Raw genomic sequence first — 72,089 nt, forward strand, 5'->3', positions numbered from 1 at the left:
AATCAAAATTAAAATAAAAACACCATTTACAATAAAATCAAAATACAAAATATTTTGGGATAAATACGGCAAATGATGTGCAAGGCACATATTCTGAAAACACAAGCCAATGCTGAGAGAAAATTAAAGAATACTCAAATGTGCCATGTATCTTGTTTATAGGTCGGGAGAGTCAGCATTGTTAAGATGTTAATTCTCCCCATATTGGTCTATAAATTCAATGCAACCCAATCAAAATTCCAGCAGGCTTTTGTATAGAAAATTTCAAGCTGATTTAAAAGGACCTAGAATAGTCAAAACAACTTTGATGAAGAACAAATTTGAAATAAGCCTTGAAGACACATTAAAGATTATTATAAAGTTAAAATGTAGCATTGAACTCAAGGGGGACAAATAGGCTAAAGGAATGTAATAGAGTCTAGAAATAGATCCAGACATACATAGCATATGCAGTCAGTTGATTTCTAAATTTTATTTTATGATTATTATTTTTTGAGATTGAGTCTCACTCTGTCACCCAGGCTGGAGTGCAATGGCGTGACCTTGGCTCACTGCAAATTTCGCCTCTCAGGTTCAAGAGATTCTCCTGCCTCAGCCTCCCTAGTAGCTGAGATTACAGGTGTGTACCACCACGCCCATCTAATTTTCGTATTTTTAGTAGAGAAAGGGTTTCACCATGTTGGCCAGGCTGGTCTCAAATTGCTGACCGCAGGTGATCTGCCGGCTTTGGCCTCTCAAAGTGCTGGAATTACAGGCATGAGCCCCCGCACCCGGCCTAGATTTTATTCATTAATATATCTTTTTTAAAGAGAATTTTTAGGCTTACAGAAACATTGAGCAGATAGTGCAGAGTTCCCATAAACCTCTGCACTACTTTCCGCTCACCGCCCTACCAGTTTCCCCTGTTATTAACATCTTGCATCAGTGTGGTTCATTTGCTACCTTTGGTGAACCTACATTGATACATTATTATTTACTGAAGCCCATAGTTTATACTAGGTTTCACTCTTAGTGTTGTATGTTCTATGGGTTTTGATGAATATATAATATTATGTATCCACAATTACAATATCATACAGAATACTTACACTACCCTAAACATCTCTTGTGTCCCACCTACTCATCTCATTCTCCCTCCCCCTGAAAACCTCCCCTCCCCTGGCAATTACTTACTTATTTTTTTTTTTTTTACCGCCTTTACAGTTTTGCTTTTCCCAGAATGTTATATAATTGGTGTCATACAACAGATAGCTCTCTCAGAATGGATGTTTTCCCTTAGAAATATACATTTAAGGTTTCGTCCATGTCTTTTCCTAGCTTGACAGCTCATTTGCTTTTAGTGTGAATAGATGTGCCATGGTTTGTTTATCCGTCCACCTACTGAAGGGCATCTTCCGTTTTTGGCAATTAGCAGTGAAGCTGTGATAAACATTGGTGTGCAGGAGCCCTGTTGATATGGTGGTAATATGTTGGGGTGAAGGGGAACTTTCTATTATCCTATGACTAGATGTCAGTCATTTAGAGTCTATGCTGCTGGGGTGTGACATTCACAGGTGCTTCTCAACTTTCCCTTTCCCGTTTGGAGAAACAAGAAGGCTAGAGGAAGCTGTTTCCCTTACCCTACATGGACAGCCACAGGGAGCTGGTGTTGGGGATATCCCTTCCCACAGGCCCGTCAGGATCTGATAAAACCCCCAGTTATGCCCCAGTAGAACAGGTTCCTTTGGGGGCAGGCCTTTGTTAAGGGGAAGAGATCGCCCTGGACATATATCAAAATGATTGCTCCTCTCCCCCTGCTGCAAAGAAGAGGAGATTTTCTCTAATTTTCACTCTGAGATCTGGGTGGGGCTCCTGGAGGTAAAACTTAGGAAAGTGTGGGGGCGCCCCTAAGAATGGGCTGCCAGGACTTTTTAGTCCATGGCTTGGTCTCCAGCAATGAGTCAAGTCAATTATTGTTTAGGTGCGCCTACCACAGCTGGGGCTTCTGCTCCTGTAAGCTCTGATTCTCTGCATCTACCTTTCTCTCAGTTTTTGGGGTAGTGGCATGGCCTGTGACCTTTCTCTGATTGATCAAAGAAGAGTTGTTGATTTTCAGTTTGTTCAGTATTTTCCTTGTTGTGAGGCTGGAAGTGATGGCAAGCTCTTTACAAGTGGAAGTTGGAAGTTGTCAATTGCTTTTGAACAATGATGCAAAGCCAGTCCATCCAGTGAAGAATGGATGGTCTTTAAACAAATGGTGCTGGAACAATGGGGCATACGTATTAAAAAAAAATAAAGAAAGAACTTTGATCTGTACCTTGTACCACCTGCAAAATTAACTCAAAATGGATCAGATGGATCCTAGAACCAAGCATAAAGCCCAACACCATAAAACATCTAGGAAAAAAGTTAGGAGACAGATCTTTACAAACTTGGTTAGGCACAGATGTTTTAGATGCAGCATCAAAAGCATGATCCAGGAAATAAAATTCATTAAGTTGGACTTCATCAAAATTAAGAACACCACCATCAGGGAAAAAATACTTGCAAATCACACAAAAGATTTGTATCCTAAATATAAAATCTCTATAATAAGGAAACAGACAACCCAATTGAAAAATGGACAAAAGATGTGAACAGATGTTTCACCAAAGAGATACACAGATGGCAAATAAACATATGAAAAGATGTTTGACATCATTTTTATTAGAGAAATGAAATTACAAATTAAAACCATAACGAGATACAACTATACCCCTATTAGAATGTTGACATTAAAATCTCTGACCCCTACCCAGTGTATATAAGGATGTGGAGGAACTATCTCCCACACAGTATTGGTGAAAATGTAAAATATGCAGCCCCTTTGGAAACAGTTTGGCAGTTTCCTAAAAAGTGAAACATGGCCGGGCGCGGTAGCTCATGCCTGTAATCCCAGCACTTTGGGTGGCCGAGGCGGTTGGATCACCTGAGATCAGCAGTTTGAGAGCAGCCTGGCCAACATGGTGAGACCCCATCTCTACTAAAAATACAAAAATTAGCCGGGCGTGGTGGCATGTGCCTGTAATCTCAGCTACTCGGGAGGCTGAGGTAGGAGAATCGCTTGAACCCAGGAGGCGGAGGTTGCAGTGAGCCAAGATCTCGCCATTGCACTCCAGCCTAGGCAACAAGCGAAATTCCGTCTCAAGGACAAAAAACTAAACACCGCATGTTCTCACTCATAGGTGGGAATTGAACAATGAGATCACATGGACACAAGAAGGGGAACATCACACTCTGGGGACTGTTGTGTGGTGGGGGGAGGGGGGAGGGATAGCATTAGGAGATATACCTAATATTAAATGACGAGTTAATGGGTGCAGCACACCAACATGGCACATGTATACATATGTAACAAACCTGCACGTTGTGCACATGTACCCTAAAACTTAAAGTATAATAATAAAAAAAAGTAAAAAGTGAAACATACGGGTATCATATGACACAGTCATAGCTATCTAATGATATCTCATTATAGCTTAAATTTATAGTCGTTTGTGAAGTGAAAAAAAAAATTCAACTACTGGAGGAAAAAATAAAAGAAAGGAATGACAGATATTCATTCACACATCGGGGCCGGTCGGGGGCTGCAGGGCAGGGGGAGGGATAGCATTAGGAGAAATACCTAATGTAAATGACTAGATGATGAGTGCAGCAAACCAATATGGCACATGTATACCTATGCAACAAACCTGCACATTGTGCCCATGTACCCTAGAACTTAAAGTATAATAAAAATAAATTAAAAAAAAATCATTTGGCCATCCTCTTTCCCTAAGTTGAAGAAGGATCTTGTAAAAGTCCTCCAAGGATAAGTTGAAAGGATGTTCTATGGGATGGAACCTAAAGAATATTTGCCTGCTAGGTTGTGTTGTAACAACGCAATTGCAATATATACAGAACTCTAAAAAGCAAACCCTGCTTTTAAAGATCACTGATATGTATATAAATTAGAAATTTTATGCCTCATAATCATTTTCTAAAATAAATAGGGACTTGGATTTTCCTACTTTGCAATCTCAGTTCCAAGGTATGGTTAGGACAGCATTGTCCAAAGTGTATTCTCCACAATTCTTCTGCTCATAGGTGTTAGTAAAAAAAGGTGAAATCTAGTAAAACTGGCTTGATGAGAAGTTTGAATATAAATAATCATGAGAAAACCTAGGGGAAGCATGTATTATGCAAGAAAATATACATATTCTAACCATGGGCTCTCTCTGTTTTTAGAGGCATTTTCTCAGACTAGTGTTCCATGAAATAATCTTTTGTGATGCCAACCTCAATGCAATTTGTATTCTGCAAATGCAATTTAAAACTGAGACCAGAAGTCAATCAGACATCAGGGAATGGTTAAGCAGGGTTCTCTACTCGGGATAATAATGATAAAAATGCTTACCTTTTCATGTTATTTCTTAACTTTATTAATCAGCTAGAAGCACAGGGGTCTTGGCTGTTTTGTCAGCAGTCAGGGTCAGGCATGGAAACCTCTCTATGTGATCTGAGAGGGGGTGTCTTGGAGACAAGCCAAGTGAGAAAGCCAGGCAGGCTGCCCATGAGAAAGCCTCAGGCAGAGAGGAAGGAGCTGAATGTGTGTGCCTGTGGGAGGAAACTGCATTTCTCAACAACATTTTTCAAAGATGCTATTGCCTTTCTACTATTGGACTTAGAATTGCAATTGTTCTACATCAGTAGGAGCAAAGGTGAGAGGAAAAACTTAGAGGAGCTCCCTTAGTCAACGAGGGCAGAGGTTTGCAGCTCTTTACGGAGATGAGAGCAGGGGCAACTATGAAAGGTGGCCCTATATGAACGTGCCCTTTCCTTCACTTTGTACCCCTTTTCCTGAGTGGAGGAGGCTGTGCTCTCCCCTGGACTTACCCAAAAGAAGGCCTTGCTTGGCTCTGAGTTTCTGCTTCTCAAGTAGAAAGCAGAGTCTGTTCTGTTTCTGGCCACTGTTCTCTCAATAAACCATATGCTATGGTTTGATGGGATTTTGTAGGGGTCCAGCATTTCTTTCCCTGTAGGTTTTTTTTTTTTTTTTGGGGGGGACGGAGTCTCACTCTGTCACCCAGGCTGGAGTGCAGTGGCATGATCTCAGCTCACTGCAGCCTCTGTCTCCCGGGTTCAACCCATTCTTCTGCGTCAGCCTCCCTAGTGGCTGGGATTATAGGCGCGTGCCAACATGCCCAGCTAATTTTTGTATTTTGAGTAGAGATGGGGTTTTGCCATGTTGGCCAGGCTGGTCTCTAACTCCTGACCTCAAGTGATCCCCTGTCTGGGCCACCCAAAGTGCTGGGATTATAGGCGTGAGCCACCTCACCCAGCCCTTTGCCTGTAGATTCTAATAACCCATCCTCTAATGCTTAGGCTATCAAATTGATAAGACAAGATGCAGGGACTCTACCTCATTGCTTACATAGGAAGATTTTTGATTTGGTCCACAGCACATGCTGTGTTTGCTGGTTAAGTCCTTCTCAAAACAGGTTTTTTCCCACCTGTGGCATCAGGTAGGGATATCATCCAATTAGATCCCAAGCCCTCAGAACAGGGGCTCTTCAAAGCTGCCATTCAGTAAGTTCTGGAAGATAGCTGAGATGTCACACAGGCCAAATGGCTTTCTTGTGCTTTCAAAATGAGTTGAGCACATTTAGAAGCCCATCCTCCACTCATCATTTTTCTAGAGACAAAGTTGTAGGTGCCTCTGAGCACGAATTTTGTAAAGCCTCATCCTACACAGAGCTGGTTCAAGAGATTGTAGGAAGAGGTGGTGGTAAAGAATGATGACTATCTTGAGATCTGAATATGCCTGGAAGAGGCAACTTCTTCTGTCCCTCCAACTTAAAAAAAATTACGAAGTTCACTGGGGCTTATACAGGGAGGAGGAGGGTCTGTAGAGGCTCCGCTCCAGTGTGATGGTAATATATTGGTGTAGGTGCAGAGCCTGTGGAATGCATCGATCTCACAGCCACACCCCTCACGTGAGGATATGTAGTTCCTCCTCCTCTTCCTCTCCTTCCTCATCTTCCTTTTCCTCCCCCTCCTCCTCCTCTTCCTTTTCCTCTTCCTCTTTCTCTTTCTCCTCTTCCTCCTCCTTCTTCATCTGAAACTATTTTTATAGGCAATCTGATGGTAGACATCTCATGGAAACAGTGGACAGAGTTATTAAGGAGATGTATGGGTCGTAGACATCTGTGTGATTAGGGATACCCTGGCTGGTGAATAATGGCTAATGGAAGCTTCTCCAGCCCTCACCTTGTGGCTTGAAGCAGATTCTTCCTCAACAGTGGATATAAATGCCTAGTTTATTTTCTGGAGCCCCCTTGGACTGGGTGGGTGGGGATCCAGGACTGGATCTATGACTTCTTTAAGTTTTCCTACACTGATATAGAGTCAGAAACCAATGATCCTGACCCTCTCTGGAATGCAGAAAACCCTTCCTGTGGCCAACAAATTGGGTACAATGCAGGCAGGAGCAGCTTCCCTGGCAACTGGATTGTATCTCATTGGATATGGCATGTTTGGATAGAGTGGCCTGTTACTCTGTGGGACAGGCACAACTGGGCATCCGTGGGTAATGAAGGAGGGTGCCAGCCATAGGAGATCCCTGGTCTCCCTGGTCTGGAGGGCTGCGGGACTGTAGAAAGCATGAGCTCAGGAGCTCAGGCCAGCTCATGGTGCAAGGCCTCTGGAAGCCTTCTCAAAATGGTATCTGATTTTATTCAAGACTCTGGCTGAGAATCCAGAGCCCCAGGGCTTGGTGGGCCACACATCCTCTCTCGCAGCTTGTGTTGTGTGTGGCTTTTCTGGCCACCTCCAGGCTGTCAGGGAGTGCTGGTCGACTTTTAGCCGCAGCCTGCCGTCTGGAGGAAAGGAATTGCCCACTTTTCTGCATTTCCTGCCATAAATGGGAAAACGTATGACAGAATTTTGAGGTTCTTTTTCTACCCTCATGGGGTAGAATATTTTAATTTTGAATATTTGCACCCTGCCTCATTCCACAAAGAATCTGAGGTGGCTTATACAAATGCACACAATACAAATAAGTGGAAATAAATAATTGAATGGGTCAGAGTGATGGGAAAATGCAGTGCGTAAAAGGAAGCCATGGGTAATTTTATTACCCCAAAATGCATACTCCATGGTCCTCAATGTGTCCTGTGATTGGGCCATATATTTGCACCTATGGGGGAGGAAGTTTAAGTCCTAAAACACATTTTGGTAAAAGCAATTTTAACAAGAGAGTAAACCCATGTAGTCCTTAAATCCAGACGTCTGTCTTAATTAGGATGAAAAAAATTGTAACTCTAAGTGTGATTTTTTTCATTTTTTGTATTAATTTTAGTATGCTATTTGATTCATACAAAAGAATATTTATGATATGTATAAGTTATAAAATATAGTAGTATGATGAACATTTCTGCACCCAGCAGTCAAGCAAAGGACAAGTCCATTCCCAGTAACTCGTATCCACCCTCACTTCTGCTCCTAACCTCCTTCTGTGTCCTGCTTTTCTTTTCCCCACAGAGAGAACCACTATCCTGAATTTTAAAATTATTCTTTTTATTTTTTGTTTTGTTTTATCCCAAATGCATGCATATGTAAATAATATTTTGCCCAGTTTTGCTTATTTTTAGGTTTATTAAAATAATATCTACTAGGTTGATGCAAACGTAGTGAGGTTTTTGCAATTACGTTTGCACCAGCTGAATAAATCAGTCTTCTGGGTTCTTTCCTTTTCCATTCAACATCATGTTTCTAAGATTCCTTAATGTTGTCGCACATGTGTGCAATTCATTTTTTTCTAGTGCTTTATTATGATACTTTTCATGGATACACTGCCCCTTATCCTTTCTCTGCTGTTGACTGTGCAGGTTGCTTTTAGTATTGTACTATTATGGACAAAGTTCCTGAAGTCACTTTTGAATATGTCTCCCAGTGCACATATTCAAGAGTTTCTCTAGGGTGGATACCTAGGAATAGAATTATGTGGTATGCTTCACGAGATAATGCTGAAATGTTTTCCAAAGCAATTATACAACCTCACCAGTAAAGTATAAACCTTTTCAAATCCTTATTTGACATTGTCAGATGTTAATTTTTGTCAATCTAGTGGCATAAAAACCATCTCATTGTGGAAATGCAATTGCATATCCTTGACTAGTAGGACAGTGAAGAATCTTTTCATGTTTTTTTTATGGTTTTCTTCTCCTGTGAAGTATTTTAAAAATGTATTTTGCACATTTTATTGGGTTTATTGTCATTTTCTTATTGATTCATGACAATCTTTTATGTGTCTTCTCTTAGGCCAACGTTTCATTCCGTATCCCAGGCAGGCCATTTTATTTATTCTTATGGCTTGAATTTCTTTCTGTGTATTGATTACTCACAAATCTAAGTATTCAGCCCAAGATGTTCTGAGCATCACACCCATGAATCCAACCAGATGCTTACTCAACACCTTTAGGTGATGTCTCACAAGATTATGAGGCTCAGTATGTCCAAAATTGAGTTCAGCATCTTTCCACCCGGGCTGAATTCCTCTATTTTGTCTTCTATCTTAGAGGTATCACCACCAAAAACTCAGGTATCCAAGCTACAAACTTAAGTGTGGTTTTTGACTCTAGCTTCTCCTTTATATGTGCTGTCCAATCAATAACCAGGTTCTATGGATGCTAATTTCTAAATGTCCCTTGAGTCTATTCTTGTCTCTGAATCCCTAATGCTATTCCTTTATTCAATAATCACAGGCACACCAAATTGCTTCAGGGCCCTCCTAGTTGGACTTCTGGTCTGCAGTCAGCATACTGGAGCCATGGGGATGGCTTTTTAAAACATGCTACGTGGTCAAGTCACTCCCTTGTTTAAAACGTTTTAATGGTTCCCCAGGAGGCGGAGGTTGCAGTGAGTTGAGATCACGCCACTGCATTCTAGCTTGGGTGACAGAGCAAGACTCTGTCTCAAAAAAAAAAAAAAAGTTTTTGTGGTTCCCATTACTTACCAAGGTCCAAACACATCATGGCTTAAAAGACCCTTCATAGTCGACCCCAGGTCATCTCTCATTCCTCATCCACTGTCATGTCCTCTGCATGCTTTGTGCACCAGTCAGACCCAGATATGGCAGAAGCTGCAGATATGGCAGAAGCTGTTCTACCTGAAAAGATTAATAAAGAAATGTCGAGTAAAAAAACCACATACCACCTGTTCTCACTTTTAAGGGATCGCTAAACATTAGGTGAAGTGGAAATCAAGATGGGAACAATAGACACCGGGGAGTCCAAAAGAAGGGAGGGAGAGGGGCAGGGGTTGAAAAACTACCTGCCGTGCACTGTGCTCCCAAACCTCAGCCTCACACAATCTATCCACATAACATACCTGAATCTAAAACTAAAAAAATAAAATTTGGTTGGGTGCAGTGGCTCACACTTATAATCTCAGCACTTTCGGAGGCCAAGGTGGGTGGATCACCTGAGGTCAGGAGCTCGAGATCAGCCTGATCAACATGGGGAAACCCTGTCTCTACTAAAAATACAAAAGTTAGCCAGGCGTGGTGGTGCATATCTGTAATCCCAGCTACTCAGGAGGCTGAGGCAGGAGAATCACTGGAGCCCGGGAGGCTGAGGTTGCAGCGAGCCAAGATCGCACCACTGCACTCCAGCCTGGGTGACAGAGCCAGACTCCGTCTCAAAAAATAAAATACAATAAAATAAAGATTGTTAACATGGTAAAAGCCATGTTATGTATATTTTGCTACAATAAAATAAAAATGGATCAAAAAAACGGGTAAAACAGGGAATCATACAAAAATGACATATACATGTGATATGTATTTTATTTCAACTGAAAACACAGAAATGTATATTTATTCAGCAATGTCTTGAAGTAGGGCCAAGACTTTTTCTTAGAATGTAACTTGATTGGTGTTTGGAATCATCCTTTTTGCATAAACCACACCAATAATTGATTATTTATGATTTCTAATTACAAATGAATCAAGACTTAAGAACACTTATGAACCAATGTTAGTATATAATTCTTCTACATTTTAAAAACTTTTCCCTCCAAAACTATTAGAGTTGTTTTATCCAGATCTAGTTTGATAGCATTTTCTTTTTAGGACTTAGACTCATGAAGTCTCTTCAAAGCATTCTACCTAGGATAAAAATAGCAACTTTCTTTTGTAATCATGTTTCATGAGTTTATATAATACCTATTTAAGTCCTATAATTAAAATAACATTAAGTCTGACATAAACAGTTTTGGGAACAAATACAGCTGACCCTTGCTAAGCACATAACTCATCCGGTGGAGTGGAAGTACACAGGCTTACCGGCCTCGCACGCTCCTGTGCTGTGTGTGTGCGTTCCTCAGTATTTGTTTTTTTTTTTTTTTTTTTTTTTTTTAAGACAGAGTCTTGCTCTGTTGCCCAGGCTGGAGTGCAATGGAGCGATCTCGGCTCACTGCAACCTCCGCCTCTCAGGTACAAGCGGTTCTCCTGCCTCAGCCTCTGGAGTAGCTGGGATTACAGGCGCCCACCACCACGCCCAGCTAAGTTTTTGTATTTTTAGTAGAGATGGGGTTTCACCATGTTGACCAGGCTGGTCTCAAACTGCTGACCTCAAGTGATCCACCTGCCTTGGCCTCCCAGGTGCTGGGATTACATGTGTGAGCCACTGCACCCAGCCTTTTTTGAAAATGAGTTAATAAAAGGGAAGGGTAGTTGAGAGAATGTCTACTCTATTTGCAGTTCTTTAAATGTTCATCTCCATGTTTGGCTTATGTAGGTCCTTCTGCTTGAGAACCTCTTTCCTAATTATGTTTCCTGCTCATTCTTCTTCATGTCTCAGTGCACTCATCACTCCATCTGATAAGCCTTCTCTGAGGCTCCGGGACTTCGATGCCTCACTTTGTGCTACTGTGTGTTTCTGTCACTCTCTAGGTTTTCCCAACGTTTTGGGGCAGATGATGCTTTTTGCTTGGGTCTGTTCTGCGCCTTATAAGTTGTTTAGCAGCTGGTCTCCCCAAGATGCCACAGCACCCTTCCCCCAGTTGCAACACTCAAAAATGTCTTCAGATATTATCAATGTCCCCTTAAGGAACAAGATAGGCCTGGTTGAGAATGACTGCTATAGATTACAGATGTTCATTGAATGACTGAATGACCTTAGTTCTTGGATTGCTGCAGAACTGATCAGCAACAAAGCAGCATATAAATTCAGGAAAGTGCTCACGTCCTTTTTAAAACAGTATCTCCATCCTGTAAAATACATTTCAGTGCATTTTTAATTTGGCTCAGTGCTAATAATCTAGGAAGCTGTTTTTACTGCCTACAGGAGAAGAGAGTTAGTGGTGTTTTATATAACTTACTCTGTCTCCCCTTCACCCCAATTTGCCATCTGCCAAAATCTTTGGCCCTCAGAGTGGGAAAAATACACTCTACCAGCCAACTGAGATCTACCAAGTGGATCATGGCCAAGTAAATGTTGAACTCCCTGCTCCTGAAGTTTTTGTGAGAATCAGTTTATATAAGGGGGCGGGGCTGTGGAGTGAGGAGGGATGGGTTTGAAGTATAATTAGACTAGCATCCCATCCTATTTAACAGTCTTTCTGTACCCCATGAAAGTAAACTCACCAAACTTCTAGGTGGGAACCACTTTCCATGTCTCTGCTATCTATGGGAACTTTACTTATTTGTTTAATAAATATTTTTGGGCACCTAATATGTGTCAGACACTGGCTTAAATACTGGTCAATATGCATATGTTCACGTGATTTGCCAAAAAGTCAGTTTCATTTATAGGGTTCTTGGCCCCACCTTGAGCTCCATGCTGGGCTGAATCCTCCCTGTCATCCAGTTTATGGCTCCCACAATTTGAGAAAAGGTTGGGAGGTGATTCAGAGACAAAGAAGTGGTTAAAAGGCTGGCTGTGTCTGTTGAGGAATTACAAAGAACACCCACTGGGGCTGTCTTCTCAGGGAGAATCAGCATGAGGTGCAGGTCTCATCTAGAAAAAGGGGTCTCATACAGATTTTCAGAGCTTTGTTCTCCAAGTCCACGTGGCATAGAGAAGAAGTGTCAGGCATGAGGGAAACAGGTGAGACGTGGCAGAGCACCTCCTGAAATACCTGCTGTCTCCCACCAAGTGACGGGTGGTTCTCGGACCCACCCTGCGACTGGGCACTGGCTGCCTTGCCATGCCTGTGTGCTGGCACCTTGGACTTCAGGGCCTGGGGAATTCTCATGGCAAATCCCTACCTGATAAAACTGCTGGGGGAAAACAGGTTTTGATGCACATTGCCAGGAGTCACTGTTGAGGGTTGTGATTTTTTTCCTGTGAGTCGTTGGCAGAAACAGGCTCTATGACTAACCTCAGAAGGGCAAGGGAGCTTTCTGTTAACTGATCGCCTGCAGAGGATCAGAGAGGAATTCCTCCTGGACTCCCTGCTCTGGTCCACCCTGGCCTCGTTTTCCATCTCTGGATCCTTCCAGCCATGCAAACATACACAGCGTTGCCATGGCGACTCTGGGACAGACACATGCATGGGAGAAAAGTGTGAGGCAAAATCTCTTCTCTGATGATTTGCTGGGAGGGAAGGAGGCTTGAACAGGTTTCAAAAGCACCTTGTTTCACCCCCTGATTTTCACACGAGAGCAGCCACCCCAGCCATAAACACAGTGGCCTCTTTTCTTCTGCTTTGCTTGCTGAGGCGACTGCAGCTCTGGGAGACCTGAAGAGGCTCCAGGATGAAAGGGCCTCCCACCCTTAAACCCACCCACAGAATGGGTTGCCAGTCATCAGGTGGGGACACCATTGGATGGTGGATGATCAGGGCTGTCCCTGGTTATTAAACTCATTATGCTCTCACCAGGACCCCTCACTTGTCCTTGTGAGTTTCTGACATGGTCCTCCTCTGTCTCTTCCTCGCCAGCTTGGCTGCCACCCCTCGGGCTGGGGTCACTGGGGCATGGCCCACCAGTGGCCTCTCCATTCTAGCCCAGCTCCATCCGTCCTGTGAGCTCAGGTGGACTCAGCATTCCAGGTCATCCTGGAGGGATCTGGTCATGACCACATCACTCTGGATTCTGGTTCATTTCCAGCATTTTTCCCAGGTGAAATCAGGCTTAAATGAATATTATGCAGTGACAGGAAAAACAGCTGCTGCCTGAAGAACACACACAGCAGAAGAGAAATGATGGTGGCGATGGAGGTGGGGTAGATGTTCAGTGTGAGGCCCTGGAGGCGGGGGTGGGGTTGGGGGAACAAGGGCAGGGTTTATTTGTCAGCCCCCACCATGCTGGGTGTGTCCCAAATGCCCGTTCTGATTACTTGGTAATGTTTTTTGGGTGCTGTGCTGAGAAAGCCTGCGAGGCTGCATGAGGTTCCGCAGTAGAGAGCCCTGGTGCTCCATGACCAATGCCTGTGACTGGTGCAGCAAGAGGGACGTTCCTCTGCTGAAATGAATGAGTGCATCTTCCCTGAAGGTGGGTGTGGATAAAGTCCATCACCAGGGTCCTGTTTGGAGGAGAAGCAGCAGATCTGAATGAATCAACTTTCATCAAGTCACCCCATGGTTCTAGGAGAGCCAGCCCACTTTGTCATCAAGCCCCAAATTCCCTGGCTGGCTGACTTTCAGCCTCTACTTTGACCTGGCTCAGAGCAATTTCAACTCCTGTTCTCAGCATGCCCCTCCTGCTGTGGTCGAGCATGTTGCCTTCTTAGTCCTTGAAGGTAGCACCCAACACCTGTTTCCATGCTCTAGTCCAAGGCCCGCTCTCCTTCCTCTGGCTTCCTGACATCCCTCGCGCTGAAGGCCAAGTTCAGGACCATGTCCTCCACACACCTGTGGACAGCTCCACCCGTGGTGGTCTCTCCTCTTCTGCCCTTTTCTCTGTAGTCTGTGCATTCCAGATCAGCACATGAGTTCTCTCTCCTGGCTTCCTTTGTGTTAGGCACAGATGGGAATCCAGGGCAGAGAGATGTTCTGCCCTTACTACCTTGCGGCAGACAGGATCAGACTTGTGGGACCTGCTTGGTTACCACCTGCTGAGATTCCATTTTCTTTTGTAATTTTATATTGTAGATGTAGCATTGTGACTGGTTGCTTACCCAGTGTGCATTCCTCTTCTCTGCCTTGGTCACAGAACCCAATTTTATTTCAGTTAGTGTGATGCCCAGTTAAAAGGTATCCTTTCCATTTTATTATAAAGCTAAGAGTTAACATTGAAATGTGAGCAAACATGGACAGAGACGGATGTGTTACACATATTTTCTCCCAATGTGTGGCTTGTCTTATTTTCTTAACAATGTTTTCCAAAGACTAAAAGTCTTTCATTTTGATGAAGTCCAATTTATCGCTTTTCTCTTTTCTAGGTCATGTTTTCTGTGTCATATCTAAGAAGACTCTGCCTAACCCATAGTCACAAAGATTTTCTTCTGTATTTTCTTCTAGGGTTTTTATAGTTTTAGCACTTGGTTGTAGGCCTATGATCCATTTTAAGTTAATGTTTAGATATGGTGTGTGGTAAGCATCAAGGTTCAATTTTTTTTCTTAATGTATTATTATTATTATTATTATTTTTGAGACAGATTATCGCTTTGTTGCCCAGGCTGGAGTGCAGTGGTGCAGTCACAGCTCACTGCAGCCTCAACCTCCCATTGTATTTTTGTTTTTGCAGTTATTCCAGCACCATGTATTAAAACAACCCAGAGTTTAACCGAGCATTAGAGACCTCTGTGGATTTGCTTAGGGAGTTCCAGAACACTTAAAGTGGCATGGAACTTTTTGTGTGTATGTGCTCATGTGATTTGGGGATGGAAGGGTGGTGGAAGTGGAGATGACTCACAGCTTTCACCAGATTCTGGAAGATGCCCTGTCTCCCAGAAGCTTAAACATCTCCACTGTAATGTAACAAGGCCTTTTTCTTCACCTCCCTGAACAAAGGGAGCTACAGAGGGGAGAAAGGGATGTCAAAGACTGCGTGTGAGCTGCTTTCGAGTTCCTGGGAAGAAAACAATATGAACTTTGGGGAGTAAGCCTGTACAAACATACACAAACTATTCTTAATAACAGCATGAAAGCCAAGGCAGTAAAACTTTGTTAAATCTGATACTGGGCATCTTTAACACAGCACATAATTCAAAGCAACTGCATGGTTGTTTTAAGTTCATTCTTCTGGGCCGCTGTGTTTTAAATAGACAAAACTTACTGAGAAAGAGAGTTTAAAACCTAAGTTGAAAATGAAATTTTAATTAAGGGGATTTTGTGAATATGGCTAGAATGAGTATTCTGCATTCAGGATCTTATAGTCCCCAAATGTCAACTAGGTCTAATCACCAGAGATCATTGGCCCCCTCCCTCTACTGGATTGGTCACAAGGCTCTGAAAACATGAGCTGCTTAACTCCCAGAGCTGCAAAATGTTGGTTTCCCCGGGCTAGAGCAGCAGCAGCCACTTCCCCATGAGGGTGAGGAAATTCAATATCTTCCTGATGGGAGACAGAGCCAGACTCCCACCGGCTGTTCTTTCCCTCTAGCAGCTGCTTGCCCCACATTTTCCACGTTTCTGGTCAGGCCGCCCATCAGCCGACCCTTCCAAGTCACTGCTTCCTGAGAGCCCTCCAGTGTGACTCAGACCACTCCCATGGGGCTCCCTTGAGCCGTGGAAGGCGCAGAACCAGAGAACTGGAAGGAATCTTGGACATGAGCTGCTCTGAGCCCTTTCATTTTCAGAGAAGAAAACTGAAGCCCAGAGAAATAAGGCCAGTTGCCCGAGGTCACACAGTTAGAGGTAGAACTGAAACTAGACACTGGGTTATCCTGACTTGAGGCCAACATTCTTTTTATGATAGTCGGAGTAGAAAAATGGAAAAAAGCACAAACTTAGGGCTCAGACAAACCTAGGTTTGGATTTTGACTTTTTGTTCACAATCTGTGGAACTCTGTGAAAGGCACTTTACCTTTCTAAGCTTTAGTGTCCTCACTGGAAAACAGAGATAAGTATGCGGCAAATATTAAGTTCCTTTTCTGGACTGGCACATGCTATTTTTGGTTCTGAGTACATAGCTGGGAATGAAACGAACCAAGTCCCTTGGCCCAAGGCATAGAACTTACATCCCAGTGTGTGAAGGATAATACCAGTGCTTCTGAGGTTATTGTAAGGATTCAAAGAGACAAAAAATGTGAATGTAAGCCCAGTTCCTGGCAGAGTAGATATCTAATAAATGGTAACAGCAATTATAATTATTACTTTATGTTCCAAATGTCAGTCTCCACAAAGAAGGCCAACTCCTGGGGTATAAGGGTTCTGTCTCAGTTTCCTTACCAGCACCCCAGTATATAGGACCCCCAGGAAGCCCTGACAATCTTTGGTGCTCAGAGTCCTGCCCTAACCTACTGTCAAACCCTTAGTTCTTGCTTCTGAATTCATCCGACAACCTATTGACTGATCTGTATGCTACCTTTGTTTCTCTGCTGGGACTCCTTCGGAGAGCCTGAAAGGTGGTCTTGCTGGGATTGGAGACCCCCTGTCAGCCCACTGTATCCTGCAGCTCGGATCACCCCAGTGGCCTGCTTAGCTCCTTTTTGCTCCCCTGGCCTCTGAGGCCATTAGACCCTGGCTCTGGTCTGCCATTTGTCTCCTGACCCCTCATGTGGGGTTGGTTTTCTCTCTCCTGCCCAGCCCCAGCCCTGCCTGGTCCCTCTTGAGCTGCCAATGATGCAATTCCTCTTAATAGTCCAGCAAAAGCCCTTAGAGCTGGAAGCGGTTATACCCTGCCTTGGTCTCAACCATGTCGAAGCCCATGGTCCATTCTGAAGTAACAAGACTCACATGTAGGGAGAGAAGCCCTTGACTTCAAGGAACCACCCACTCCGTACTTTTCCCACCCTCCCCTCACATATGAAGCAGGGTGAGCCATGACTTGGGTTGATGGGTGTCTTGGCAGCTTTTAGAAAGGAGAGGAAATGGGAATTTGAATGACCCATGTACACATAGCGGAATGCTGCAATCACATGCCTTTCCTCTCACTGCCAAATCTCAATGGTGTTCTTACAAATTTTCCCTAATATGTTGGAGTCTCCAGTCCCCATTCAACTCCCATGCTCTCCAAAGCAGAGGATATTGGGACTGGAAAATGAGCAGTATATGTTTAAGGGAGTATGTTTCTGTATAAGAAGCCAATTTCTGAATAGTTCATCCCTCCTCGCCTTCTCTTTAGTAAAGATAACTGAGACTCAGGTAATGATGGCCAATAATTATGAAGCACTCAGAGATCCTGTTCTAAGTAGTTTACATATATGAATTTATGTAAGCCTCAAAACAACCCTATGAGGTAGGCACTATCAAAATTCACTTTATTTCAGATGAAGAAACCAAAGCACCAAGAGCTTAAGTAATTGGTCCTAGGACACAGAGCGGGGATAACAATGCGGGCAACCTGGCTCCTGAGCCATTGTGCAATACCACCTATGATCTACTTGCTGTTTAGTAGCCCACACAAGAGAAATGTCTTTTATCTTATCTCAGGGAAGAGCAGTGATTTAACACGAGTATGCATTCCAGCCACATTTTGTTGTCAGAAACCGTTACTAGGGGCAGCAATGGAATGTGAAGCATGATGGTATGTGCCAGGCTGTGGTTTCTCTCCCTGTTGCATCAGGACACCTCCTTTCTCTCTTCCTTTGGAAAGTTAGGCTGCAGCCTGCTGTCTCTCCTCAGTGGCAGCCTCTGTGCATCCAGCTGGCAAGGCCCTCTCTTTGCTCAGATTGTCTCTTTTCAGAAGAACTTGGTTCCTAGAAGATTTGTAAATCAAGGTGTACTTGAAGGGGAAACAATCATTCTGACTGGTAAATTGGGGATCAGGAACTGGGCAAGTGCAGCTCAGCCCCTCCCCTCTCCTCATGCTCCTTGTATCTACCTGAGGCACTAACATTATTCTCTGCTTCTGCAGCTGAGATTTTAGAGGGTAGGTTCTGCTTTAGCTGATGGGCTATAACTGCTATGGCTGAGTGGTTAAGTCTGTTGAATTTCAGAGTTCGGTGTTAAGAAGCCTGTTATTGCTGCAAATTTAGGTTATATTTTCGAACAGTTATGTCAGTAATTAAGTTGATATTTGGATCTTCCAGTCTCAGTTGGTTCTAAACACAGACAAAGAAAAGAGCAGATAATTATTGTTCACCCTTTATTCCTAACCATTTCCTTTCCTATCACTGGAGTTGGCTGAATTGGTCAAGAGATATAGTTAAAAAATACATAGGTACATTTACACGAATATATGTAGAGAGCTAAAAACCAATAATCACAAGCATTTCAAGAAAGGTTGCATGTGGTGGTTTCATTACTTCTATCAGCTGAGTCTACTGTGTTTGCAAGCTAAAATCCGAGAAGGCTGAGTGTTCCAAAGTAAGTTATCTATTGTCTGTGGGGCTAAGTTGTCTTTTAAAGCTGTCTTTTCAAGTAGGCAGAATGGATTGCAGAAATAGGAAAAGAGCAGTGGTAGTGCCAAAACAATGCTGGGCTTGGGTCAAAAACAAATATGAGCTTTGGTTAGCCTAGATTTGGTGACCCCATACCCCAGCACACAGGAAATAATTAATTAGAAGATAAATAGGTATGTGTCATTTAAAATAATGTGTTCACTGCCACAATTTATATAAAATAAATACCATGTTCCTGGGTTTCTATTTATAACAGGCATTTTCACATTCTCAGTTATTATCATGACCAACATTTTGAGGAATCTGAGAGGCAGAGATTGAGGTTAAGGGACTTGTATAGAATCATATAGCAAGAGGTGAGATCTGAACTCATGTTCATTCATAGCAGGGTATATCATCTTTCCATTATATGATGCTATGGACACAAAATTGCATTAAGTGTGGACATAGTCACTAGGAAACTTAACACTTGAACTGAAAGGATAAAAATACACCCATGATAAGAAATTAACAACCAAATATGCTCAAAGAGCTAAAGAAAAACATAAACAAAAAACTAAAGAAAATCTGGAAAACAATGCAAAACTGAAATGAGAAGATGGAAATTCTATAAAGGAACAAAACAGAAACTCTGGAGCTAAAAATATTGTAACTGAAGTAAAAATTATAATAGAGGGATTTAACAGCAGATTTGAGCAGGCAGAAGGAAGAATAAGTGGATGTGAAGATAGGACAACTGGAATGATCAAGTCTAAGGAACAGAACAAAAAAGAATTTTAAAAAGTGAAAAGAGCCTAAGGGTCCTGTGCACACCATCAAGTGGACCAACATATGCACTACGTGAGTCCCAGAAGGAGAAAAGAGAGAAATTAATAGAAAGATTATTTGATGACACAATGGCTGAAAATTTCCCCACTTTGATGAAAGATATGGATCCACAAATCCAAGAATCTCAACAACTTCAAGTACCATAAACTCAAAGAGAATCACACTGACATGTTATCATCAAACTCTTGAAAGTTCAAGACAGAGAGAATCTTGAAATCAGCAAGAGATTGTGATTCATCATTGTATTAGTCCGTTTTCATGCTGCTGCTAAGGACATAGCTGAAACTGGGCAATTTACAAAAGAAAGAGGTTTATTGGACTTACAGCTTCACATGGCTGGGGAGGCCTCACAATCATGGCAGAAGGCAAGGAGGAGCAAGTCACATCTTACATGGATGGCTGCAGGCAAAAAAGAGAGCTTGTGTAGAGAAGCTCCTGTTTTTGAAACCAACAGATCTCGTAAGACCCGTTCACTATCATGAAAACAGCACAGGAAAGACCTGCCCTCAAGATTCAATCATCTCACACTGGGTCCCTCCCACAACACATGGGAATTATTGGAACTACAAGATGAGATTTGGGTGGGGACACAGAGCCAAATCATATCAATCATGCACATCAAGTCCTCAATAGAATTATTAGCTAATTTTTTATTAGATAATTTGGAGGCCAGAAGGCAGTGACCTTAAAATGCTGAAGGAAAAAACTTGAAAACCAAAAATTGTGTATCTGGCAAAACTGTCCTTTAAAAATAAAAGGGAAATGAAGACATTCTAGTAAACAAAAGCTGAAGGAGCTCATTTAAACTAGCACTGCCCAACAAGAAATGCTAATAGGAGTTCTTCAGAATGAAATGAAGGAATGCTAAATAGCAACTCAAAGCTGTATGAAGAAATAAAGATCTCCAGTAAAGTTGAATATATGGGCAAATATAAAAGCTGATATTATCATCATTTTGACTGATATTTTTACTTTTTATTTTCTATAGAATTTAAAAGACAAAGGAATAAAATGTAAATTTCTTAATTAGACAATACATAAAGATGTAATATGTGACATCAATAACATAAAAGAAGAAGGCAGAGCTACATAAGATTAGTTTTGGTATGTGATTAGGTTAAGCTGGTATCAATTCAAATTAAATTGCTTCAACTTTAGGATATTATATATGACCCCCATGGTAACCACAAAAAAAGTATCTGTAGACTATACAAAGAAGGAAATGAGAAAGGACTCAAAATGTGTCACTACAAAATATCAGCTAAACCCATACAAGGCAGTAATAGAAAAAATAAAAGACAGAAAACATTTGCAAAATGGCAAGAGTAAGTTCTTTCTTATCAGTAATTACTTTAAATGTAAATAGATTAAGTTCTCCAGTAAAAAGGCATAGATTGGCAGAATGGACTACAAAAAAAAGATTCAACTATATGCTATGCGCAAGAGATTCACTTTAGATCTGAGGAGACAAATAGGTTGAAAGTGAAAGAATGGAAAAGATATTCTATACCAATAGTCACCAAAAGAGAGCTGGGTGGCTGTATTAATTCCAGGCAAAACAGATGTTAAATCAAAAATTGTTCCAAGAGGCAAAAAAGTATGTTGTATATTGAAAAAAGAGTCAATTATCAGAAAAACATAACAATTGTAAATATATACGCATTGAGCATCAGTGTTCTAAAATACATGAGGCAAACATTGACAAAATTGAAGGGAGAGATAAATAGTGTTACAACAATAGTTGGAGACTTCAATATTCCACTTTTAATAATGGATAGAACAATCAGATAATCAGTAAGGACATAGAAGACTTGAACAACACTATAAACCAGGTAGACTTCACAGACATACATACAAAGAATATCACCCAACAATAGCAAAATATACATTTTTCCCAAGTATACCTGGAACATTCTCCAGGATAGATCATATGTTAGGCCCCAAAATAAGTCTTAATACATTTAGAAAGATTCAAATCATACAAAGCATCTTTTCTGATCACAATGAAAACTAGAAACAGAAGGAAAACTGGAAAACAGAAGGAAATATATGTGGAAATTAAACAACACACCTTTTTTTTTTCTAACCCAAGAGTTCATCACAGCTTTATTTACAGTAGCCAAAAACAGGTAAAAATCCAAATAAATTTTCATCAACAGGTGAATTGCAGTCCATCCATACAATGGACTTGTTTTGGACAATAAAAAGGATCAAATACAGACAGAAAACAACATTGATCAATATGAAAAAGATGGCATGCTGAGTGAAAAAAGCCAGACACACAAGCCTACCTTCTGGGTAAATCTATTTACACAATGCTCAACGACCATTGAGCCAAACTAATCTATGGTGGAGAAAAACCAGAACAGTGGGGGCCAGTGGCAGTGAAGGTGGATATAAATGAGATGGAGCATGAAGGCTCCTCCCAGATCAATGATGGACACACTTGTTAGCTGTCCATGAGAGGTACAGTTATAATTGAAGGATGTTATTGAATGCAAATTATTAAATAGCCATTAATAACCATTCATCAATAGTGGCAAACACTAAATACAAGCAAATACCAAATACTAGTAAACTAAGTTCAGGAGCATTTTTTAAACTTTTATTTTAAACATGTACACCAAATCCCAGTGACACGCAATTTACCTATGTAACAAACCTGCACATGTACCAATGTACCATGCAGTTTCATTATATAGGTAAATTGCGTGTCACAGGGGTTTGGTGTACAGATTGTTTTATCACCCAGGTAATAAATATGGTACCCAATAGAAGTTTTCCAATCCTCACCCTTCTACCACCCTCTACTCTAAAGTAGGACCTGGTGTCTGTTGTTTCCTTCTTCGTGCCCATGTGTACTCAATGTTTAGCTCCTACTTGTATGCGAGAACATGCAGTATTTGGTTTTCTCTTCCTGTGTTAGTTCACTTAGCATAATGGCCTCCAGCTTCATCCATGCTGCTGCAAAGGGCATAATCTTGTTCTTTGTTATGGCTATGTAGTATTCTATGGTACATATGTACCACATTTTCTTTATCCAGTCTACTGTTGAGCATTTAGGTCGATTCCATGTCTTTGCTATTGTCAATAGTGCTACAATAAACATACACAAGCACGTGTCTTTATGGTAGAATGATTTATATTCCTTTGGGCATATATCCAATAATGGGATTGCTGGGTTGAATGATAGTTCTGTTTTAAGTTATTTGAGAAATTGCCAAATTGCTTTCCACAGTGGCTGAAGTAATTTACACTCTCACCAGTGGTGATTAAGTCTTCCCTTTTCTTCGCAATCTCACCAGCATCTGTTATTTTTTGACTTTTTAATAATAGCCATTCTGACTGGTGTGAGATGGTATCTTATTGTGGTTTTGATTTGCATTTCCCTAATGATCAGTGATGAGTGTTTTTGCATATGCTGGTTGGCTGCATGTATGTCTTTTTTTGAAAAGTGTCTGTTCATGTCTTTTGCCTACTTTTTAATGAGGTTGTTTGTCTTTTGCTTGTGTTATAAATTTCATTTAAGTTCCTTATAGATTGTGGATATTAGACCTTTGTTGGATGTATAATTTGTAAATATTTTCTCTCATTCTGTAGGTTGTCTGTTTACTCTATTGATAGTTACTTTTGCTGTGCAGAGGCTCTTTAGTTTAATTAAGTCCCGTTTGTCAATTTTTGTTTTTGTTGCAGTTGCTTTTGTCATCTTAATCATAAAATCTTTGCCAGGGCCTATGTCCAGAAAGGTACTTCCTAGGTTTTCTTCTAGGGATTTTATAGTTTTAGGTTTTACATATAAGTCTTTAATCCATCTTAAGTTGATTTTTGTATGTGGTGTAAGGAAGGTGTCCAGTTTCAATCTTCAGCATATGGCTAGCCAGTTATCCCAGCACCATTTATTGAATAGGGAGTTCTTTCTCCATTGCTTGTTTTTGTCAACTTTGTTGATGATCAGATGGTTGTAGGCATGTGGCTTTATTTCTGGTTCTCTATTGTGTTCCACTGGTTTATGTGTCTGTTTTGGTACCAATACCATGTTGCTTTGGTTACTATGGCCTTGTAGTATAGTTTGAAGCCAGGTAATGTGATGCCTCCAACTTTGTTATTTTTGTTTAGAATTTCTTTGGCTATTCGGGCTCTTTTTTCGTTCCATATGAATTTTAAAATAATAGTTTTTTTATAATTCTGTGAAGAATGTCATTGGTAGTTTGATAGGAATAACACTGAATCTGTAAATTGCTTTGGGCAGTATGGCAATTATAACAATATTGATTCTTCCCATCTATGAGCATAGAATGTTTTTCCATTTGTTTGTGTCATCTCTGATTTCTTTGAGCAATGGTTTGTAATTCTCATTACACAGATTTTTCACCTCCCTGGTTAGCCATATTCCTAGGTATTTTAATCTTTTATGGCTATTATGAATTGGATTGTGTTCTTGATTTGGCTCTCAGCTTGTATGTTGTTTGTGAATAGAAATGTTGCTGATTTTTGTACATTGATTTTGTATCCTGAAATTGCTGGAGTTTTTTTTATCAGATCTAGGAGGTTTGGACAGAGACCACTGGGTTTTTTAGTTACAGAATCATATCATCTGCAAACAGAGATAGTTTGACTTCCTGTCTTCCTATTTGGATGCCTTTTATTTCATTACCTTGTCTGACTGCTCTGGCTATGATTTCCAGTACTATGTTGATTAGGAGTGATGAGAGTGGGCATCCTTATCTTGTTCCAGTTCTCAAGGGTAATGCTTTCAGCTTTTGCCCATTCGGTATAATGTTGACTATGGATTTGTCATAGATGGCTCTTATTATTTTGAGATATGTTCCTTCAATGCCTAGTTTTTTGAGGGTTTTAACATGAAGGGATGTTGAATTTTATCTGCATCTTTGAAATGATCATGTGGTTTTTCTTTTTAGTTATGTTTATGTGATGACTCACATTTATTGATTTGCATATGTTGAATCAACCTTGCATCCTAGGGATAAAGCCCACTTGATCATAGTGGATTAGCTTTTTGATGTGCTGCTGGATTCGGTTTGCTAGTAATTTGTTTGGGTTTTTTGAATCTATGTTCATTAAGGATGTTGGCCTGAAGTTTTCCTTTTTTGTTTTGTCTCTGCCTAGTTTTGGTATCAAAATGATGCTAGCCTCATAGAATGAGTTAGGGAGGAGTTCTTCGTCCTCAATTTTTTGGAAATAGTTTCAGCAGAAATGGTATCAGCTATTCTTTGTACATCTGGTATAATTCAGCTGTGAATCTGTCTGGTCCTGGGCTCTTTCCAGTTGATAGGCATTTTATTACTATTCAGTTTTGGAACTCATGATTGGTCTGTTCAGGGTTTCAGTTTCTTCTTGGATTAATCTTGGGAGGTTGTATGTTTCCAGGAATTTATCCATTGCTTGTAGATTTTCCAGTTTGCGTGCATAGAGGTGTTCATAATTGTCTCTGAGGGATTTTTTTGTATTTCTGTGGGTTTAGTGGTAATGCTCATTTGTCATTTCTGATTGCACTTGTTTGGATCTTTTCTCTTTTTCTCTTTATTAGTCTAGCTAGTGGTCTATCAATCTTATTTATTCTTTCAAAGGACAAACCCCTGAATTTGTTGATCTTTTATATGGTTTATTGCATCTCAGGAGCACAGTAAAAGGATTATACACCTTGATCAAGTGGGTTTTATTCCTACAATGGAAGGATGTTCCAATATCTGAACATCAATAAATGTAATATACCACATTAATAGAATGAAAAAAATACACATAATCATCTTAATGTAGAATAATAATTTGACAAAATTCAGCACACTCTCATGATAAAAAAGACTAAAATACTAGGAATAGAAGGAAACTATTAGTAAAGGCCATATATGAAAAACTCATAGTAATGTCACACTCAATTGTGAAAGTCCGTAAGCTTTTCCTCTAAGATTGCAGGAAGAAGACATGGATGCCTGCTTTTGTTGTTTCTATGGAACATAGTATTAGAAGTTCTAGATAAGCAATTAGGCAAGAAGAAGAAATAAAATGCATTCAGATTGGAAAAAAAGAAGTAATATTATCTCTGTTTGCAGCTGATATGATCTTATATGTAGAAAACCCTAAAAATTCCAAACACAAAACAGAGCTAATAAATGAATTCATTAAACTTGCAGGATACAAAACCAATGCATAAAATCAATTGCATTTTTATTTACTAGCAATGAATAATCCAAAAAGAAACTAAGAAAACAATTCATTTCTAATAGTATCAAAAAGAATAAAATATTTAAGGATACATTTAACCAAGGAGGTAAAAGACTTGTATGATGAAAACTTTAAAACATCGCTGAAAGAAATTAAAGAAGACGTAAACAAGTGGAAAGACATTTCATGTCCATGAATTGGAAGACTTACTATTGTTAAGATGACAATACTTCCCAAAGAAATCTGCACATGTAACGTAATTCTTATCAAATACCAATGGCAGGTTTCTAAGAAATAGAAAAAGCCATCCTAAAATTCATATGTAATCTCAAGAGACTCTGAGTAGCTAAAATATTTTTGAAAAAATAAGAACAAAGTTGAATGAGTCACACTTTCTGATTTCAATACTTATTTCAAAGTTTCAGAAATCAAAACAGTATGGAACTGGCAACAGAACAGACATACAGATGGATGGAACAGACTAGAGAGTTCAGAAATTAATCTTCTCATATGTGGTCAATTGATTTTCAGTAAGGGTGCTGAGAACATTTAATAGGGGAAAGGACAGTCTTTTCAACAAATGGTGATGGGAAAACTGTATATGCACATATAAAAGAATACAGTTGGATCCCTACCTAACACCATATACAAAAAGTAACTCAAAATACCTAAAGTAATAAACATCTAAATGTAAGAACTAAAACTACAGAGCTCTTAGAAGAAAACATAGGAAAAATCTTCATGACACTGCATTAGGCAATGATTTATTAGATATGACACCAAAGTGTAGGTAACAAAAGAAAAAAAATAGATACATTGGACTTCATCAAAACTAAAACCTCTTGTGCACCAAAAGGCACTATCAAGAGAGTGAAAAAGCAACCCACAGAATGGGAGAAAATATTCATGAATTACATAGCTGATGAAGGATTAATATCCAGAGTATATAAAGAGCCCCCACAACAATTCAATTCAAAAATGGGCAAAATATCTAAATACTTAAATATTTCTGCAAAGAATATATATAAATGGCCAATAAGCACATGAAAAGATATTCAACATCACTAGACATTAGGGAAGTGTAAATAGAAACTGCAGTTAGTCCACTTCATATAGGAGAAATGTTATTTAAAGGAAAAATAACAAATATTGTTGAGGATGTAGAGAAATTGGAACCATTGCACATTGCTAGCATGAATGTTAACTGTCACGTCTGCTGTGGAAAACCATTTGTTCCTCAGATAATTAAACATAAAATTACCACATGATCTAGCAATTCCACTCCTAGATGTATACCCAAAATTACTAAAAGCAGGAATTCAAACAAATGCTTATACACCAGTTTTCATTATAACTTTACCCATAATAGCCAAAAGGTGGACACAATCCAAATGTCTATTAATGAGATGGATGGATAAACAATATCTGGTATATACATACAATGGAATATTATTCAGCCTTAATAAAAAATGAAATTCAGCCAAGAAGCAATGAGTCATACTCATTCATCCAAATTCTTCTTTTCTTTTTTTTTTTGTTTGAGACAGTCTTACTCTGTTACCTAGGCTGGAGTGTAGTGGCATGATCTTGGCTCACTGCAACCTCTGCCTCCCAGGTTTAAATGATTCTTGTGCCTCAGCCTCCTAAGTAGGTGGGATTACAGGCATGCACTACCACTCCTGGCTAATTTTTGTATTTTTTTTTGTAGAGACTGGGTTTCGGCATTTTGCCCAGGCTGGTCTCGAACTCCTGACCTCAAGTGATCTGCCTGTCTCAGCTTCACAAAGTGTTGGGATTACAGGCACGAGCCACCACTCCCAGCCTCATCCAAATTCTTTTTCCTCATTCTCCTCTGTGGTCAACAGCATCCAGAGTCTTGGCAAGATGGCCAGCTGAGCTTTGTGGTCCGTATGTGAAGTCACATGTGGATTCATATGCATAAACCTTAGAAATAGTATGCTAAGTGAAATAAGCTAGACACAAAAGGACAAATACTATATGATTCCACTTATATGAGTTTCTAGAAAAGGCAAATTCATAGAGACAGAAAGTAGAATAGAGGTTACTAGGGGCTGGGGGTAAGGGTTAAAAAAATATTGGGAGTTACTGTTTAATGAATATAGAGTTTCTGTTTGAAATGATAAAATGTTTCTGGAAATAGATAGTGGTGATGATTTCACAACATTTTGAGATGTGCTTAATGCCACTAAATTGTAAAATTGTACACTTAAAAGTAGTTAAAATGGTAAGTGTTACGTTTATTTTACCATAGTTAAAAATCTCAAAAAGATTAACTATCACTTAAAAGACAGCTATAATGTTATGAGTAATATTTTAATTTGTATTTTCTGAAAAACAATGGATCACACTAAATCATCCAAATTCTTTCACCTGTTCTCCTTTGTGATCAGCAGCATCTGTGGCTCTTGCAAGATGGCCAGCTGAGCGTTGTGGGACAGCATGTCCCGTATGTGGGGCAGTTCTGTCACTCCCTCAACTCCCCACCTGCCATATATGTGAGTCTAGCATACAGATATTTGCTTTAAAACGTACATATATATATTTAGGTTTTGCAAATTGGGATGTGGACAAACAGTACATATATATAATGCAGCAGCAATTTTTAAAATTACTCCCTCTGAAAAGCTAGTTAAATTAAGGATTCATCTTATAATTAGTGATATATATATAAATTAAAAAGATATAGTTGTGACTCCAAAATATGAATGATATGTGAAGGTCATAAAGGACTAATATAGAGGAACTAATTAAGAAAACAGGTAAGGAAGACTTCTTGGTGCTAACTTCTGGGGCTGGCTAGGAAGTGGTACGAATTAGAAGAAAGGAGTGTTTGCCTTTTAAATAAAGAGAATAGATTAAGTAGAGAGTATTTCTACACATGTGTCAAGAAATAATGTCGATCAGCACGAAGATCTTTATAGATGTTCATCCATAACCCTCCTAACAAGAGTATAAGGTGGATATTATTATTAACCCCACTTTACAGATGAAGAAATTCATACACAGAACGAATAATCCCTGCAACGTTTCACAGCTAGTAAGTGGCAGAGCTGTGATTTGAACCCAGGTAGTCTGTCTAGAGTTCACCCTCTGACTACTACTGGCTCTATCTGCTTTGGGTAGGAGTCATTAAAATACAAATGGAAAAAGAAAAAGAAAGGAAATATGTAGTTATTGGATGCTTAAAACTACCAGCGAATGATCATTGAAATTATGTACAAGACACTGACTATTCATTGACCAAGTCCAACACATTGGCTTCAAAGACACTACTGCTTGGGGATATTGAGACAAGTGAATACTAATATAGGAAGTCAGTGTCAATCTGGGAATGCGTTAGAGGTGTTACATGTAGAATTTAGCAAGGAGTTAGTCTGAGTATGCCTTATTGTATCTTTGGCAATAAGATGAAAAGTTTGGAGTGTAGTTAATGAATTTATAATGGTCAAACACCACAGCCAAGAAGAAAAAAACTTCCTATTACCATGAGTAGGCTAATTCTTATGGGTATATTTTGATCAATGAACAGTGGAAGCACTGTTGGACTTCAGGCCAGTAGTAAGTGAAGGTGCCTCCCTGTGTGCATGCGTGGCGGATCTCTCCAAATGGAATGAATCTCAGTGTGTTTTGGGTGTGGGGATATGAGAACGTCTTGGATATGCAGGAGTTATTATGTAGTCATAGGTGAATTATTAGGTGCTTACTTTCATGATTTTCACTTTCAAATAAGAAAATTGAGGCTCAGAAAAATGAAGTAACTCTCCTGCAACTGCCACCCCAGTACAGGTCTGTCTGACTTGACCCCAGTGCTCTGAACTGAAGTTAAGGCAGTCTGAGTGCTTAGCCAGACATATTTCCGGAGCTTTTCTCCAAAAAGCTTGGCAAGTTTTGTGTTGTGCTTTCGTAAGGGAGGTATTCTCTTGTTCTTTTATGTGCTGATTAATGCTTTAGAGTCATTCCAAAGGGAGGCCTCCAGGGATATAGGACTTCCTGTGTTACCCACAAGCTTGATATGTATATCTTTTATGTCTTCATATAATTAGCTGATAAAAATGTTGAATAAGAGATGGCCAGAACTGAGTGGTCTTTCAAAATAACCTCAAAAGACTGGAATTAAGGGCCAAAATCAATAAGATGAAATTCAGCTAGTAAAATGTCAAGTCCTGACTTGGTTTAAAGAAAAAATCAGTTTACGTAAGTATCGGGTGGTGAAGACCTGGTTTGAAATTTGGTTGACTGCACACTTAAGATAAGCCCACATTGTGAAATAATGAAGAAAATAGAGCTTGAATTCTTAGGTTGCATTACAAGCAGTAGTGACAAGAGCAGGCAAAATGGCAGACCCATTGTACATGGGGCTAGTACCCCATCTAAAAATTATATTCGCGTCTATATAAAGAGAGGCATTGCCAGCCAGATTCTGGTCAAAGGGAGAGGGATGATGACGGTTGAAAAAATCATGAAAAATTAGGAATAATTCGGGAAACTTGAGGTAGTTATAGAAGGGTCTGAATAAGAGAAGCCTTGAGGATAGATAAGTTACATATTTTCTCTTGGAGCTCACCAGAAATTCTGAATATCTCCCTAGCCAGCAGGCATAGGTGTGGAGAATCATGAGGAAAAGAGAAATGAAACGGTAGAGGAAAAGGAAAGGGGGCTATCTCAGTCCATCTGTCCCTTTCTAAACCCACACATCATGCTGCCATTTAACTATGTATGTCTTGGGGCAGTGAGGCCTTCACATCCTGGAGTCCCAGTTGGAAATGGGGCTGAAGCTCCTTTTGCTTTCAGCTTCCCACTCGGTCCATCCAGGGCCTGTATTCTTTTGCCTGCCCCACCCTGAGGCCAAGACTTGGGTAGGCATTGGTCTCCTGACGGAAAGAACCCATGGAACAAACTGTCCAGATGCCTGTGTGGTCTGCACATTAAGGTATTTTGTAATTCTCTATGATCCAAGCTGACCACATGTGGTTTCTGATACTTACAGAGAGTGTTCAGAATTTAGAGGTACCTTTCTTCTTTCAACAAAGTCTATTGTCCAGCTGAGAACCCAAGAAAGTCATCTTTGATACTCATTGCATCTTTGTTCTAGTAGATAGATACTTGCCTCTCTTCAAAAGCAATTGGTTCTGTAGGTGGGAAGCTTAAGAGAACAATCATTTAAGGAAAATAAAAAATGCATTGGTTTAAATGTTATTCCTAAATAATAAAGGTGGTAGGTAATGTGAGGTGGGGAAAGAGAGTGGTCTTGGAACTGAGGAACACTAGACCAAAGTGAAGTGTTACAACTGAGCTTACATCTTAGCATTTTTAATAAAGAGTTGATAATGAATAAGGGACAAGATTTTTCTAGAATCAATACATTTGTTACAAAGATCAGAAATTTTTTATGTGGGACCCCAGTTGAAGTCAAATGCTAGAAAACAGGAAGTACTTGATAAATGTCTGTTGCAGGCAGAATATATTTAAGAACAGAACTATTTAAAATAATTTCAACTTTGGTTTAGATTCAGAGGGTACACGTGCAGGTTTGTTGCAAGGGGATATTGCGTGGCACTGAGGTCTGGGGTACAAGTGATCCCATCACCCAGGTAGTGAGCACAGTACCCAAAAGTCAGTTTCTTTTTTATTTGAGACGGAGTCTTGCCCAGGCTGGAGTGCAGTGGTGCAATCTTGGCTCACTGCAAATTCCGCCTGCCAGGTTCACGCCATTCTCCTGCCTCAGCCTCCTCAGTAGGTGGGATTACAGGTGCCTGCCACCACGCCTGGCTAATTTTTTTGTATTTTTTAGTAGAGATGGGGTTTCACCGTGTTAGCCAGGATGGTCTCGATCTCCTGACCTCATGATCCTCCCGCCTCAGGCTCCCAAAGTGCTGGGATTACAGGCGTGAGCCACTGCGCCCGGCCCCAAAAGTCAGTTTCTTAACCCTTGCTCCTTCTCTCTCTCCACCTCTAGTGGTCTCCAGTGTCTATTGTTTCCCTGTTTATGTCCATGTGTACCCAATATTTAGCTCCAGCTTATAAGTGAGAAGATGCGGTATTTGGTTTTCTGTTCCTGCGTTAATTGCTTAGAATAATGGCTTCCAGCTGCATCCATGCTGCTGCACAGGACATCATTTCATTCTTTTTAATGGCTGTGTAGTACACTATGGTGTATATGTACCACATTTTCTTTTCTTTTTCCAGTCTACTGTTAATGGGCCCCTAGGTTGATTCCATGTCTTTGCTGTTGTGAATAGCGCTGCCATGAATGTCTGTAGAGCTGAACTATTTTGTGTAGAAGATATACATACTGGGAATTAAAAGAATGCAAGGAACTGTGCTGCAGCTGGGGGAGTCTCACTGCACTTGGGTAAGGCATTATGGTGAACGTTTCTGAATTAACTGTTAAGAGGTCCATGTCCTTTATCATCACCAAACTCACCTTTATTTTTGTGGGATTTACACGGAAAAATTAGATTAGTCAAGAGGTTGAATTAGCCCTCACCATTAGAGATTAGACATGGTCCTCCATTACCTATAAACTCACCTGTATCCATTCCTGTTTTCAGGAGACAGGAGAGCAACAAGTGCTTTCTTAACCTTTTTGTGCTTTCCACACACCGTTAAGTTAAAAGACTCGAATGTGCCTATAACACCAGCAAATAAGTATAGGGGAATGACTTTATTAGAAAAGCAATGCCTCAGTGTGTATAAAAAAAGATCTCCAATGATCGCCTATCCATTGCCTTCCATTAGCATGATGTTACTGTTTGAGTATTCACTGCCCTAACTACATTCTTTTACATACTCTTGCAAAGCTCTAGCACGTTTAAGGAAATACATGATCCTTCTTTTGCGCTAGGTTGACACTATGCTTGGTCTGTCACTTCTTATTTACAGGATGTTGGACAGAGTTGCTGATGTATAAACCACAGCCTTCCAAACCTTTTCTTTCAGCATTGTGCCTGGCAGACGTTGGCAATTGTAATATGCATAATTGTATCTCATACACTGATCGCAGTCTGGTGGCACACTGGTTTGCAAGGAGGAGATGAAGCCTCCCTCCTTCAGTGCAGGCTAACCCATAGGTTGTGTCCTTGCCCAGTTCCCTCCTGATTTCTTTGGGACTTCATTTTATATTGCTTTTCTCTCCCTTTATTTTCAACCCATACACCTCTCACTTTGGCTTGAGACTCTTACCTTCACCCTGTCCTCCCTCAGTCCCAGATACCTGCGAATCTCTTTTCCTTTTACTAATTTGAAGAAAGGTCACAGACCCTCATTCTCATAACCCATTCATTCTTCAAACCACTGCAGATTGGCTTCGAGGTACATCTACGGAAGTTTCTTTCAATGCTCACCCTCTAACTTCCAACTCTTTCCAACTCTTTCCAGGACTCTTTTCAGTGCTAATTTTTACGGAAATCCTGCTGCATTTGCTCATCCTCATCACTCTTCCTTTGCAAAATTTCTCTTCCTTGTCTTTTGTTCCATACCTCTGACATGCCTTCTCTTTCCCTCATGCAGTTCCTTGCCTTTGCCTGTCCCTTAAATATTGATGTGTCATAGGTTCTCATTCATGACCAGCTTCTCTTCTTTTCCTAACCCTCTCTGGGGTGATTTAATCCACCTACAAGGTTTTAACCATCACTTATATGTGGATGATGATCAAGTTTAAATTTCCAGCCCACACATTTCTTGTGAGATTCAAATCCAACCTGCCTGAAGTGGATCTCCTCATCCTCTAAAATACACCTGAAATTCTCTATCTCATTTGATGGCACAACCGTCCATATAGTCAACCAAGATAGAAATCGTATGTAGTTATTGACTATTTCTACTGTTTCTCCTTTCTCAGAAGCTCTTGAACAGTCTTTTCTTGTCTATCCCTACAGCCAAAGTTTAATATCAGATCCTCATTTTTTTCTGCCCAGGTAATAGAAACGGCCTCAGAACTGACCCTGCTGTGTCCAGATCCATTCCCCTGCAGTTTACTTTCTGCAGGGCAGTCAGAGTGACCTCTTTAAACTTAAACAAAGGACGTCACCACTCCCAATGATTTCCCCTTTGACTACATGCTCCATACTGGCCCGCATGTCTCTCCATCACCTTCCTCTCCAGTGTCACCTCCCATCACTTCTAGGCAGACCCCTTTCACTCCAGCAATGAGCAATGGCAGTACAGATGTTCCCCTACTCATTCTGCTCCTCACCCTGGAGCCCCAGCCCCTGTCTTCTCTGTCTCTCCCAACTCTGACAAAAGCTTGCATGTTCCGCCTTCAGGATTCCATACATACTAGATCCACCAGATACAATTCACACCCTCTGCCCGACCCTGCTTGCATGTGTTCAGGGGACCAGGTATTCCTAAGTGCTCAAGGAAGATCATGTGAAGACATACGTCACTCATTATACTGATTTTGCAAACTTATTTTTCCTATAACATTTATTATTTTTAAAGTGATTGAAGTGCTATAACATACTCAATTCAGAAGACTTGGAAGAATAAACATCACTCACCATCCTACTAGTCCTAGAAACTTCATTATTATTTTTTTTATGAAAGTTTCTTTTTTTTTAAATTTTATTATTATACTTTAAGTTTTAGGGTACATGTACACAATGTGCAGGTTTGTTACATATATATACATGTGCCATGTTGGTGTGCTGCACCCATTAACTCGTCATTTAGCATTAGGTATATCTCCTAATGCTATCCCTCCCCCCTCCCCCCACCTCACAACACTCCCCAGAGTGTGATGTTCCCCTTCCTGTGTCCATGTGTTCTCATTGTTCAATTCCCACCTATGAGTGAGAACATGCGGTGTTTGGTTTCTTGTCCTTGTGATAGTTTGCTGAGAATGATGGTTTCCAGTTTCATCCATGTCCCTACAAAGGATGTGAACTCATCATTTTTTATGGCTGCATAGTATTCCATGGTGTATATGTGCCACATTTTCTTAATCCAGTCTATCGTTGTTGGACATTTGGGTTGGTTCCAAGTCTTTGCAATTGTGAATACTGCAGCAATGAACATACATGTGCATGTGTCTTTATAGCAGCATGATTTATAGTCCTTTGGGTATATACCCAGTAATGGGATGGCTGGGTCAAATGGTATTTCTAGTTCTAGATCCCTGAGGAATGGCCACACTGACTTCCACAATGGTTGAACTAGTTTACAGTCCCACCAACAGTGTAAAAGTGTTCCTATTTCTCCACATCCTCTCCAGCACCTGTTGTTTCCTGACTTTTATTTTTTTATTTTTCATGCATCAATTTTTTTTTTATTATACTTTAGGTTTTAGGGTACACGTGCACAATGTGCAGGTTTGTTACATATGTATCCATGTGCCATGTTGATTTCCTGCACCCATTAACTCGTCATTTAGCATTAGGTATATCTCCTAATGCTGTCCCTCCCCCCTCCCCCAACCCCACAACAGTCCCCGGAGTGTGATGTTCCCCTTCCTGTGTCCATGAGTTCTCATTGTTCAATTCCCACCTATGAGTGAGAACATGCAGTGTTCGGTTTTTTGTCCTTGCGATAGTTTACTGAGAATGATGTTTTCCAGTTTCATCCATGTCCCTACAAAGGACATGAACTCATCCTTTTTTATGGCTGCATAGTATTCCATGGTGTATATGTGCCACATTTTCTTAATCCAGTCTATCGTTGTTGGACATTTGGGTTGGTTCCAACTCTTTGCTATTGTGAATAGTGCCGCAATAAACATACGTGTGCATGTGTCTTTATAACAGCATGATTTATAGTCCTTTGGGTATATACCCAGTAATGGGATGGCTGGGTCAAATGGTATTTCTAGTTCTAGATCCCTGAGGAATTGCCACACTGACTTCCACAATAGTTGAACTAGCTTACAGTCCCACCAACAGTGTAAAAGTGTTCCTATTGTTTCCTGACTTTTTAATGATGGCCATTCTAACTGGTGTGAGATGGTAACTTATTGTGGTTTTGATGTGCATTTCTCTGATGGCCAGTGATGATGAGCATTTTTTCATGTGTCTGTTGGCTGCATAAATGTCTTCTTTTGAGAAACTTCATTATTAAAATATCAACAGTGGAAATATTATTCCCATCACTTTTGTGTGGGTACACATACATACAGATTTTTAAGTAATGTGGTGTCATTCAAAATATATTGAGCATTTAACATGTGCCAGGAACAGGCCCTACCCTCATTCAACTATAGTCTAGTTGGAGAGTCAGACATTAATCAAAGAGTCACACAAATAAATACAAGTTACAACTTTATTTATATAGTTGAGAAATGCTAAGAAGGTGAGGCCATGGAGCTCTGAGGACATAAGATGAAGAGAACTGACCTCATAGGAGATGAGGATGAACGAGTTCAGATTTAAAAGAAACTAGGAGTTAACTAACTCAGGAGGGTTGTGTATTGTTGAATTTCTGCATTGAAAGTTTCTTTTCTTCCTTTAGGATTTGCACTTAGCAATAAATTGCAACCATTTTCCTGGTAAAAATTCTTTTGTGACATACAAGTATTTTAGGTATAATATTCAATCATATGGATATATTGAAGTTTAATAAATCCCCTAACATCAGATATTTAAAAGTTTCCTACTTTTTATTATGAATTATGCTGCAATGAATATTTTTGCACATATGTATGTCTTTATATATGTCTCCAATAATTTCCTAAGGATATATTTCTACAAGTGGGAGTGCTATGTCAAAGGGTGTGCATATTAAGGTTTTTGCAATTGGCTGCCAAATTGCTCTCTGGAAAGGCTCCACTGGTCTGCTTTTCCTTCCATCAGCCACAGCCGGGAATCCCTGCTTCTCGCCATGGTCACCAGCACTGCATCCTTGCTTCCTTTGGAATCTTTACAGATTTTAATTACCCCCGAAATTATATCTTACTGAAGTTTTAGTTTTCATGTCTTTGCTTCCCATCGAGGCTGAACTTTTAAATAAATTTTTGGCAGCGCAAATTTCTTTTGCTAGCCGCCTATTTTGTCACCATATTATTTTCAAATTGTCATTTCAGATCATCATTTTAAAATTGCATAAGTGTTTGTTTCTCAATAGATCACTGAGGGCAGAGGCTCTTTTTTTGCCCAGTATATTACTTTCAGCATAGTAAGTACTAATAAGAGTATTTTTGAAGGTGATTTGGTTCCTGTAGCTTCACCAGTTACCTGACCAGAACGAGTGTGCAGAATTGTGATCGCTTCAGTTTTGTTATCCTAGACAATTGCCAAGGTTAGAGAATCAATACCTTCTTTCTAGATCACATGATTCAATCATATGTACTATTTTTGCTTCTAACACTATATAACTCCAAGTACCTAAAGAGCTTTCAAGTATAAGAAAGAACCGAGCTTAGTGGTCTACAATATCTCTTCAATATTGTCTTCTCCTTTAAACCTCTGGCTCCCTAAAGGTGGTAACAAAGCCTGTGGTTCAGGACACCCTGGCTCTTCCCAGAGAAGGGCAATGGGAAGATATTGGATAGCTGATGGCTCTCAGCTGTGGACCTGACATCTCTAGGGGCTAGGAATAATCAGTCTTTAATGCCCAGAAGAGAACAAGGATGGCTGAAAGGATATTAAAGCAGATGATGAAAGGAATGACTTAAAGATCTGTGTGTGTTTAGCTGATAAAACAAATGATTTCAGGAGTGAGAAAATACAAAACTTGTCCTTAAATTCATTTTAATTATAACACAAATTTTTCTTACCTAAATTGGATATAACACTATGGATTAATAAAGGACATGATTTACTTTGCACCCATTACTATTGCTTATAAGTTGGTTCATTCACTCATTCAACAACTATCTAGTAAGTTCCTAACAGGAGCCAGATACTGTGGGAGGTGTTACAAACTTGAAAGAGAACAAGACAGCCATTACCCCTGCTCTCACAGAGCTTACAGTGGATCAGGAACGGAAACTGACTGTGCTCTCGGAGGACATAAAGTGTCATGTGTAACACACTGACTTTGTCTGAGTGGCTTCATTTATGGTGACAGTGGAAGAGAAGGGTCTAGAAGAACTTGTGAAAACACTGTGTTAACGACAGTGCTGGTGCCAGTAGGAACCACAGGGAAAGATCTCTTGATAAAAGGTATTTGCAACCAGATGCTGGACTTACACAGCGATGTTTAAATTTTAAAACAGTCCACTTAAAACTATACATCTTTATTGTCAAAATGTCTTCATGAAACAAACAAAAAACCCATTTTGTTATCTTGAGTCTAAAGTTCTCCATCTTTAATTTTTCCTTTCCTTTTGAACACACTATTTGCGAATGCAAGTGTTCCTGGCATGCTGCTAATGAATGACGAGACAGACCGCGTTGGAACTCTATCTCTTGTTCTGCATGCCAGGTGGGAGTAAAGACCGATGACTGACTGCAAGCTGCAGGGAAGTCGTTTTTGGTTCAACATTAAGGTGAAGAATTTTGTAATGAAGGAAAAATAGAAAGGATTTTTTTTTTCAGAATAGTAGTGAGCTATCTCTCTAATAATAATGACAATGCTGCAATAGCAGTGACCATTTTACTATACACTTACTACCTCCCATGTGTGTGCTCAAAGGTTTGATGCATTATTTCATTTGATCTTCTCAAAAATAGCTAAGAGGTATTACAATCCATTTATATAGACGACGAAACCGAGGATGAGCGAGGCTGAAATATTGGCCCAAAGTCATGAAGTTACAAAGTGTCGGCACCAGGGTTTAGGCATGGAAGCATCTCCTCCCGAACCCTTGTTCTCAATTACTGAGCCAGTCTGTCAGGTTTTCATCACTGGAGTGGTTCAAGCATAAACTGGATTATTGCATGAATGAAACAATAAAGAAATAATTCAAGCTTCAGATGAGGATGGAGGTCACAGGGCTAGTTAACAGCAAAGTCAGTAGTTCTACACATTTTTAGTAATGGATTTTGTTGAGAATTTGACAACAATCTGTGGGCTTTCTCAAAAATACATGTGTGCACACAGGTGCAACCCATTACAATGTAAAAGTTTGGAGATGCTCATGAACCTTTTGATACCATCTTGGGGTTCTAGATTGAAAGCCCTTGCTTGAAAGACAATTTTGCTCTGAGATTCTATATGCAGCTACATGCTTTTGGAGCTGAATTTCCCTCCAAGTTATGACTACAGGTGTTAAGATGGTGCTATCTTCTTGTGGCACTAGGAGAAAAACAAAACACTGAGACATCTCCCTTCCAGAAGAAAGAGAAGCCTTCCTTCCACATTTCTCTAAGTAGGCTTTGTGCGCCACTGAAAATCTCTTCCTTGGCTGTTACAACTTCAGGTGCATTCAGAATGACTCAGAAATAGAGACCCAAACCATATGTACAGTCTCCATTCATATTATTATTTATAGGGCACAGGAGCCTGTCTCTCCCCAGCAAGCCCCATTGCCAATAAAGAAGTGAAGGGAGACTGGGGAGGAGGGGCGAGATCATTGAGTGAAAGTGTCTGTGCAAGGCAATATTTTTATATGTTGTTGATTTCTGGTTCCTGCCTGGCCTGACAGTGCATGTGTTTCCAATTGGGAATGAACACGTGAGCTCAGTATCTAGAGAGAGGCTTATTGGGTGAAAGAACCTCCTCTCCTACCCTGCATTCCACTCCCACCTGCACTCAAGCGCGTGGGAGCTCTGGTACTGCGAGTTTGGAAAACATCCCACAGCTGGCCTGGGCGCCCTCAGTCTGGCCCCATCTCAGAAACATGTATGTGTGTGTCTGTGAGTACATGTGCATTGTATGGGGGTTCACTTAAACCTTCTCCTTTGGACATTTGGGTTGCAGCCATTTCTGGGAGATTATGGATGCATGTTAGGGCCTTCTGGGTCTGCTGGGGAAGGCTATGGTGTTTATCCTCTCCTCCAGCCTGCCTTCTCTTTTAATGCATTGCTACATGCTTAATTGCTTTGGCGCTGGTCCTTAGAGCAGCTCTCAGCACAGGTTCCTGATGATTCCTGCAGGGAGGCTCTGTGGAGAGGTGGGTTTGCCAAACAGGAGACAGAAGGCCAAGGGGTGTGCAGAAAACAGGTTTTTCCTCTGGCCCTGCTTCTGCTCTGCTTCGGGACCTCTTATCTCTCATCTAGCCCTTGGGAATAGCCCCCAACTCCTTTCTCTGCCTCCACTCTTGCTCCCATTCAATTCATACTGCACCCCGCTGCCAGAGCAACCTTTGTCAAAGGCAAAAGTTTCATTATATGGCTTAAAAGCCTCCGGTGGCTTCCTGGTATCTTGTTGGAAACAATAATCACGATACCTTCTACCAGTTTTGGAGCCCTCCCTCCATGCCAGGCGCTCAGCAAAGGCACCTGCAATGCACTCCCTCTGATAATCTTTCCAACAACCCTGCCAGGCATGGTTTATTGTTCTCCGCACTTTATGAATGAGGAAGCTGAGATTGCGAGTATGTAACTAACCTGACCAAGGTCACAAAACTGGGAAACAAAGACATTGCATAAGGTTGCCTGGCTTACACCCTGCCCAAGGGCACCCAGCAGCGGGAGGCCCGAGGAGTTAACTCCAGCCAGGCCACTGCTGGCCAAGCCACATGCCTCGGAGAGAAGCCCCTTATCTAAATTGTCCTGTTTTCAGGGAGGAACACAAGAATTCTTCAGCTCTTGACTTTCCGCCACCTGCTGATGCTGCTTTCCAGGCTATTCCTTTTGGTGCTGGTGTGACGTGAGCTGCTAGGGATAAAGAGATCATCAAATATGGCTGCTAATCTCTGAAACTTATAGTTTTGCACTGGGGGCAGATGGTCACGGATAGCTCTGTTTCCATAGGTTAAGAATAACCATGAACTGTGAAAAATGCATGGGAGCGCAGAGGCAAGCCATCTTATCCACCTTGGACCGGGAGTAGAAGAAGGGTGAGAGGTCCAGGAAGGCCTCCTGGAGGAAGATGATACTTGGGCCACCTTAATAATGAGGTCCAGTTAGTCAGATGAGAGTGGAGGTAGGCAAGAAGAAGGCATTTGAGGCAGTAGGAACAAGAGCAAAGCAGGAAGGTATAAACAACATGGAGTATTCAAGGCTCTGTTTTGAAAAACAAAAACCAAAACCTTGGTAAGTAAATTTGCAGTGAAAATATTTTACATCTTAAGGCAAAACTTGGTTGGAGACTTAGATCACAGTCAACTTATGAAAACCCTTTGTACAAAATTTCAGGCAGGGCACGGTGGCTCACACCTGTAATCCCAGCACTTTTGGTGTCCGAGGCGGGAGGAGTGCTTGAGCCCAGGAGTTCAGGACCAGCCTGGGCAAGTAGTGAGACCCCATCTCTACAAAAAGTTAAAAAAAAGTAGCCAGGCATGGTGGCAAGCACCTGTGGTCCCAGCTGCTCAGGAGGTTGAGGTGGGAAGATTGCTTGGGCCTAGGAGGTTGAGGCTACAGTGAGCTAGGATCACACCACCGCACTCCAGCCTGGGCGACAAAGGGAGACCCTGTTTCAAAAATAAAAGATTACTGAAATAAGGACTGTCTGCTAAAGGCCAATGACATTTGCTATGACTTGGGCTATTCTCAATAGTAGTCAGCATGCTGTCAGACTTGAGGGTCTCCCTTTGTTGTGGATCTGATGGGATGTGGTGAGGTCATGAGGCTTGTATAAAGGCGATGCACCATTCACAGGCCTTGGTTGCATTTTTTCCTCCATTCTGATGTCTTGTGCCTTTCGGATTTCACCTTGCCTGCCTTCCTCTTGCCAGATCCCAGTGATACAGAGACTTGGATGATTCACATGGAAAAAGCATGAGTTGCCCGCGTTAAGCTGCACATGATTTCTTAGACCGGGGCTTTATATAGCCTTCATTTTGCTCACTCTGCGCTTGGTGCAAAAGCCCATCCTGCCCATCTGACAATCACACCTGTCCCTGCTCCATTTCTGCTCCACGCTAACATCCCTTCACTTCTTCATCCCCAGGGCGTCGCTATATGAAGATTTGCTCTCGTTATGCCTTTTCTATTCCCTTCTGTTCTTGCCCAACTTAAAAAAATTAACCAAAGTAATGCATAAATGTAAAGTGTCAAACAGTGTTACAAGACTTATGACAAAAAAAGCATTCCATGTTCCACCTTTTCTCTTCCCTAAGTCCTACGCCTGAGAGGGTGTCATTTCAACTCTCAGCTTTTTTGCTGGTTGTTTATCTCTACATTTCTGAGTAATTTGCTTATTATTTCTTGTTTTTTCATTTTATTTTAAGGCATCGTCCACTGGCCTCCTACCATGGGAGATGAGAATTTTAGTTCTCTTACAATCTGCCCCTGCAATATACACAGGCTTTCCCTCCCTACATTCCATAATTATGTCACAATGTTGGTTAAACCAATACTAAATTTTTGTATGACTATGGTAATATAAATATTATTAATACCTGAGTCACAAAATATAATTACATTTCTTGTTTTGTAATTTTTCTGGAGTTATTTTTCTTTATTAACTATTCTATGAATCTATCAAAGTTTTGCCTCAAACTCTTACAGACCTGAAAATCGGCTCTCCACAGGCTCAGAAGTGCCATGAGGATGGTTGACTCCCTCCTTCCTCCCTTCTTGAGGCATCCCTAGTGCCTGCCCTTCCTTCTCTTGCTGTGAGCTGCACTGCTGGCTCCCTGCTGCATCTCCTACGCCATCATTCTGGGAATTACCTTTGCTGTCTTCTGATTTCAGCCCCATATTCCTGAATACTTGCTACATAGACTGAATGTTTGTGTCTCCTCCAAATTAATATGTTGAACTGCATACTCATAGTGATAATATCAGGAGCTGAGGCCTTTGGGAGGTGATGAGGTCATGAAGGTGGGGCCCTCATGAATGGGATTAGTGCCCTTATAAAAGGAACCCCAGAGAGCTCCTTCACTCTTTCTGACATGTGAGAAAGCACTGTCTAGGAACCAAGAAGTGGGCTCTCACCAGACACTGAATCTGCCAGCACCTTGATTTCGGTCCTCCAGCTCCCAGAAGTGTGAGAAATAAATTACTGTTGTTTATAAGCCACTCAGTAGGTTATTTTGTCATAGCAGCCTGCATGACTAAGACAATAGTACCTTTCTTTCTCTCATTTTATTCTTTCCCTCCCTGACTCTTTTTTTGGTGAAGAAGTAGCTTCTTAAGAAAGGGTAGATGGGAGGTAAATTTTCAAAGAGGTCCTTATTGTATTCTCACACTCGACTGAAAATTAGGCTGCCTTTAGAATTTTAGGTTGGAAAAAAATTCCGCACTTAATTTTGAAGGCATTGTTCCCTTGTATTTTAGCTTCTATTGTTGCTCTTGGGAAGTTCGATGCAATTCGGATTCCTAAGTCATTCTATGTTAAGTTTTTTTATCTTTCTTTGGAAGCTTTCAGGACCATCTCATTATCCTGTCCACTGTAAAATTTGATAGCTCCATTTCTTTATGTGGATTTTTTTCATCCTTTGTGGCCTCTTGCTCTCTAGAAATTCACTTTACTTTTAGGGAAAATTCTTGTATTATTTCTTTAATTATTTCTTTCCTTCAATTTTCTATGTTCCCTCTTACTGTAAATTAGATATAACATTGTCTAGATTTGCCTTCTAATTTCTGACCTTTACTGTTTTTCATTCTTTAACTTTTGGCCCTGGACAATTTTCTTCACTTTACCTTCCAAAACCTTAATGGCTTTTTGGTTTTGTATTTTTAACTTTCTCCAGCACTTTCAGTCCCCAGGATCTGGCCCTTGTTCTCTGAATCTGTCCTTCTTCTAATCACATCCTGTTCTTGGGTCTTCTCACCAGTATGAGGATGTTCAGAAAGTTTACTTGTAAAGTTTTTTCTGCTCCTTCTGACCCTGTTTTGTGTGTGTGTGTTTAATTTTTCTGTTTATTTTAATTTCTGTCTTCATGCTATAGGCTTTCATAAAATATTTAGTGACCTCAACTGGCCATGATTATTTTAGAGAGAGGCACTGAAAAACTCACTGGAAGCTCTGGTGTGGGGTCTCAGTTTGATGACTAGGGAGTTTCACTGTAAAATTCTTTTGGTGGGGGAACAGGAGGTATCTGCAACTGATTGTAGGTCTTTTCTTTCAGACTAGTCCATTTACCCAGGGAGGAGCTCCCGACTAGAGAGGTGCAAGCCAAATTCTCCTGGCCTGAGTGTTTCGGTGCGGTGTGTGAGCTGGGTGGCTCACTCTGAGCCTGTAGACTTTCTCTTCTTTCTGCACTTTCACTGATCATGGTCCCCACTGCCCTCTGTCATGCATGGTATCCCCAAGCCCACAACCTCCCTGTTCCCCTATTTCCTGCTGGTATTGGGAAGAAACAGTCATCTGATCTGCAGGGTAGGGAAAAGGCTGGGGGAGGCCTCTCACTCCTCCTAATACATATTCTCAACACATTCTCGAACTTTATTCTCCACCATCAGTTCACCAGGTGCCACCTGTTTCTGAGCCCTTTTGAGGTTCTGCGACCCAGATTGCCTTGCTTCTTGTCTCCTGTGCTGCAGTTTCACCCCTCTGGTAAGTCAGTTCCCATTCATTCATCCATTTTCTATCTTCCAAAGTTTGGTTGTGTCTCTAGTCTGTTGCCATCTTCTCTCATTCTCTTTGTCTTCTCATGAGTTCAAAATTCCTACTTCCATTTTAATACCATTTCAGAAGAGAATGTAGATTGATGATTTTCACGCTGCCATATTGAACTGAAAGTTATTTTATTTCCTTTTCTTCTTCTGACTTTTAATCCTTCTCCTAAAAGTTACTTACAATAGCAGTAACTCCATTTTGAATACATTGGTACTGAAAAGCTTGCATGCATTGAATAGGTAGAAAATAGAAAATTCATATATTCTAGAATTGAGAGTGAGAGAAACTGGCCAAGGCTTTGGTGTCTGAAATAAATCTGAGGCAATACAGTTTCTCAACTCCTAAAGGCGACAGTGTGGTCTCTTGGAGCATGACAGTAGGCCAGTGGTCAAGAGACTTGCATTCCTGTTCCAATTCCAGTCTTCCTACTAGTTAGCTCTGCAACCATGGGCAGGTTAGTTCTCCTCTCTGGGACTCCATTTCCTCCAGAGGACAATTCCTCTCAGTTCTTGACTTCCATGCCTGTGTTTTTAAGTTCTTGAGATTTAGCACTCACCTGAGGAATATCAGTTGCTGGGATGAAATCATGTGTGAAGGCAAACACCTATAAAAAGGGTCCTTGTTCCAATGTAGTCTGTGAGCTTTATTAATTTTCCTCTACGTAGCCTCAAATAATATTCTTTTAATTTAAAGAAAAATACCTTTTCCTATTGTCTCTGAGTAATTCCTGGCTTTGTTTTGAAATTATTGTGATCTTTGCTAAAACTACCATATTGCCGGGTAGTGGGTGCTTACACCGGCAGTTCTGGCCACCCATTTGGATTTGAGCCCTTTAGAGAATCCTTCCCCAGCACATGCCTTGGGGCCTTCTCATGTGCTGATCCCCCTCTCTGGAACACTCTTCCCTACCCTTTGCTTTGAGTAACTCCTACTTACCCTTTAGTCCTCAGCTTCATATCCACTTCTTTGGACAGGCCTTCCCTGACTCTACAGACCCCTTTGGCATATGTTCTCCTACTTCCTTATCTCGCTCTTTTTTTAATAGCTCATTTCACCTTTTAAATAAATAGTGCTACCTGGATATAGCTGTTGCCTCAATTCATGGTAGGCACTCTCTCTATTTTGCCTCTTATCTGCTGGGTACAAAGTTTGGCTTCTTTACAAGTTTCCATAAGAAATTAACCACACCGTGGATGCTAGTAGAATTTACTCAAGATTTGGAGGATGTGTCAGTGTTTTAAACCCTGGAGGATGGGCCCTCCTGCCCTTCCTCAACCTCCCTGTCTTTCCTCCTTCCTCTCTTCCCTCATGAATGCCCTCGGGAGCTCCATATTCTCTTCTCCTGCACAGTGGCTCCCCTTTCTTTGCAGCTTTGGTGTCAGCTGACTTCTGGGCAGAAGAGTCTTGGTTTCCATACACATAAGAAGACAATCCTTGAAGATGGAAGGGAGCATGGCTGGCTGGGGGTACACAAGGCCACACTGTGTGCAAGGGCTTGTCAGATGCTTTTGCAAGGTGGCACCTTTCAAAGGCAGCTGTGGTGAGGAAAGGAAGCTGCCTGAGAGCACAGCTGGTTGCCTCCATGGCCCCGTGTTCACTCATTCCCAAGGCCAGAGGCCTGGAGCCCACGGAAGCTGCTGGTCTTGGAAACTCTGGTGAGCAGTGTCCTTGGATTCCCAAGCTCTTCAAATCCCAGGGAATGAAGATTAGAAAAAGCCACAAAGATATAGGCAGTGTCTATCATGAGATACCAAGCTGGTAGGGGACCACAGAGGAGCCACTAGGGTGGAGACAGGCCCCAGCAATTCAGCTCAGCTCTCTAGTCCCCTACTCCAATCTACGAAATGCGTAAAGATAATGTAAACATAAAAATGGATGCTTATGTTGATGAAAATAATATGATGTATAGAATGTATTTTGTCACAGAAATATTTGTCGAGTACTACAGAAAATGTCTGATTCTAGCCATTTTGTAGGCTCAGACATGTGTTAGATACTATCTCTTTCCTGAAGAAACTTGAGTCTACCTTGTGAGAGAAGACACACATGGAAAGCTAGTCCTGCAGGTCAGCATAGGGGAGAGGCAGCACGAAGCAGTAAACCTAGCATGGCATGCTTGGTTTCAACATTTTTACTTGCCCTATGATCTTAGCTTTGTCTTTAAAGGAGGAATGCTACCATTACCTTATAGTCTATTAAATATTAAATGAGGGGTCAGGTGCGGTGGCTCACACCTGTCATCCCAGCACTTTGGGAGGCTGAGACAGTAGGATTGCTTGAGCCCAACAGTTCAAGACCAGCCTGGGCAACATGGCAAGACCAAGTCTCTACAAAAAAAAAAAAAAAAAAATACAAAAATTAGCTGGGCATGGTGGTGCATGCCTGTAGTCCCAGTTACTTAGGAGGCTGAGGTGGGAGGATCACCTGACCCCAGGAGGTCAAGGTTGCAGTGAGTCATGATTGCGCCACTGCACTCCAGCCTGGGCAATGGAGTGAGACTCTGTCTCAAAAACAAAAGAAAAATAATTAAATGAGGAAAAAACCATGCAAAGCACCTACGTCTGTATGAGGCACGTATTGAGACCTTAATGGCCATTACATCTAATTTTAATACATAACTAATAAGTGGTTATATTTGTTTCCCAGGGCTGCCATGACAAGCACCATGAACCAGGTGGCTCAAGCTATAGAACTTGTTGCTTCACAGCTCCGGAGGCTGGAAGTCCAAGTCTCAGTGTCAGCAGGGTTGGCTTCTACCAAGGGCTGTGTTCGGAGCCTGCTCCAGGCCTCTCTCCTAGCTTCTGGTGGTTTGCCGGCAATCATAGGCTCTCTGCCTTGGCTTCTACTGCATCACCCTGATTTCCACCTACATCTTTGCTTGGTGTTCTCCTGTGTGTGTGTCTCTGTGTCCAAATTTCCTACTTTTATAAGAACGCTAGTAGTGGATTAGGGACCCACTCTACTCCAGTGTGACCTCACTTTGACTTTATTAATTACATCTGCAATGACCCTATTTTCAAATAAGGTCACATTTAGAGGTACTGGGGTTATGATTTTGACGTATAAATTTTGGAAGACATAAGTCAACCCATAACAGTAGAAAAGAATAAAAATCTGGTAAAGGTAGGAGAGATGGCAACAGATCCCTAGTACCCAGGGCGGTCAGTGGAGCCTCTTAGGTCACCTGGGGCTGAATCCAGGACTGGGCAGTTGGCAGGAACTTGGTGGTGGTGGGCATGGGGGCACAGCGAGAAGAATGTAACAAGCAAGGACACAAAAGCAGAAATGTCCAGGCATGTTTGAAGGGCAGTGAGGAAGCCAGCCAGGCTGGACTGGAGAGTATGGGCCAGGGAACACTTTGGAAGCCTTTGACTCATGAAGGAAGGAGTTTGCACTTCAGGATCTTGGCACAAGGCAGACAGTGAAGGATTATGATGCATACCACTGAGACAAATAAGCAGTTAAGACCCAAAGATGTAAATATTTGCTTTAGCTATTGAAAATGACACTAGAGAGCCATTTTACTAGTGCATTCACTATGAGTTACTTTACAGTAGTGAGATTAGATTGAGTGGACTCATTCTCTATCCACCCTGGTTCTCTTGGCATATATTTGCCCTCTTGGCTGGTTGAACGTAGAGGTACAGTCTGATCAGATGAGAGCTTATCTGTGAGCCAAGTGACCTGATTTATATGGAGATCAGTCCAAATTAAGAGCACACAGAGTGTTCTCAGAGCTGGAGGGAGGATAACAACAGAGGTCTGGCTGTCTGTGTTCTTCAGGAAGTGCTGGCAAGGAATAGGGAGCTCTAAGAGAGGAATAGGTGGTCTGCTGAATGGAGAGATGGTAGAAGACACAAGTAGCAGTCTCCAGAAACTCAGGTTTATAGATTACTACAGCTCACTGCGTTCATCCTTGCTCCATTAGGATCTCAACACCTAGGTTATGCAAGAACAAATGTCTCATGGAAAAGTAAAAATGTATCCAACCAATCAATTGTTTGGTCTATGTGATGCCAAGTAATCCAAGGGAAACTACTGTTTAACCTCAGTCTCTGGTTGCGGTGGCAGTAAGTCGGCACTGTCCTGATGTCTGGCACATCTGACACATCACTCAGCATAGCAGCAACATCTGGCTATACGCAATTCTTGTGGGCAATTTTGCAGTCACCACAGACAGTGTAGACTCATAATTAACTTGTCAACACTCCCCACCAGGAATTTCCACTGGTCCTGGAGGGCCTAGCTCAGGGTGTGAGCCATAGCGCAGGAAGAGTTTCTGGTCCTGACTCCTGGAACCAAGCCTGGCGGTTGTGGTGGGTGAGTGTGCTGGGACCAAGTCCGCGTCCACTGCTTTTCTGTATACTTTCAACTCTGCAGAGTTCTCCTTAGAAGGAATCTATTGTTGGTTGTTTAAAGGCTGCTACTATAGACCTATTACAGGGAGAACCCATACTCAAAGCCAGCGAAAGCTGACAACACTGGTCTTATGTGTAAGTACTTTGATTTTGTATGTAACTAGCATGCTTCACTGCGTGTTGAAATACATGGGTGCTCCCCACCTGGGCTTTCTAAGGTCTTCCACTCACTTGAGAGTTGGATGCCACATCCGTCTCCTTTTTACAATGACCTTTGGCTCTGACTGTCCCCCAGCATCGAGATGATGCATGGAAAGCCCGCTTACTACTCAGCCCTTGATATATAGCAAGCTCCAAATAAATGGTAGATAAATACAACAATTACAACCACTCCCACAGTGTGATAATTGTATCAGCGAAGACTTCACCAGTCTAGGAATTACCTTCTGTTTGGGTTTCTTATGAACAGTCAGGTCCAAACTGCAGCACTGATTGGAATTATCAGGGAAGGAAGAGGTGTTGGCTTCCCTGGTGTGGCCAGCAGTCATGGAATCAGCTGTAAGTAGTGATCCAGGAAGGGAGTTGGTGCCTTCCAGATATGACAGGGATTGGTGATCCCTCTTGTTTTCTTTATCAGTTCTAAGTCATTCACTAGAAAGCTTGAAGAAATCCAAAGCTAGAAGATTTTATGGGTAGTAGTTGATGGTTCCTAGTTTTTCCCATTTGAAAAAATTTAGTTAGAGGAATAATCATTCCTCATTTTGTTTATGACTTGGTGCCTCTGATGTTGTGCAGTGAAAGACAGGAAAGACAGAAGACACAGTTCCTACGATCAGAAGTTTACCATCTAGTTGGATAAAGAAGGCATTCATACATAAAACACAATAGCTACAGGAAAAGATTTTCAAAACTTCCCAGGCACTACCCCAAAGAATTCACAGATTTAGTGCAATTCCTATCAAAATACCAATGATGTTTTCTGCACAATTGGAAAAATCTACCCTAAAATTCATAAGGATCTCAAGGGACCCCAAATAGCCAAAATAATCTTGAAAAATAAGAATAAAGTTGGAGGACTTATTCTTCTGATTTTAAAACTTTCTACAAAGCTATAGGAATCAAAACAGATTGAAAGTGGCACAAAGATGGACATATATACCCATGGAATAGAATAGAGAGCTCAGAAATAAATTCTTGCATATATGATCAGGTGACATTAAACAAGGGTACCAAAACCACTCAATGAGGAAAGAAAAGTCTTCTCAACAAATAATATCGGGAACACTGGATACATGCAAAATAATGAAGTTGGACCCTTACCTAGCACCATATACATGAATTAATTCAAAATAGATCAAAGACCTAAATTTAAGAGCTAAAAATAGAAAACTCTTAGAAGAGAACATAGGGGAAAGGATTCATGACATTGGACATGGCAATGATTTTTAAAGGTATGAAACTACAAGCATAGTCAACAAAAGAAAAAAACAGGTAAGTTGGATTTATTAAAATCAATAAATTTTGCACATCAAAGAACATGATCAATAGAGTGAAGAGACACTCTTCCCCCATGGAATAGAGGAAAATAGGCAAATCATATATCTGATAGGAGATTAATATCTGGAAAATATTAAAAAAAACTCTTACAACTCAATGACAAAAACAACCCAATTAAAAAATGGACAAAGGATTTGAGTAGACGTTTCTCCAAAGATTATACAGATGGCTAAGCATCAACAGATGTTCAGCATCACTCATCATTAGAGAATTGCAAGTCAAAACCACAATTACACAAAGTCATTAGAATAGCTATTATCAAAAATAAAAACAAAACAAACAAGTATTAGCAAGGATATGGAGAAATTAGAACCCTTGTGCATTGCTGCTCAGAATGTAAAATGGTGCAGTGCTATGGAAAACAGTATGGCAGGCCCTCAAAAAATTAAACAGAATTATCATATGATCCAGCAAATGTACTTCTGAGCATACACCCAAAGAATTGAAAGCAGGAACTCCAGCAGGTATTTGTACATCAATGTTCATAGCAGTGTTTTATTCACAATAGGCAAAAGGCAGAAACGACCCAAACGTCCATTGATGGATGAATGGATAAAGAAAGTGTGGCAGGCACATACATGGGGTATTACTCAGCCTTAAATGACAATGAGATTCTGATACATGCTGCCTCCTGGATGAACCTAAAGATACTATGCTAAGTGAAATAAGCCAGACACAATTGAACAAGCATTACATGATTCCGTTATATGCGGGGCTGGAGGAAAGGAAGAGTGGAAAACTGTTGTTAAATAGGTACGGAGTTCAGTGTGGGAGGATGAAATGGTTCTGCAGGTGGATGGTGGTGATGTTTGCACAACCATGTACATGTATTTAATGCCACCGATCTGTACACTTAAAATGGTTAAAAATGTCAACTTTTATGTTACATTTCTTTTACCACAATTTAAAAAAATTTCCCGAGAAATCCAAATGACAAAAGTGATCAGCCTGGGGAAAATGGGAATGGACGGCTCCCTGGGGGAGCAGGGTCTTCAGGGAAGTCATGACCGCAGAGGGAAGACCTGGGGGTGCTTGTCAAAGGCTCACAGTCAGCTCTGCATCAGCTTGTGTGTGGACAGCGCAGGGAGGCCTGGTCTGGCAAGGGCAGCAGGTGTTGGGGCTCTGGGCGAATGACGCTGGGTGAACATGGGGCGGTGGCAAGGAGTCTGCAGGAGGAGGACGGCTGGCTAGTGGGGCTGGGACAGAGCCCAGACAGGTCAATGAGAGGGGCTGTGTGCTGGAAGAGGGACTGGTGCTGCTGTGTTATCAGAACAATCTGGGAGAGAGACAGCAAGGGAGGAAGACTGGGGGAATGGCTAGGACCTGTGGCAGCAGCCCAGGCCCGAGGTATCAGGGCAGGTAGTGGTAACAGTGGGGACGGGAGGCCCTGGCAAGCCTTGGCAGTCAGGCATGATTCCCATATTGTCTTCCTGGTCACCAGTGGATGCCCGGATCCTGTGCCTTGGGAAGGGCAGGGTTGAAACACCACCACCCTCTTCTTTTTGCAACTTTTCTGTTCTTCTTGTGGGCTCCTTTTGAGTTAGGTGTGTACAAGGAATAGACTTTAGGGTTTATCTGGGGAGTTTCTTCAAGTGGTTCTCTCATATAGTAAATGAGGAAGTTGGGTTAGATGACAGCTACAGCTCTTTCCTGCTTTTAAACACTGTGATTCATTTACTTGATTGATAATCGCTCAGTTCTTTCCATGTGCCAGGCACTGCGTGAGCTCATAGCTCATACAGCAATGACCAAGAGGACAAACATCTGCTCTCATGTGGCTGCGTCTCCCGCCTTTGTGCCATCCCCGTTAAATGAACTCATGTGTGCCACGGTTCCTGGCTCATGGCTGGAGAGAGTAGTTGCTACACATGGTACCTACTGTGCTCACTGCTTCTCCTGGCTCTAGGTCCCACATCAACTCATCCTTCATCCCATTATCACTTCTCATGTGTGCTGTTTGCCCACACACGTTTCCTTTCTGTTTTCAGTTGTTATAATGCTAAGTCCAGATCACCAGCAGACACTGCCACTGCATAGCCGTGAGCTCACCAGGCTTGAAGCAGGCCTGACATTGCTTAGCAACTGTGAAAATAGCTTCAGCAGGCCCCACGGGACGCTCGAGAACCTCATCTCTGGGGTGTGTGGGAACGGAAGAGCTTCAGTTGAAATAAAGATGCAAACAAACTGAATTGGTCCCCAGACATCACGCTTCACATTGCCTGACACTCAGCGGGATGAGATACTTGTGTCCTGCTCTCTCAAGCACCAAGTACGCAGTCAGGCCTGGAGAATCTGCAAGCTGTCTCTTAGGGATACACACACAGCTTCACACACAGACACACAACGATGTGCAAATCCAGGTGCACATGCATACCCTGTTTGGGCTGACTTCCTATTCCATCAGTCTCATGGAGTCAGGTTGCTGTTTGCATGTCAGAGCCCATGGGTCATCGTGAGTGTTTGGATTAGTGATTGAGGACAAAAGTGGCTTCTGTCAGAGATGTTATGCAATTACATGTGATGGATGCTCGCTTCCCTCCCTGGTTCTTCTCCACTGCGCAAACTTTGTAATAGGTGGGAAGGTTCAAAACCCTTAAAGGCCAAATGCCACACCAAATGGGGAGGTAGGGTGGGTGTTAAGGAAATAATTTCTCTCTCTGCATCAGTGGGTGCTTCTGGAGATGCCTTAGGTGCTCAGTCCCTGTGAAAGGAAAGATTTTAAGGTGATGGAAAGAGACGTTTCAGCAGGAGAGCTATGCTGAGGAATTTTCTGCTATATCAAGAGTAGAAACAGGGCTGAGTGAGTGATTTGGTGACCTCATGAGGGTTGCCGCCCCCTGAGGCCCCTAGCTGTGGAAGATGATATGATCAGGAGAATGGCACATCGCCCTGACTTCCGGGTCTATAGAGGTCCAGTCTCCACCTCTGATTGATGATTCGTCACAGCAGGAAAGAGTGAGGTTGGCTGGGCTCACGTCTTGCAGAATGGCATTGCAGGCCCTGGGTCAAGTGGCCTGGGACTGAATTTTGGTTCTACCGCATACTGGCTGTGTGGCCAAGGCAAGCCTTAGTATGTAAAATGAGACTGATGATAGATCACAGGGGAGGCAAGAGACATTTTGGGGCTGTATGCATATGGTTAAAAGAGCAGACTCAAGCCAGCAATGACTTCTGTCACTATAACTTATACCCAACATGGTGTAAGTTTCTCATGTCCCTGGACTCTACAGCCAGCTCACCTCAAGTGCTTCTGCCTGGCCAGGTGTCACTGGCTCTCCCGTTGCTTGGTCTTCATGGCTTTACTGCTGCTTGATCACATCCTGTCTTTGGGCAGATTCTTTAATTCCCCCTCCTTATTCCCCTTGGCTTCCTTCACACCTCCTTGCCCCAATTCTCTTGGCATCAAGTTACCTCTGTTTTCCTGAGCTTGTAGTTGACTCCTAGATTATTAGAAAATTACCTACATAGAACTTTATAAGATAACTTAATATTGCAAGGTTTTAAAAAAATATTGACCCAATTCATATGAGCTTAGACTTAGTGCTTCTACTTCCCCAATCATTTATCTTAGTCTTGGGGCTGGATTAGAGCCAGGATGCTTTGCTTCCAATCTTCTGACATTTTCCTCCTATGGAACTGAGGTGAGAATTAGGGTGACCCTGCATGTGTTGTGAGCCAGAGCTAACCCAGGATAAGTCTGGAATGAAACAGGGTCTGTAGAAATGGCTGTCTCCACATTCTTACCTTTAATTCACTCTGTATTTCACTCCAATTTGGCTTCCACTGTCACCAGTTTACTGAAATAGTTTTTGCTATAGGCAATAATTATGTTGCCTTCCCCTATGAACATTATTTGTCTTTTTTCTATTCTATTTTTAATATCAACTTATATCTATTCAAAGTAGAAGGTATATCTAATTATTCAAAATCTTTGTGGCTGATATAAGCATTAGAAAAAGAATGCACAGTTAAAAATAGTGAGTATGGGCAGTTTCACAGATTAATTTACTTTCTGGAAATCTAGAATCTCTAGAATGTATTAAAGTTATAAAGAGGTTAAATTAACTCATTTTATTTTGGTAAGAACACTTAACATGAGATCTTTCCACTTGAAAAGTTTAATGTGCACAATACAGTATTGTTAACTAAGGACAATATTGCACAACAGATCTGTAGAACTTATGCATCTTGCATAATGAAACTTTATACCCATTGAACAGCAATTCCTATTTTGGCTAAATGTAACCATATTAAAATACTTGACATTGTCTTTGGTCATGAAGCATAAATGTATAATGGTAGACATATTTTAATCCTTATTCAGGAATGATATTTAAACAAAACTCTCACTCAGTAAGATATACATGACCACATGTTAGGAAAATCACATTCTAAATTTTATAGAACACTCTCAGGTGATGTTAACAGATTAAAAAAATAAGGAGAACCAATGCCGTCTTATACATCTTTAAGCTGGGAAGTTTCTCAAGTAGTGGAGTCATATTCAGGAAGTAATATTTAAAATATAAACTCTTAATTGCAATCGCTTCTCTGTTAAGTCCATCTCTTTCAGATTCTTCAGTTAAAAGCAATACTCTAAAAATCAACTGTAAAATCTTAGCTTGCAATGTTTTGATTTTTTCCTGAATTTTGAAATTTTTAAAGTGCTATTACATGTCTTATTAGTGAAATAAATTAAACATATTCTCAGGAGACTACAACTCAGGAGCAGCTGGATGAGATAGAAGAGATCCCCAGAGACAGCCAGGGTGGGAGGCAGGACTTCCACGCCCTCTCCTGTCCCACTGCCTCCCCACGGTGCGCTCACCAACCTGGAAGCCCACGCCACTCATCTTTCACCTCCCTTGTCCACGATGGGGTTTTCAGCTCCGCTGACCATTCCTTCCTTCTTGGAATGCTCTGTTGAATTCTGGGACTCCACACTCTCGTGATTTGCCTCCTACGTCTCTGGCCATTCATTTCCTCAGTATTCTTTGAGGGATCTTTTCCTTCTGCTCAATCTTTAATGTTAAGGTCCCTCAGGTTTTGATCCTAGACCACCTTTTCTTCCTACTCTACTTCCATCTGGGAGATCTCAACCACTTTCATGCCTTCAAATACTCTCTGAAGATGATGACTCCTGGTCATGCATCTCTAGATAAGCCTTGTCTTCTGACCTCCACACTCTCACATGCAGCTCCTGTTGGCTGTGTCGGCCCCCTCAGTTCCATCCACCTCTCTCCCTCCTCAGCCCTACTCCTTTGTCCCTCACCTGGACAACTATGATGGCCTCTAAGACGCCTCCCTGCCTCTACTCTGATGTCTTCTGCACTCAGCTTCTCCAGCGATTGTTTATCAATGCAAACCAGAGTCTGTCATTCACCTGTGTAGAACTCTACAGTTGTGCATCGTTCTTAGGGTCAAGTCTAATGTTATTAACACGGCCTGGCAGGCACTGAATGATCTGACTCCTACTCATTGCTCAGGTGCTTTGGCTTTCTTTCAGTTTCTTGAATTTACCAAGTTTCTATCCATCTCACATTCCATTTCCTCACCAGGTGTGCCCTTTAATACAGTCATGAGTGCCATGAACTTTTCCTTTGTGGCACTTGTCACAATTGCCACTAGATAATTATTTGTTCTTTATTTTAATTTTTTTCAGAGACGGGGTGTTGCTCTGTTGTCCAGGCTGGAGAGCAATGGTGCCATCATAGCTCACTGCAGCCTTGACCTCCTGGGCTCAAGCGATCCTCCCACCTCAGCCTCCTAAGTAGCTGGGACTACAGGTGTGCACAACCACACCTGGCCAATTATTTATTTATTGTCCATCTCTCCAGTGAAATGGTCCTGAAAGTTAGGTATCATGTTTTGTTTAACTCTTTATCCTTATCCTTAATGCTGGGCACTGTTTTATTTGACTCAATAAAGACTTCTTGAATGAGTGAATAAACCAGTGAGGGAAGAAGAAGTTTCAGGAGGGGGAGATCCTGACATTGAGCTTTTGCCTGAACCTTGAAGGTGTTTGTTCAGAGTTGGTGCCTGGGAATAGAAGTGATGCCCAACTTTCTGCCAGATGTAGATCTTAGACTCCCACAGAGGGGACCGTCTGTATCAAGGTCTCCAGGTGGTCCAGAGGACAGCATTGTGTATACAAAAGCCCAGTGACAACAACTCTGTGAGCCTCTGGGCTTTCCTGTTGGGATCAACAGAGGGGAAATTGTGACATTTTATTGTTTTGACACGTAATCAGGTCGTAGTATAATGCTGTGAAAAGAGATGAGTTTAGGCTCAAGCAACAGATAAACCTCATTTGGATCCTGACCCAACAAGCTAATAGCTTGTAAAATCAGGCTAATTATTTAACCTCTCTGAGCCTATTTTATAGGGCTGTTGTGAGGATTAAATAAATAATCCATGTTAAATGCTCTGCTCAGTGTTTGGTACCTAGAAAGAGCTGCCTAATTGTTGCTGTTGTTGTTGCTGTTAATATTATTAGTTGTCCCAGCTCTCTAATAACAAATGATTTGAGTAGGCTGCTACCTTTAGCTGTAAGATTATCATCTTTTTGGGGACAAGATGACCTCTGCAGTCTCTCCAGCTCTAGGATTCAATGATCAGAGGACTTTTAGATCTCCCCCATGCTGGAACTCTTTGAAGCATTTCCATGGGAAAGGAAAGAATCACTTCTCTTTGCAGCCACGCTCAAATGGATTGTCCTGGAAGATAAGCAAAGATGACACATGTAGGAGAGTTCAGTCTGGCTTAGACCTTCCTGGAATCTGGTACTTTTGGGTGGGACAAGAGACAGATGTTCCATGACAGCCAACATCTTGTACTTCAGACTTTCTGGGAATGATGGCAGGAGAGGAACCAGAAGAGCAGGATGACTTGAACTTATTTTCTTGGAAAGACTATTTTGTTGGCAAGACTCATCCCTGGCCTCGTAAATGGACCGGAGGCTAATGGACTAGGAAGAATTGCTCTTGAGCCGCTCCCTCCCTGCTGGTCAGGTCCAAGAACATTGCCTCCAAGAGCATGGACCCTGGCCCCAACCCACACTTGCCTTCCCCTGAGGTCGCAGGCTGCCTTTCTGCCCCTTTGGTGATCTGCCATTAATCTGACACATGTGTAATTTGAATCCATTTGGATGAAATTGTAGAGGAGGAAAAGAAGAGAATGCAGAAAGGAACGCTAAGTAGCATGGGCAAAGAACAGAGGCGTCTTATGCAATAGATAGGCCTCTATCCAACTGAGTGACAGAAACCCTAAATTACAGTAGTTTAATCAAAGTTAAGATTTATTGGTATCTCACATTAAATTGTAGGGAGGCAGATGAGAGTTGTAATTGTGACTCTGCAATCATTAGTGACCGCCCTTGTTCTATACCACTCCTCTGCCATCTTCAATATTTCTATTTTGTGGTCCAAGACAGTGGCTACAGTTTTTGTCATTACATCTGCATTCTAGCCAGCTGGAAAAAGAAAGAAAAGGGGAGGGGAAGGGCACATGCCTTCTCTTTAAGGACACTTCCCAGAAATTGAACACATTGCTTCAACTTATATCCCACTGGCCAGTACTTAGTCACGTGGCTACATCTAGCTGTAGAGACACTGGAAAATATGTATTTCAAGGGCTGTGTGGTCAGCTAATTTTTATATGGTTCCATTATTTTTTAAAAAGGCAAGAACAGGTATCAGAAGACAATTAGCAATCTCTGCCTCCCTTGGAAACAAGAGTGGATATTACAGAATGATGTCATAAAAATTGCCACAGTCAGCCTTGGGTGTAATCTCTAGAGCCAGGCAGCAAGAGCCGATTGGAATCTTATTCCGACCAGATGCTAGCTGGGCAATGCTGGGCACATTGCTTAATCTCCCTGAACTTCGGTTTTCTGTTCTGTAAATACTAGTAATAACAATGACTTCCAAGAATTGTAAACAGAACGAAATGAGTGATGTGTGTAGAGTGCTTCGTGCCCTTTTTGTATGTAGTCATGGGCCAACAGTAAATATTGAGGATAACTCTGTTTTGGATGCACAGCCTCCCTGACGATGCTCTTTTCTTCAGGATTTCTAGTATCATCATTCTTGTGACTATTACCCACACCCTTCAGAACAGCCATCATTTTCTCCTAGATTAATCTCTTTCTTGAATTTTGAATTCCCCTAAAAGCCAAAACCTCCATTCTGTCAGGGCAGAACAGAGCCCTGATGTTTCTAAAGAAATAACTTACAACCAGAAAGTATCAGTAAATTCCCTTTTCCACATTGCTTCATTCTCTCAAGCATGCATGAAATTTAGCCTCAATAAGTGGGTATTGTCCACTTACTAATAACTGCTTATGAAAACCACACCCCTGCATAGAGCCCCAAGAACAGCTCCAACCTCCCCTTCACCTTCTCCTCCACCTGCTATCTAACAGCCAAAGTCTGTGCTTCTCCAAGAGGACTGTAGGAACCGTTATCATTGCAGGAAAGGAGCCTGTCTAGGCTGCTTCTTCCAACTCCATCCCAGTAATGAACCTGACCCTAAGATGCAAGGCGTCTAATCGCTTGAACCCGCTTGAACATATCTGCTGGACTGACGTCTTCTGCAGGCTGCGGATCCTGCCCATGGGCTGCTTGAGCTGTTGGACGGAGGCAGGGCCATGCCCTGAGTGTTTTCTTCATGTGGCACCAGTAGTGTTGTGTGTGATGTCTGATAAAATTGAAGAATAGCTAATGATATTTGACATTTGTTCAGAGTTTTGCAGTTCACAAAACATTTTCATATGTCAGTAAAAATAGCAACGATAATACTAACCATGTATTGAATATGTATATTAAGTACTTTGTGTACATAATCTCAAAATTTTACATCAAGTATTACTGAGACTATTATATACCAGTTTTACAGATGGCTAAATTGAGGTTCAGACAGTGGCCTCTCCAAGGACACAAACTCATAGAGGCAACTTTTGAAAGAGGCAAACTTGGGACACTATGCATATTCCTGACTCTGGTATAATCTTTTTGCCTCCGAAGGAAGCTAACTAAGTAGAAGCAAGAAGAGGACAGATCTGGGCCAAATGAATGTTAGGAAGCACTTTAGATCCACAGCTGAATGGTTGCTGTAGGAAGCTTCTGCAGGCTCTGAGCAGCTCAGGAGCTACTCATTCTCTTGACTTCTCTAGGCTTCTTTCTGAGCTGGGGTTTGGAGTTTGCTGGCTAGAAGGGGTTGGAGAGAGAGAGGCCCCCTTCAGTAGGACAGTGCCTAGCTCAGCATGATTGGTCACTTGAGTTTAGAGCTTTGCAAACACTGTTGCACTGATTTCTCACAGCATTCTTGCAAGGCGGATATTACTATTTTACAAATGAGGAAACTGAGGCTCTCAGAGGTGAATGCTCAAGGATGCTTAGCTGATTCGTGGTAGACCCAGGATTTGCGTCCTGGCAAATTAGTCAGATTCTGCCCATGCATTTAATTACTGCACTAAATGCAAATAAAGTTCTTACCACGGTGAATCGCCAGGTGAAAAGCTAGGGGACGGGAATATAGCAAGCACTCAATAACTTGTAATTATTATCTTATCAACAGAATTTCAGCTCATTGCAGGCAGGGACTGACCATTTTGTATACATCTTTCTATGTCTGTAAGTGGACAGTGCAGGACAGAGCTGTCGATGCTTAATACTCACTGGCCCTGATGACTTCAGAAGTAATAGCATCCGTGGAGAAGGGTTGACGGTACGGGCACAGCACAGCTCACGGCATGTGATGTGGACACGTTTGGTGATGATTGACAGCTCAGCTGTCCCATGGGAACCCAGCTGGCCAGGCTGAGAGTCTAAGGCTCTCCAGGGAGTGGAAGAGCCTGGGAAAATCTGTGACGAGGAGCAGAAGGGTCATTTCCAGCTGTAAAAATTCTAAGATTTGGTTTCCAGAGGAAAGAGAGAGGACATGGGTTCACTGAGTTTGGAGAAGTAACCACAGGGTTTTCTTAATTCTAGCAACCAGCCATGGATTGCAGTGAGTCAAGGAGGCAGCAGGGACGCAGGAGAGATGCAGAAAGCATTTGATGCCCCTTTAGGGAGGGAGTGTCCAAAAATGATTCCGGCCTAATCTCCCCCAAGTCATTGTAGAAAACAACTATGGGGACTGAAAGGAAAAAACACTGCATGTTTGGACCTGATGTCCTCCAGCATTGGTGGCAGCTTCCTCCTGGGGGCACGACTATCTCCTGTCTTTACAGGGCTTCCCTAATTTCAGACCAACTCCAGCTCGCAGCTTGCTCTTGGCCCCTCTTCTATTGGGTTCACTTGGGTTCACTCTTTTTTCTTTTTTTGAGATGGATCTCGCTCTGTCACCCAGGCTGGAGTGCAATGGCATGATCTTGGCTCACTGCAACCTCTGTCTCCCGGGTTCAAGTGATCCTCCTGCCTCGGCCTTCTGAGTAGCTGGGATTACAGGCGCCCACCACCACGCGCAGCTAATTTTTGTATTTTTAGTAGAGACAGGGTTTCTCCATGTTGGGCAGGCTGGTCTCAAACTCCTGACCTCAGGTGATCTGCCCGCCACAGCCTCCCAAAGTGCTGGGATTACAGGTGTGAGCCACCATGCCTGGCCTGGGTTCACTCTTTAACAAAGGGGAACTCCTAATGAATCAACACTTTTTACCAAATACCCCATAGGTCAGACATCAGTTTTGTCATGAAGTATGCAGACAACAGGTCAAATCAGAAAACTCAGGCAACTTTGAACAATCCACCTTAGCCAGAGAGGGACAAGAGCCAGCATTCCAGGCAAACTCAGGGCAATGAGGTCCACCGAGAAAGGATTTATTTGCTTTTGGTAATGGGCCTTCTCCATCTTTAAATGCTAGCAGCTAGAGTGAGTGAAAGGGATTTCTGAAAGGTTTGTTTTGGGGTGGGTTTGAAAGCTCCCCTCTCTTGCTCTGTTTTTCTTTTTAGGCAGCTTTGCACAAGGGGCAAGTCTCCTGCCAAAAGGCCTCGTAATGCCCCTCTTTGGGGACTGAATTTATCCGCTCAGCTGTCCCTTGTAAATTTATTCCTGTGTGAGATTTTTCCCAAACCATTCATTCCTCCGCTTAGCTCAGGCAGCTGGAATGCAGAAAAAAATACATTTTTTCCCCAAGAATGTGCCTTTGTGTGCTTGGAGGGGCTGGGCTAAGGAGAAAAGAAAACAGTCATGTGCAACGATGCACACATACACACACCAGACAATGATGCACACACACACGCCGGACTATGATGCACACACACACCAGACTATGATACACACACACACACACCAGATAATGATGCACACACACACACACACACACACACATCAGACTATGATACACACACACATACCAGATAATGATGCACACACACACCAGACTATGATGCACACACACACACAGGGCTACGATGCACGCACACACACCAGACTATGATGCACACACACACACACACACTGGACTATGATGCACACACACACACAGGGCTACGATGCACACACACACACCAGACTATGATGCACACACACACACACACACTGGACTATGATGCACACACACACACAGGGCTATGATGCACACACACACACCAGACTATGATGCACACACACACACACACTGGACTATGATGCACACACACACACAGGGCTACGATGCACGCACACACACTGGACTATGATATGCACGCACACACACACCAGACTATGATGCACACACACACACACACTGGACTATGATGCACACACACACACACAAGACTATGATACACACACACACGCACACACCAGATAATGATACACACATACACCGGACTATGATGCACACACACACACACACGACTATGATGCACACACACACCACCAGACTACGATGCACACACACACACCAGACTATGATGCACATACACACACCGGACTATGATGCACACACACACCAGACTATGATGCACACACACACTGGGCTACAATACACATGCACATGCCAGGCTATGGTGCACACACACACACACACCCCAAGCTATGATGCCTGTGAACACACTGGGCTATGATGCACACACACACATCGATTTATGATGTACACATGCATGCTGAGCTATGATGCATGCATGCACACATGTGCACACACACACACACCAGGCTACAAAGCACACAGACACATGGGGCTACAAGGCACATACACACACACAGGGCTATGCTATACACACACGCACCAAGCTATGATGCACATGTACGTGCCAGGCTACGGTGCACACACACACACACACACACACACACACACACACACACCGAGCTATGATGCACATGCACACACTGGGCTACTAACAGCCCCGCCGGGGCTCGGGGCTGCCCTGGGTGGTGAGGGCGGCTAGGGGTTCCTGGCTACCAGTGCCCAGTGTGACTGTGGTGTGGGCTGCAGGCCCTCCACCTGGGATGTGGCCAGAGCAACACCTCACCGGTTGTTTCCACAGCAACATCACAGTTTCACCAGAATGGAAAGCCACAGTGATTTGGAGCCAGGAGAGGCTTTCCAGCTGCATGTATGCACAACGAGGGTCTGTGGGGAGAGGGGCGCTGGGAACTTTGACTTGATTTTTCCTTGAGTGATTACGGTCTCCCAGGCAGGTGAGGGCTGTGGCAGGAGCTGGAGGTGACATATGTGCTTAAGGAATTCAGGCTGCCTGAGGGGCAGGCGAATTTTCCTGCCAGCCACGATGACTGAGGAGGCCTGGGAGGCTTGGCAGGGATGTGAGCCCACTGACCTGTCCATCCTTTGCACGGCCGTGATGTCTCTCCGCCACGATATCCCAGCACGTAGAGACGGTTGGAAGTTTAGTGGTGATGGTGGAAGAGTCGAGGACAGGAGTTTGCCCCATTTTCTGGAACAACAATAACAAAAACCAACCATGTGCCATGGAGCAAGGAGATTCTGCGGGAAGGTCTACGAGCAAGAGATGAGAAGTCTGGGTGTGCGGCTGTCTGATCCTCCAGCTGCAGTCCAGGCAGGCGGAATTCACCCCAGCACCCCAGTTCCAGATTCACAACTATGTCCATAGCATTTTGCGAGGGTTTCTGCCAAGAACTTCTGCCCTGCCAAGAATCCAAGTCTTCTCTTAAGAGCAGGGAAACAATTTTTAGAATCAATGTGCCTACAGCAGCCATCATTTTCTGCTTATGGAGTAGACACACTTTTTGGGTGCAGGTGCCACTTTTTTTTTTTTTTTTAGTAACAAGATCTCACTCTGTTACCCAGGCTGGAGTGCAGGAGTGCAGTGGTGGGATCATAGCTCACTGCAGCCTTGAATTCTTGGACTCAAGTGATCCTCCTGCCTCAGCCTCCCAAGTAGGCAGGACTACAGGCATGCACCACCACACCTGACTAATTTATTTTTTATTTTTCATAGAGACAGGGTCTCACTATGTTGCCCAGGCTGGTCTTGAACTCCTGGCCTTAAGCGAGCCTCCCACCTCAGCCTCTCCAGTTGCTGGGATTACAGGTGTGAGCTGCTGTCTAACAAGTGCCACTTTTATCCCTACAGCACAAGAAGATTTGCGGAACTTAAAATGTTGTTCTGATTTTTCTTATATTTCCAAGGGCCTGCCATGAGCCTGCTGGCCAGAGCTAACCTGTGTGGCTGTGGTTTTAGGAACACATCACTTCTTCTAGTTTGAGCTCCTTATTTGCCACTGGGTTGATGGGGTCTGATTGACTGTAGGCTACGCCCAGGAAGAGGCAAAAAAGAAATGGATGATGAAGACTCTGTATTTAGGGAGTTGGCTGTCTTATGGGAAGATAGTAGGAGCTGAAAGGCAACGTCAGACTGGAGAACAAGTTAGAAAGTGGTGAGTCACAGGTTTCCCAAGCTTCCCGGACCTGTTCGGGAAATGTGGTGTGGCTGGGGTTCCGCCTTTCTCATAAGCTCCGAGTAAAGCCAATACAGCTGATCCACTGGCCACTCTGAAAAGCAAGGAGCTAGAACACTCACCCAATGGGCCAGGGAGGGATTTTTGCACTATGGAGAATGGGTAATACTCTCAATATAACTTTCCTGCCATTGTTCACAGGAAAGATGGTAGCTTCTTTTTCGTAAGCCTGTCTTTCCGGGTCTTGCCCTCCTAGAAACACTAAGCAGTTCAAACACCCATTGTCAATTTCAGCATGCCATCCCTTGGAATGAATGGGTTTAAGGGAAACTACAGTTTGTTCCTGAAACTGCAATATCACTAATGGCTAAGAGCACTTGACGTGAGTCAGACCTGGATTTGTCCTGGCTCCCCCACTTATATGGCCATGCAAACTTGAAGAAGTTACCTGTTCTCTTATCAACTGAATTTCCTCAACTGTACAGACTAAATGTAATTATATGTGTGAAGCACTCAATTCACATCAGCTATTATCATGACTGGTTGTGAAATAATTGATGCATATCAGAAGTCATGAGCGGCAGGTCCAGAGGCCACACCTGCCATTCCCCAGATGGGTTTAATTTGGCCTGTACCATGTTTTAAATAACGTTGAGTTTGTTGCCAACATTTTAAAATTGGGAAATTTCACATAAAAATCTGAATTTGGGGCTTATATTGAACAATCATTAGCTCTGACAAACCTGGCACCAATTTCTTGAGTGGTAACAGTGAGTTAGAACTGGGGCTGAGCAGGGCTGGCAATTTTCCATGGCATCTGCACCTCCAGTTCACCATCGCCCAGTCCTCTCTTTGTGTTACCTTCTCCCTGTGGACATATGTCCTTGGGTCCCACATCTATAGGGTCCCGTATGACTCTAGAATTCTAGCTATTTCAGCTCACTGGTGTGTAGTAACAGCTTCTGGAATTCAACAAGAAAATGCAACGATTATCTTGCCAACAATGCTTCTACTGCTTAAATGAAAGAAATCTGGTAGTCCTTCTCTGAGATCCAACAGAGCTGGTGCATTTATTCCTCTCAGTGGTACCTCTGGGGACCAGAACCCGCTGGCTGTAGAAAGTGCCCCTCGCCCATCCCTGCCCATGGGTTGCATCAGCAGCGTGTCTTCTTCGTTCTCCCCCTGAAGTGTAGGATGCTCATGACCTTGGCCTTGCAGTTTGGGTAGGTGCACCTCCTGTCCTGGTGCTGACATCTGGATGATTTATGAACATCATTACCCTTTCACTGGACTCTTACTCTTTGGAGTCTTCAGAGCTGCCTGGGCCTAGCGCCCAAGAAGTTTGCTCCTTGCGTCAATGGCAATGCTAGACATATTCTACTGGCTGTGGCCCAAAGGTACTCCTGGTGCCTGTGTGGGAAGGGCCACGATGGGAAGAATGCTCCTTGCTTGCTCTCATTCTCCCAGCTTTTTATTTTTTATAGGCTGGAGGTGGAACTGCAAGAGCAGAAAGGAGGAGAAGGCTCACCATGAAGACAAAAGAAGTCCTGAGCCTTGGATTTTCTTCCTCTAGGGCTGTTTTGTGGACCCACAGATTCGTAGCAGTTCTGTGAGGGCTGACTTCTCCCCATCTGCCCCAGATGGATCCTTTAAGGTGGGTGAGCCCTGGGGAGGTACTGGGTCTGCTTGTGGAGAGAGTTCTCAGGGGTCAGGCCCGAAAGAGCGTGTGCGGCTGTTTCTGCGGGTGGGTCAGTTTCTCTGGCGCATAATGGATAACACTGCACGGGTTCTGGACTGTCCCCGTCCCCACCCTCGGGGTGGAGGTTTTCAGTATTCTTGCAGGCTCTTGGTTGTGTGGATAGTTAGAAACAGTGGGGCCGCTCTTGGGAAATGTGCTTTAATGACTCTTTACCTACATGTCGAATTCTCTAACCTTGGGGACAGATGCACCATGAATTTGGTTTTGTAGGTTTGTGTATGAAGGTGGATAACAGACTTGTTAAAAGAGCTTTGAAATTCCTGCCGTAACCTCTAAACAGTGGGAGTACGGCAACCAAATTCTCTGAAGACACGAGGAAAATACCCCTTTGGGCAGAGTCAAGCTTGCTATTCTTTAAATTCCTTCAGCTGGCTCAATAGGAGAGGAAGGGACAGCCAGAAGTCACAGATCGTTTTCTGGAGGTTTGATAACCTGAAGGTAATCCTTTCGCGTGTTCCCTCATCTAAGGATGAAGAATTTTCATGTACTAGAAGTTGGGTTTACTAATCCTGTAGCTCTGGAAATGAATGGCCTTGTCTTCTCTAACTGTCCAGCTACCTGGCATCGTGTAGACAGGCCCTTCAGGTGACTGAGGGTTCTGGAACTTGGTGGCTAGAGGCACACACGAAGAGCCTGCTCAGAATCTCCTGTGTCTCCCACAACCACAAGAGATGGGCAAGGCAAGGGCCCTAGAGCCTGTCTAACCCATGTCTCTGCAGGGCACAGGTTCTGTCACACTGAGTGTGCGTAGTTTTCCACCACAAACTCTGCACCAGAATCACTGGAACCTTCATGAATAGAGATTCTTAGGTGCCACCAGTGCACCGAGTTGGCACTCTGGAAGGGAGCCGGAGATTGCACTTTTAACAAGCACCCCAGGTGCCTCTGAGCTGAAGAACCGCCAATCTCATGTGTGGACTTTAAAATCTCATGCAGAGAATGTTTCTCATTGCTCAATTTAAAACCTTTTTAATGGTGTCTCCGCTTAGAGTGGAGACATTCCAGGAAGAGAAAACTAAGCACAGGGAAGCTAAATACTGAGCCCTGGAGGGGTCAGGATACGGGTCTCATCATCATCTGGTGCTGTTTCACACTGTGCTCGGGTCAGGTGCATGAGAGCCCCATTACCTGGGATGCCCACTGTGCAGGAGCGTCTATAATCTCTTCTGGATGGCCCAGCTAAGCCTGAATTGTTTTTTTAAAGGCTTGACCCAAATGCACCCCGATTCCAGGTGGAACACATTTTCACGTAAACCATCAAATGCTGGCTCTGAAGGGAATTTAGAGATCTATTCCAGAGGCCTTGTGTGTGTGTGTGTGTGTGTGTGTGTGTGTATGTGTGTGTGTGTGTGTGTGTGTATATATATATATATATATATATAAAACTATAGGTTAGAAACAGACAAAAAAAAAGTGCTATGATGATAAATTCCTGAATGTACACTCAAGGAGCTTCGTGGTGAGAAGAACTTGGGAGAACAAGCAACTACCAGATTCAGCCAATGACTGGGCAGCAATGGCCTCTAGTTCTCTGAGAATCCCTTCAAGATGGGGGCTGCACTCCAGGCAGGGACTCTGCAGCTCCACGTCCTCACTGGGCTTCTCGTGCCTATGGCCAGCTCGCCCAGCCCCACCCTGCCTGGGCAGGAAACTTCCAGGCTCTTCCACCAAGAAATGCAGGTACCCTAACTTGCATGGGGTAGGATTTATTCTGTAAATACTGAGTGCCAATTCTGTGCGATTAACAGGAGAGATGGGAGCCACTCTTGCAGAGCTTACCATCTTATTCTAAACTTATTAGATTCTATCTATGTGTTTTTAATTGTATAGTTTCTTCCCGTAGAGAAAATGTTGGTGCTTTGGGAGTTGGGGTGGGGGTGGTAAGGAAGCCTTTTCTGAAAGGGTCACAACTGAAGTGAGATTTGAGTGACAAAGGGAGCTGTTGAGAGATAAGGCGCCAGTGACAGCAACTGCAAAGGCCCTGAGCAAACCTGGTTCTGTTCCAGAAACGCAGAGCGGAGCAGTGAGGGTGGGGAAGGCCCTGACCATGGAGGGCCTTGCAGGTTGTGGAAGGGGTTTTAAACTATGAGGGGACCTGATCCGATTGACATCTCTAAAAGTTCCTTCTGGCTGTTTTGAAGAGAATAGATAGAGTGAGGTAAGGACAGCAGCAGCAACAGCATTTAGGAGGCTCTTGCACCTGCAGGCAGAGCTGGCAAGCGCTGAAGCCTGAGGGTAGGAGAGGATGCACAGAGGTCAGGTGAGAGCAGGACATGTTTAGGAGAAACAGCGGAAAGGGTTTGGGGACAGAGGTCTTCTTACATGAAAACCCTGGCGAGAGTATGACATACATATGGGAAGACTGTTATTTTCTAGTCATTTCAGCATAAGCTTCGGAAAGGCAGGTGCCGTGCCTACTGAATGCAGCATTGCATACTGTTGGTGAGTCACCTCTTCCTCTGAAACTGCAGTTTCCTACCCTCACCCAGGCACCCCTTCTCCAGGCTCAGGACACCTCAGAGTACTGGTGCGTGGGCTGCAGCCAGCCTGACCCAGCTCTATAAAGAAGCTCACCCTTTACAGATGCCCCAGAGAGGCCCCGACTCCGCCCTGCAGTCAGCTTCCCAGGCAAGTGGGATCAGGTCAGTGCACGCGCCTGTCCTTCCCTGAGCATAAAAGGGGAGTGTGGAGGGAGATGGTATTTGAAACTTGGCAGTGGGGACCCGCACAGACATCATGAACAATCCCTTTGGCTTTCCATTCGCCAAGTTGTTTCAAGGTCCAGGGTTTGTGACTCATCCTGAATGGAAACACTTGTACAGCACCACGTGGCTCCTTTCCGCCCCTGGCTGGGCGGGAGTGACCCAACCAGCTCTGCACTTTCTTTCTTCCCTCTTAATGTGTCCATAGGCACCCGGGGTCTCCCTCCTCCAGGGTTTCCTGAAACACGATGCATTCAGCCCTTGTAGAGTTGCTGGGGAAGTGGAAGGAAAACAAAGGTGGCTCTTGAAGCCCCAGGAGCTGACCTTAGATCCTGACACTCCTGGGGTGTGCAAAGGTCTGAGGAGACCAGATTGAGGTAAAGCAGTAAAAATCCGTGCTTGTCAGGAAAGTAGCAAGAGCCGAGTTCTACACTAGCAATTGACTGGCCTGGGGCAGCCTGCAGCTGCACAACTGCCTTGTACAATGGCGTGGACGAGCAGTATCGGTGCCGTAGCAGGCTGCTGGGGACCTGGGAGGCATCCTGCTGCTGCAGGAGTCCTGTGCAGAGCAGAGGAGAGAGCAGTTTGGAAAGTGCAGGGGCCCCGCTCTTCTTTTGGTTGGTGGCAGGGAGCAGGTGGGGCCTAACCTGGGTGGACAGTGTCTACCTCCGTTCTGTGCATTTTGCATTGGCCTTAATTGGCTCTGCCGGGATAGTCACGAAAGCCTGACCTTTGTTCCAGGTAAAGTGCTGCATGTTTCATGTGCACAGCTCATTTAATCTTCACAGGACCTTATGAAGTAGTTATTATATCTATTATCATCACAGAAAAGAACACTGAGCCTCAGAGAGGTCAAGCAATTGGCCCAAGATCACACAGCCTACAAGAAACAGAGATGGGACCCAGACCCTGGTCTATTTGGCTCCCACGTGCCTTACTACTATGTTATACCCACCCCTCCAGGTAAGATTGGGAACCAGCTGTGGAAAGACTTTAATAACAGGATGGAGGGACTGCCAAGCTCTCCTTCTGGCAGGATTGATTTTGCAGTGAGACTGTGAGCTTAATGAGAGCAAAACTCAGGCCTTATACTCCTTCACGTGCCCTGCAGACTCCAGAAGTGCTAGGATGTAAGAGGCGGACAAAAGAGTGATGTTACTGCTGTGAACTTTCATTAGGATGTGTAGAGTTCTGTTATATGTTTGGAAAAAATCCATAATCTCAAGAGGCTGTATAATGCTCAGAACAGCTTTAGAAATTCTCTTTGGAAATTGCTTTCTGAGCCCCAGGCACATAAATGATATTTTTATATATATCCTCAATCAAGGCAAGCCTTAGTCCTTTGAGGGTAGCTTGGAATTCCATAGGAATCTGAAGGTAACTCAGAGCCAAACTTGGTGAAGGGGGTGAAGTGTCAATTTCAGATTTGCAGTTTTGTTCAAAAGCATGTTGATAAAGCAGCAAGGCTGATGGTCATGAGCAGCTCACGAGCTGATTCAGAAGACATTTCTCTACTGCAGCCAGCCCTGCTTCTGTGACTTCACTCACACTTTCCATCCGAGTGGAATAGCTCACCCTTGCCTCTTTCACACTCAGTCCCCCTCCATCCCACACTCCACCCTTTCCCCAAATTCCTGTTCATTGTTCCACGTCCTCCCCAAGCGTTAGTGAATGGCCTCATAGCTGAAAGTGCTTTGCTTGAAGCGAGCCCTGATTCTCCCAATCCGAAGGCCCTGCTCTCACCCTGCTTTTCACCCGCGCTGCTCCCTGGGCTCTTCAGAGGCGCTTTCTCCTGCCTGGCTGGTTGTCTGTGCTCTCCACTGGACCATGAGCTCGCTGAGAACAGTGTCTGAGATACTGTAGTCCCAGGATCTGCAGCCTTTGCTGAATTGACCTGGATAAATGTACTATTTTGAGTACATTTGCAGGAAAGGATGAGGTTTGTCCCGGAGAGGGAATAGGGCCAGAGACATACAGTGTCCCACTATTCAGGAATTCGATGCCTACAGCAGGTGTCCTGTGGCTCACCATCCTACACATGGCTCACCCAGAGTTTGGTAGCTTGATTTTGGAGGCGTACCTAGAATGGCTAGAATTCTCAATTTCTCAAAGGTAGGATTTGGAAAAAACAGAGAGTGGAGCATCAGAAAGGTGAGAAGAGAAAAGACTCAGGACCCCAAACCCATGCACCTCAGCTGACAAAACCAACAGACTGTCACTAACCTAAATTCTAAACCTTCAATAAAGAGAAACAGCAAAGGTCTGCAGCTTTCTTATCTGCTGGGTTGGTCAATGTGGTGCTGGTGTGGATGCAGCCAAGCGTTTCAGCTATGAGGCCGTTCACTCACACTTCACCCTTATTTCACTCTGCTTGTTATGGTCTGAACTGTGTCCCCTCAAAATGTGTATGTTGAAGCCCTAACTCCCAATGTGACCCATAAAGAGGTAATGAAGGTTAAATTAGAACCTTAAAGAGGTAATGAAGGTTCAATTGGGGCCCATGGGTGTGGCCCTAAGGCAATATGACTGCCATCCTTATTAGAAAAAGAGACTTCAGTAATGACAGTGAACAAGAAGCCCAGGCAGAGGGCAGCCGTCTGCAAGCCAGAGAGAGAGGCCACCAAGAAACCAACCCTGCTGGCAGACTTCCAGACTCCAGAATCGTGACAGAAGAAATTTCTGTTGTTTTAGCTACGTGGCCCGTGATTTTGTTTTGGCAACCCCAGCAGACATCGCTGCTTTCATTTTCTTCTCCATCCTTTTCTTTTTCCTGTTGTTTTATTCCCACCTGCTCAATCTCTATCTTTTATTATTTATTTCTTTGTAAAAGCAACAACAACAAGAATATAAACTGATTTGGAGACTGTGGTTTAGAATTCTACTAGATAGATAAAAATCAGCAAACTGGACACGTGGGTTTCTGTAGTTACAAATCTTCCATCTAAAATCTTGTTTCCCAGGCGTGAGTTCCATTAGGACTTTTTATTTCTATGCATATAAACATGCATATATGCTCACAATTGCATGCCATTTTCGTCAGTCTGATGGGTACACCCTTCCTGATACAATTCTGGGCTTTCACTCAGTTCTAATGTGACTGGAAACTAAATGATTAAGAAGTATGAATGAATTCAGCCCTCCCTAACTCAAGCTGGGGGCATATTTTCCACTCTGTCTCTTGTGCCTTCCACCCAGGAATTTCAAGTCCCAAGACATGGTCTCCAGAAGGAAATCCTTTGCCATCCCCCTAACTTGAGTATTCAGTGATTTCTGGAATAGAACTTGCCTGTTACAGAAATGGGAAAAATATGAAGACACATGCAATAAAAATAAAAAAAAAATTTAGAATGAAGAGGAGACACAACCTAGATAAAATTTAATTTTCATTTTGGCTCATAGGTAATTTTATCCTGAAGTGTACTACGGATAATGACGGCATGCTGTTTCACTAGAGTAACTGAGTGAAAACGTAATAATAATGAAAATAATGACCATAATTGTTTAAAAATTCACCTTGTAGCTTTGTTATCTATAGATGATGTCATTAAAAGTTCTGAGAAATAAATATTACTAATTCAAGTTTACAGATGAGAAAAAGGAAGATCAGAGGAGATAAGGGATTTGCCCAATGCTAATCAATAAGTAGGGGAAATCACCAGCGTTGAACTCCCAATCTGAGTGTAATACATCTTTCTCTGCAGAACTTTGACTTCTTTTTCTTTCTCATTCTCTATTCCTTGCCTTCTGGGATGCCAAATGCATGTTAGACCTTCTCGCTGTGTTTTGAGCATCTCTTATAATCTGCTCATTTCTTTCTTCCATATGCCTT

The 72,089-nt window shown here is 42.6% G+C and overlaps 1 protein-coding gene across 1 annotated transcript; it reads left to right on the plus strand.

Moving 5' to 3' along the window:
• The first annotated feature begins 12,913 nt into the window (after nucleotides 1-12,913).
• On the plus strand, nucleotides 12,914-55,653 carry LOC129478439 (uncharacterized protein C11orf44). Its single transcript, XM_055270033.1, has 3 exons — nucleotides 12,914-13,123; nucleotides 54,651-54,757; nucleotides 55,602-55,653. The coding sequence occupies exons 1-3, from the start codon at nucleotides 12,914-12,916 to the stop codon at nucleotides 55,651-55,653; spliced, it is 369 nt and encodes a 122-aa protein (XP_055126008.1).
• The last annotated feature ends 16,436 nt before the right edge of the window (nucleotides 55,654-72,089 follow it).

The sequence above is a fragment of the Symphalangus syndactylus genome, chromosome 3 (genome assembly GCF_028878055.3).
Source record: "Symphalangus syndactylus isolate Jambi chromosome 3, NHGRI_mSymSyn1-v2.1_pri, whole genome shotgun sequence".
NCBI classification, from domain to species: domain Eukaryota; kingdom Metazoa; phylum Chordata; class Mammalia; order Primates; family Hylobatidae; genus Symphalangus; species Symphalangus syndactylus.

What these genes read in the sequence shown, in the direction of transcription:
- LOC129478439 (XM_055270033.1), top strand. Translation starts at nt 12,914, where the DNA reads ATGGTCCTCCTCTGTCTCTTCCTCGCCAGCTTGGCTGCCACCCCTCGG. An exon ending in ATTTCCAGCATTTTTCCCAG is followed by an intron (nt 13,124 to 54,650) that starts GTGAAATCAGGC and finishes ACATATTCTCAG; the next exon opens with GAGACTACAACTCAGGAGCA. An exon ending in TGTCCCACTGCCTCCCCACG is followed by an intron (nt 54,758 to 55,601) that starts GTGCGCTCACCA and finishes AATTTTTTTCAG; the next exon opens with AGACGGGGTGTTGCTCTGTT.